Source organism: Lactuca sativa, chromosome 4 (genome assembly GCF_002870075.4).
Source record: "Lactuca sativa cultivar Salinas chromosome 4, Lsat_Salinas_v11, whole genome shotgun sequence".
In the NCBI taxonomy this organism is placed as follows: domain Eukaryota; kingdom Viridiplantae; phylum Streptophyta; class Magnoliopsida; order Asterales; family Asteraceae; genus Lactuca; species Lactuca sativa.
Genome location: NC_056626.2, coordinates 44,564,540 through 44,636,628, shown reverse-complemented (window position 1 = coordinate 44,636,628; position 72,089 = coordinate 44,564,540). Strand labels below are relative to the sequence as shown.

Below are 72,089 nucleotides of genomic sequence, written 5' to 3'. Positions count from 1 at the left end.
AAACCAAAAAATTGTAGTGAAATAAACTAAATGAAATCAGTAATAAAAACGAATTCAGATCTGCTGCGACTTTCCTGATCATGCAATCATCCCAAATCTGGTTATTCAAAATGTATTCTATCTAAGTTGGTACTGAGAAAAACTAACAAGCTCTAGTATAATCTATTTTACCTAGTTAAATTAACCAAAACAAGCTCTTCTGTTAACCCTAATTTTTCTACTGTCTAATTAAACAAGCTCTTAATTAAGATCAGAAAAGTTGCATTAAGATCCATGTAAAATTCCCAACAATACCCAATATTTCTCATAAGTTTGGAAGTGTAAAGTTATGAAATTTCAGTTTATATCAGAGTTAAATCCCAACAAAGAACCAATCTGCTACTTGTTACTTATTACTAGTTGATAAGAACAATTACGGATTCTATTAAGTGATTAACCATAATGATTAAACCCTAATTAGATTAGGCTAATAAGAATTCAAAATCAAACATTCATTAAGCTCAAAACTGAAACAACTAGATGGAATCACATAATGAAAACCAAATCTGATAAATTATCACATGAAAGTACTAATATATTGTAGAACTAAACACTAGGGTTTAGAAAGACATGGCTAAAATTAGTCTAGAATAGTAAAAAGAGAAATCAAACTACTAATTCTTACTAACCTAACTGAGAGACACGATGCGCGGTCTTTAAATCTTAAAAAATCACTGAAATTGGAGAGAAATTGCCTCAAAAATCTTCTTTTTCATCGTATAGAGCTTCAGGAATTGGTTTGTTTTCAAACTGATCAGAGGGGTTGTATTTATATGCAAGCAGGTAACTTCCAGAGCAAGAATACGAAAAATGTGATCGCATATATGCAAAAATGTGATCGCCTTTTGCCCAAATTTTCCTGATTCGCCATTTAATGAAGTACGATGCTGTTTTTGACCATTTAGAGACTTCGACATGAAAATGTGATACCATATATAGGGAAATGAGATCATAGTTTTTCCCTTTTTCTTCATATTGGTATTTTTGACCTTACAAATCCTCGACCATCAAATGTGATCACAGTTGTACAAAAATGTGATCGCATTTTCGTGTAACGACCCAATTTTCGCATCCAAAAATTTCGTTTTTAAAACATTACTTTAGAAAACATTAATAAATAAAACAATGCTTAATTAAACCATTTCACATCGAAAACCGAATTTGAAATCCATAACAATTAAACAACCAAAATATCAGAGTATCAATCCCAGGGTAAACTCATAAATGCGGAATCAAGAAGTGTGTGTGATGAGCCGCTACCGCGCCTGCTCCTTCCCCTTGGCTGAAGAGGTACCTGAAACAACAATTGAAAAACGTAAGCACAAAGCTTAGTGAGTTCCCCCATCGTACCACATACCAAGCAAACACATAACGCACATACTGCCAGGCTATTCTGGGTGCCTGACTACCCGGTACGGCCATTCTGGGGCGCCGACTACCCGTGCGGCCATTCTAGGGTGCCGTCCTACCCATGTCAAGCCATTTTGGGGTGCTGACTACCCGTCGGTCCTAACAACCGATCCTCGGGGACTAGTCCCCTCCTACTACCTCTATCGCATATAACATACAAGCCAACATGCAAACATATCATCACATACTGTCAGACATTTCTGGGGTGTCTGTACTACCCTTCAGTCCTAACAACCGATCTCTACTTTTATCACATAAAACATGTCATGCTAGCATATAACATATCAGGTAGTAGCAAACCTAGATGACATCACAAAGACAATCATCTAACATACGACTCCAACTGGTGGGCCGGCATTGTGGCCGTAGACCCACCGCTACTGGAAAGTAACTCACCTCAAAGTAGTTGTTGATCTGATCGGGAACTGACTGTCTACTGTTGCTGCTGCTGCTCCAGAAATCCTCCGGCTGTAATTCCCACAACATACTCAATCAATCACTGCTAACTGTCCTTTGGGTAAAATGACCATTTTACCCCTGATCATGTCATAAGTCAAAGTCAGAGTCAACTTTCAGTGACCCGACTCGCCGAGTTGGCTCTCCAACTCGCCGAGTCCCTATCCACTCGATTGTCTTGAATCCCGTCCCTACTCGTCGAGTTAGGCGTTGACTCGACGAGTTCTTCTTCTAAACTGAGGTTCAAGTCCTTCATCCTACTCGCCGAGTTGTATGAACAACTCATCGAGTTCGTCTTCATCCGAAGAACACTTATGCTGCGACTCGCCTAGTTGTATGAACAACTCGCCGAGTCTGTTCTTGATCTAAGAAGATTGCCTTGAACTCGCCGAGTCAGGGCATTGACTCGCCAAGTTCCTCCATGGATGAGTTTGGCTTTCAACTCACTGAGTCACACCCCGTGACTCACTACTCCCACTCAAACAACGAAAAGGGGACAAACTCGGAGACTCGCGAGCAGACTCGCCGAGTCAGATGAACGACTCGTCGAGTCGTTACCATGCAATCACTATATGCTGGATTCTGCTTGAATCTAGCTTATGCTATCCACAGATTTGGGTTCCTAGAGCATGAGTAACACATAAAGTTTCCAACTTTACGTGTAGATATTCACCAATGAGAGTTTTAGGGTTCAAAATGCACCAAAAGAGTAGATCTAGGGTCTTCATGCAATATGGGTCCATAAAGGCAGTAGATCTGAGCTCCTGGAGCTCAACCATGCCTAGATCTAGAGGCCAATCAGCTTATTACGAATTATATTGCACATGCAAGCTTGGGGAAGGGCTCAAGAAGGACTTTAATGGAGTGACAAGCATAGAAACAGAGGGGAAACGAGTTATACCTCAAAGAAATCACTGAGAGAACACGAAGATGCTTGGCTTCCTTCCCTTCCTCTTGATCTACTCCTCTTCCTTCTCAAAATCTTCAAGAAAACACCCAAAAGGTCTCAAACTCACAAGAACAAGGGGTTAGAACGTATGGAGAGCTCCTGAGGGTGAAGGGGGCTGGCTTGGGGCGGAAATGAGGGCTTAAATAGGGTGCAAACCCCTGAAACTTAGGGTTTCATCAAACAGCGGTGACTCGCCGAGTCCAGAATATGGACTCGCCGAGTCGCCAACTTAAACATGTCCCGGGTCCCGTCTCTACTCGGCGAGTTGGACCTATGACTTGCCGAGTCCAAGGCTAAAAATGGAAAATACTCAAATAATCTTACGTACCAGGAACCAGGTGCTACATTTCGGCTTTTCGACGTGATTCAGTTGTAATTCTTCAATTTAAGCATTCCAAATCATTCCTCAGCATCCTTCTTGGTTCCAACTCCATTTAAGCTCCAAATATGCATCCAAGCTGCTCCCAAAGTACTGCTCCACTCGAATTATCTAAAAACGACAAAAAAACACTAGCAGTACGGGTATTCTGATGAAAGACACGAGTTGAACATTATTTAAACTAATAACATGCAAATATGCAAATTCTGATGCTAAATGCTAATAAGAACTTTTCTAAAAGATGCATAAAATGACATCTATCAAATCTCTCCATGCTTGAACATTACTTTCCCTCAGGTAATAAAAAGATTGAACATTGTAAGTGAAATGGAAAGACGTAGATGACCTAAAAAGAACATAGAATAAAATAAAGAAAACTAAAAAAAAAAAACTTGAGCTAAAAATACTTAAATCTTTTTTCACATGATTAGACTTAACACCGAGGGAAGCTCCATTGGAATCACTACCTAGACGATCATCACAGTACCTTACATCCTTCACAAATTCCCAAAGTCAGGATGAAGTTTGACGGTGTGAACCAATAAACCAATTGTAACTTTTATTTAAAATTTATACCGTAATTAACCTTGCAAGCAGAAATAACATATTTTAGAATTTCACGTCGTCAAGACTAGATAATTAAGAACCAGGCTCGACACATCCTTAAGAACTCATCACGTCGAATCAGTTTTCGTTGAAGTAGTGAGCCCACCCATAGGGGCCCAACTTATATGCTTTCACTTTTTTTAGAACGACAAATATCATATCACACAGTTCTTCATTCGCGCCAGATTTGACTTTCAGATGACTTCTGAATTGATTGAACTTGATTCTTTATATTTTTTTAGCTTTGAGTTCTTCAATTGTCTTTTTGAATTTCTTGAGATTTCATAGTTTAAGTGCTTAAAGTTTAGCTTGGGTATCAGATATGACAGTTCATACCCTTCTTTTCTTTTTTTAATGTGTGGATCTGATATAATGTTCTCTATTACCACGAAGGTAACGTGTGTCAACAAACAGGTCCATGTTTTGTGGGTCCAGACTTGTCAATCAAGGTTCTTTTTAAACATTCCAAAGCAAATAATTATGAAACTATTATTTTCGTCCACACAATATTTCGATGCGAAATTCTTTTTATTTTTTACAGTAGGCGTCTCAGATCATGGTATTTTGCGACCCCTGATTATGAGAACTATTACTGAACTTAGCAATATCGATCTGATCACTTCGCACTTTCATTTTCCATTTATACAGAGCTATCAAATGCAAGAATGTCATCATATCATGTAACTTTTTCTGATTTATTATTATTTTTTTCTTTTTCAGTATTTTATTTATATGTATGTAGAAAATAAAATCTTTTTGAGTTTTTTTTTAATGGAATGCAAAGAAAAATAAAAATAGAAAAACTAACATAAAATATTTTTGAATTTTTTTTCAATGCAAATGCAAAAAGGAAAATTGATAATTTTAACTGAAAAACTGAAAAAACTGAAATTTTTAAACAAAAAAATGCAAATTTTGACACTAATCCCCTCCCCAAGCTAATATGATGCATTGTCCTCAAATACTAAAAGAGGAATGAACAGCTCAATAAAACATGTAAAATCAAAAGTTGTAGCTAAGAAAGAATGTACCTAATAAGTTTGCAGAAATTTTTGATTTTGACAAAGATGTTGGCGAAAAATCTAAATTTCAGCAACTTTGAAGATCCTTTGATTTCCCTAAGCTTGTTTGGAACTGTGACCATCTCTTTATTAAAAGCGGGAAAATAAACTAAAACTATGTGCGTTGCCTCCCGGAAAGCCGCCAATTTTTAAAGTCGGTGGCACGACTTTGCCCAACCAGATTTGTTAACTGGTGTTGTTGGGAATCCTCGGAAGCACAATTTTTTTTCACTCCAGACCCCTTCAGATATGGTAGAATTGGTGGATCTGGTGGTTGTACAGCAAACTGGAAAGACTTAAAATTTTTATCAGTTGACTCCTTCTTCAGATTTTTAAATCTCTTTCTTTTTCTGATCCTTCTCTTTAAAGCAATCTCCTCCTTCTCTTTAGGTTTTTTTTCTTTTCAGATTCTTTTCAGTATTCACCTCCTCCTTTTCTTTTTCCAAAAAAAATATTTTCAGTTTTTTCTCTGATTTTTTCTTAGCAGAAATCATCTTCTCTTCTTCCCCAAGCTTAGCTTTTGTCAACATCGTATCAGCACCTTCAGTATAAATCATATCTACTTCCATCTCCCCAAGCTTGCCCTTTTCCATTTCTTTTGATGTGTCAGATAATATTATTTCTACAAATATTTCTTGCATAGAAGCATTAGAAAACTCACATCAATCCTCAGATAAAGGATTGTTGGTACCCAGATAATTAATAGAAAATTTCTCGGTTGGAATTTCTTCTTCATTTACTTTGAAATTAACCACATCCCCATCAAACTCCATTGAAAGTGTGCCATCAAAAACATCAATTTTAGTTTTTTCAGTTTTCATGAATAGCCTCTAAAAATAATTGAGTTTTTATTAAAAACATCCACATCGTCTATGTCCAGAATATAAAAATCAGCAGGAAAAATGAGTTTGTTTACTTGGACAAAAACATCCTCCAATACACATTTTGTGTGTGTTGTCGAGTGATAAGCCAACTGAAAGATTGTCCCGGTCTTTTGTAAAGATCTCAATTTTAATTTTTCAAAAACTGATAGTGGGAGGACGCTGACTGAAGCACCTAATTCTAGCATGGCTTTTAGAAAAGTAAGGTTTCCCAACTTTCTAGGAATCGAGAAAATTCTCGAAGCCTTATACTTTAGGCACATACCTTTTTGCAAAATAGCAAAAATATTATCTCCATCTTTTATGTTTTCGTTAATTTTCAGTTTTTTCTTAGAAACATATAAATCTTTTAAAAACTTGGCATAACAAGTTAATTATATCTAAAAAATGAATATTAACCTCCAACTTACGAAAGGTGTCCAATATTTCCATGCCTTCTCACTTGCACTTTGTGCTTCTCATTCGTGATGGTAATGTGGGAAACGGCTTGTACTCCTCCAGAATTGGCATGGGTTGCTTAGGAGCTTATTTTTCTTCCACCTTTTTAGCTTCTTTTCCATATTCAAATCTGCTTGAGTCTTCATAACTCTTCCCACTTCTCAAGGATATCATGCTCACATTGTGCTTCAGATTGTGTTCAGTCTGTGCAGGTACTTTCCCTTGAGACTCTAGTCGACCCATAGAAGTTGCAAGCTAAGACATTTGTTGTTCTATATTCTTGATACTAGCTTTAGTTTCGTTCTGGAACGCATGGGTGCTGGTGGCTAAGTTGTTTAAAGTAGTTTCTAAGGCCGCACTGGAACTAATAGCTTGTTGATTTAAAGGTTGGTTCGGAAAATATTGTTACTGATAATTTTGCTGGTTCATATTCTGATAAGTCGGCTGCTAAAATCCCGGAGACTGAAAATTTCGTTGCTACTGAAATCCAGATGGATTCTGATATTGTTGTCGTTGCTAAAAATTATTCTGATAATTTTGTTGATAGCCTCTGATAGCTTTTACTACAATTGAATCCTCTTGCAATAATGGACATATGTTAGTGGGATGGTCAGTCTTCAAGGAAATCTCGCATTGTATCTTAGCAACTACTTTTTCTTTTGTCAGCAGCATAACTACTTGTTTTAATTCTGAAATTTAGGCCTCCAGATGATGTGAGCTAAGTTCTTTGACTCCTCTTGGCTGATCAGTGTACCACTCGTCTTCGTTTCCGGAGTGTTTTGAGTCAATACCCACCTTTTCTATCAGCTCCCGGATTTTAGTTGGTGTCATGTCACCTAAGGATCTGCCACTTGAAGTATTTATCATCCTTCTGTCCATTGGTGTCAGGCTTTCACAGAAGAACTAATAGAGCTCATAATCACTGATCCCATGTTGCGGACATCGGACTAACAATTTATGATATTTTAGCAAAATATAATGATATTTCAACAAAAAGAAATAAAGATATTTTAGCAAAAAATAATGATATTTCATCAATAAATTATCATTATTCAATATAAAAAATCGGAAAAAAAAGAATTCAACAAGAATAAACAAAAAGGTAAAATAAGATTTCAGCAACATATAATAAAGATTTCAGCAAGAAAAAAGAAGAAAAAGAGGTTGGAAGAGGCAATACAAGTGATGCGCCAAACAGAACACGCGCAAAGGTTTTTTAGTCTGAAGACTTCTGAAAAACAAACAGCTGTGAGATTAAAAGTGATGCACGTGTGCTGCGCCGCGCAACAATAAGAGGTCCGAAGAGACTTTTTACAAAAAAAAAAAAAAAACAAACAGCATCTAAGCGTCTGAATGTAGGAAGAAGATATATCAGCCAAGATTTGAGTTCAAAGTTTTGGTCTTCATGGAAAGTGATTAAAGAGCTTGCCGATTGACCTGCTGGGTGGCCCATTCTCTAAGAGTTTTCTCTTCTTCATCCCCACTCAAGGCTAATTCTTAAGATTCAGTTTGAGACGAGTCTGTGGTTTTAGATTTTTCGGATTTCGATGGGGAGTATGTTTTAACTGGGCTTTGAGAAGATGAAGATGGAGGTACTCTAAGGAAGAATGGAAAATTCAGGTCTAGTTCGTTCAACAAGGGACTACCTTATGGTGTGTTGATCACTAGAGGTAAGGAAGATGATGAAAGAAAGAAACCAACTGATTGTTTCAATTTTGATGTTTCTTTCTTCAGTACAAAAAAGTTCTTGGCATACAAACTATTAGAAGCATTGTGTCCCCGTCAATGGCGTTTATATTTGCATAATTAGTTATATGTTAGCATACATTTTTATTCATTTTTAGCTAATTAATTGCATATCATGGACAAAAGATACTTAAAAGTGTTTGAATTGTGTTTTCAGTTCCAAAAGTGAAGCTCGGAAGCAAAAGGAAGCAGGAGAAGCGGTTAGGAGCTCGGGAATTGAACAAAGAAGAAAACCACCAAAAACAACACCTACTCGGAGAGTAGGATCGACTACTCGGCGAGTCCGATCGAAGAAGAGAAGATAAAGACTTCGTGACTTATCATGTACGGGAATCAAGGGATGGACTCGGCGAGTCGGCAATGGACTCGACGAGTCGTTTCGCATCTATAAAGATAACATCACAGATCGACATTAGATATTCTAAAACCTTTCTGGAGAAAACGGCTGTGATTGGAGAGTCAGAAGAACCCTAGAGAACGAAGATACAACCTAGAATTCAATTTCGAAGGAGATTTGAAGCAAATTCTCATCATTCTACTAAATCTTTTGTTTTCCATTACGGCTAGACAATTAGAATTCGTTTTATTGTTGTTAATTACCTCAATCATGAGCTAAAACTCTTAAACTTCTGTTTGGGGATACAATATTGATAATATGGTTTGATTTATGGTAGGATTAATTCGATGTTTGTGATTTTGTTGATTTTAGCTTGTTAAAGAACCTTGTGTGTGAATGATAACTATTTTTCTGTTAATAGGAAGATAATTAATTAGTATGAACATCTTTTAATTGTCAACCTCATATGCTTATGTGACCACTTCATCATATGACTAGGATTAACGAGCATGAAACTAGAATTAATAAGAAAAATAGGTAAATTCATGTATGAGCTTGTGTGATGACCATCAACAAGAGGTTAACTAAAGGACCAAATTAGTTATCTATTACAAGTCTAAATTAACCCGAATAAATAATCTAGTGAATCAAATTAAATTAGACAATTGATAACTATTTGAGTTAGTTTGTTCTCTAAGGATTAGTGCAGCGAACGTGAATCTAATCACTTGAATCGGTAACCAATAGAAGAATTAATCCATTGCACTATTACCATAATATCAACCATAGGATCAATTGAGTTGAACTAAACAGAAGTCCTTCCCATTATTGAATTTAGTTAAATCTTTGCTTTTCTAGTTTTTAGTCTAAGTGATAGTAAGTTTCTAGTCTTGTAAAACTAGAGAAACCCCTACTTATTAATTAATTTAGATAAAATTAGTCTTTAGTTTTAATTTACCGTTCCCTGTGTTTGATACCCTACTTGTTTAACTGTACCACAATTGATAGGTCCACTGCCTTTGTGTGTTCATTTTATAATTAAAAGTAGGTTTAAAACGAAGTGAGTTTACACACATCAAGTTTTTGGCGCCGTTGTCGGGGAACGTTTCTAAATTAGCATTAATTTCTATTTTTATCGATCCTTTGTGTAAGATTTCTCTTACACAAAGTTAATTCTTAGGTAATTTAGTAATTAGTATAAGTTTTAATAAAAATCCGTTTTAATAAGTAACTAGAAAGTTTTTCTTTTTTTTCCTTGAACTCGACGAGTCCATCGTTGTTCACAGTTTTAATTTTATTTTATTTTTCTTCTTTTTACGCGTTTTTCTTGTTTTGTTTACAGTTGTTTCATGACCCAAGGATCTGATACACCTCTGGTCCCTCCTCTCGAAGACCCGGAATCCGCACTAAGGAGGAACAAAGGAAAAGCCGTTGGAGAATCCGTTTCTTCAAAGAATTCACCACTAAAGAACCTCAAGTTCGTTTTCAGCAAGAAGAGGAGCAGCAAATCAGGAGCATCCAGCGCCTCTTTGACAATCGAAGACCCGATTAAAGAAGACACTGAGTACGAGACCGAGGAAGGAGAAGAACCTACATACGAGCACGAATCCAATTTTGAGGACGATTTAGCTATCACTATGGCTAATATCGATGAAGTCCCCACGGGGGAATGGAAGAAAAGGATGTGCAATGACACTGGCCCGGGACTTGTGCAGCCCGCAATTCCTGCAACTGCTACTTTTGAGCTTAAGGGTCATATCCTCGCTCAACTCAAGGAGATTCCTTTCTATGGAAAAGACCACGAAGATGCCTACAAACACTTGGATGAAGTAAATGATGTGGTTGACTACTTCAATGTACCAAATGTGCCACGCGAGACCCAGCTACTTCGTATGCTTCCAGTCACATTCAAGGGTGCTGCAAAGGATTGGCTCAAGTCACTTCCTCCCGGGTCGGTCACCACATGGACTAAAATGAAAGAAGATTTCATAGACCACTTTTGCCCGCCTTCCAAAATAGCCAAGTTGAAGAAAGCCATTGCCAACTTCGAGAAACAACCCGGAGAGTCTCTTTATGAGGCGTGGGAAAGGTACAAAGGTCTTCTCAGAAATTGCCCACACCATGACGTTAATAGCCAACAAAAGGTCTCCATCATCTATGATGGAGTCAACGTCACCACAAGGCAATTGCTCGACTCGTAAGGCCCACTCACAAAGAAGGCACCCCCAGTAATCAAGGAATTAATTGAAGAATTCTCTAAGCATTCTAGAGAATACCACAACCCAAGAAATGAAGTAAGTCGGGGGGTAGTGAACTTGGCCAATGATGGCATGGCGGCGATGATGGCTAAGCTCGATAGTTTAGATAGAAGGATGACAAAAATGGATCAAACAATCCATGCTATTCAAGTTGGATGCGAGAACTGTAGAGGGCCTCATCTCACGAAGGATTGTGACTTGGATGAAAATGGAAAAAAGAAGGCGCAAGTGTTCTACTCAAGCGGGGACAAATACGACGAGAATTAGCGGAAACCCAAGAAGGAATGGCTCCCGTACAAAGAATATAAAAGGGCAAAGGAAGAGAAATACAAGCAGAAGGAGAGGGGTTTCTATCAAAAGGAAGAACTGGTTATAGAAAAGAGAGCCGATTTAGAAGAAATGTTCACTAGATTTATAGCCACGTCCGAGAAAAGACACAATGATCATGATGTTGCAATACAAGAGACTAGAACTATACTTAGGAATCAGCAAGCATCTATTCTCAACATAGAGAAACGGCTAGGACAACTTGCACATCAAGTGAACGAGAGGAGGCCGGGAGAACTTCCGAGTAAAACCAAGAATAATCCAAGAATGGAGAATGTGAATGCTATAACCTCCAGCTATGGAAAAAATTTTACTCCTATGACCCCTGCACAGAAGGTTTCAACAAAGGTGCAAGCAGAAACAATAGAAGAGTCGAGTTCAGCTAAACCCGAACAGACTCGTCGAGTCCCTCTAATGGACTCAACGAGTCCATGCCCTGATGACAAATCTGTTGTTTCATCAAAGCCCTATAATCCTCCTTTGTCATTCCCAATCAGAGCCATACCTGATGAAAAGGTTAGAGCATATAGAGCTTTCATGGAACATGTCAAGACCCTTCAAGTCAACATTCCATTTGTGGAAATGATGCTTCAAACACCCAAGTATTTTAACTTGCTAAAGCGTCTCTTTGCTGCTAGAAAAGATTTAGCTGAAGTCGCGGAGGTAGTATTGAGTGAGCTACCAGAAAAGAAGGGCGATCTAGGAAGCATCACAATTCCTTGTCAATTTGGAAATATACTTGCTACTAAAGCGTTGACCGATTTGGGTGCAAGTATTAACTTAATGCCTTTTTCTTTCTTCAAGAAGTTGAATTTACCGGAGCCAAGGCCTGTGAATATGAAGATCCATTTAGCGAATAAGACGATTATTCATCCAAGAGGTGTTTGTGAAGATCTCCTCAATAAGGTCGATAAATTTATATTCCCCGTGGACTTTGTGGTACTTGATATGGAAGAAGACCCTGAAATTCCAATTATTTTAGGGAGATCATTTTTGAATACCGCATGCGCATTGATAGATGTATGCGAGTCCACACTAACATTGAGGGTAGCAGATGAGTCAGCAGTGTTTAAAGCTCTACCAGAGATTAAGCAAGAAGAAGGAAGAAAAGAAGAAGTCTCATTCATTAATTTGGATGATGAAATACTACAAAAAGAACTTGCACTCTTGCAAGAAGAAGATCCAAGTAAGTTTTTGCTATCTTCTGGAGGAATTGATGACGTTGACAAAGACTTGGAGAAGATAGAGAAGCTACTGAAAGGGACCGATTCAAAAAACACAGTGGGATGTGAGGAATACGCTCCGACTAGCCGAGTCGCTTTCATGGACTCGACAAGTCCATTCGAAAATCTCAACAACTTGGACGATTTTGATCTGCTTGTTACCAGCTCCCTGCATGTTTTGGACATGAAGATTTTCCCTAATTCTTTAGAAGATCAAGTAGCAGAAGGAGGAATGGATGGTGATTTTCAAAACGTTCAAGCAGCATGCCTCGATACAATAATACAAGAAGATGAAGATATTCCACTTGAAGATGAGGGGAATGCAGCAGTTAGGAAAGATGATGTTGATAACCCATTCATTGAGTCACGTAATACCAAACCTCGAGCCCGAGTTTTCACCAACTATTAAGTAATGAAGTTTAAAGTAGGAGGAGTGCAAATAGAGGGTGCAGGAGAATAGGGTAAAGAAAAAGAAGATGAGAAAAAGGGAAATTCATGCAGCTAAAGATGATGCTACAAGAAAAAAGAGAGAAGAATTGAGACGGGCCTACAAGAAGAAGATACACTCTTACAAGACAAAGTATAAACCGCAAAAGATTAGGCGTGCATTCCCGATGCAGGAAAATGAAGAAACATAGATGGGAAGGAGTCCAGCTAACGACTCCTTAAAAAGAAGCGCTTGGCGGGAGGCAACCCGTTATTAGAGTTTGCTTTCTTTTATCTTTCTTGTTTTAGTTTTGTTTGATTTTCGTTTTTAGGATTTTATTCTCATCTTCTAAATCATCAGACATGATTGCTTGAGAGTGCGTATGGACTAAGTGTGGGGTGGAATGAATTTTTTATATGACAAAATGATATAATTTTTTGAATTGTTTGCAATTGACTCGCCGAGTCTATCCCTGACTCGACGAGTCTCTTCAGATCCCATATGAGTTAAAATTCGTGACCAGACTCGCCGAGTCTGACCCAGACTCGCCGAGTTTGACCCTGACTCGACGAGTCGATTTTATTTACAGAAAAAAAAATTAATTAAAAATAATTTTTACATCTTGTAAAATTAGGGTTTTTAACCCTAATGAGATCATATTTCCCCCTTACTCGACGTGCGCCTCTCTTGTTTTCTCTCTCAATCATTCATCAAGTTCTTTACTTTTTCTTCAAAATTCTCGAATTCTATCAACAAAGGTACTTAATTTCTTCCATAATTCTGTTAAAGTCATGATTTTTAGATGTTCTAAGGTGTCAATTTCATAGAATACCCGATTTTGAAGTTTAGTGAATTTTTAGGGTTTTGAGCTAGTATTAATTGTGTTGTTTTGGATTATTATTCTTGCTCTAATACGTTTTAGGAACATCCATGGACAAAACCCTTGAAAAAAAATTCAAGTTTTATGGTCGAATTTCGATCGACCCGTCAACTGACTCGCGCAGTTCATACAACTCGTCGAGTCGTTCATGGACTTGACGAGTCCAGTCGAGGACCCAAATGGAATCTGTTTTGATGATTTTTTGTATTTTCTGGGTTGTGTGTTCTTTGTTTTGCAGGGACAAAGGTTTCAAGAGGGCAGAGCTCAAGTGGACACCAAGGAGATTTTCCTTGGTTGAATTTCCCTCCGATTGAATCCGCTTCAACAATGACAATATCGAAGAAGAAGCTGGCTGAGGTCAGGAAGAAGGAGGTTTATGTACCTAATAGGGTTGACTGGGATTGGTTAAAGAATGTCCGATATGAGGAAGAGTTGGCGCCTTACCTTTTGAAGGAATTTACGTACAATGTGGAGACAATTATTTGTGATGGATGGAGCCGGGTTTTCACAATTCAAGTATCGGTGTATCGAGAACTTTGCTGGGAATTTTTCTCCACGGTGTCTTTCCGAGGAGGAGATGATTGCTACCACCCCACGAGTTTTAGTTTTTGTCTTCGGGGCAAATTCCATCAATGTTCTGTCATTGATCTTGCATGCTGATTGGGGATTTACGACCGACCATTGGTCACTACTGCTATCTTTCGCGCCTTCTTGGAACAGTCTCATAAGGTGTTCCCCGACGGTGTTACAAGTATTGGTTGGTGGAAAACAATCGCCAACAAATTATATATTCCGAAGTCGGCTCAAGAAGGGAGCATTAGGTCACCCACACACAGTATCATACACCGCCTTATCTCCACTACAATCAATCAAAGGAAGGACGACGACAAGGTGTCCAACCTTGACGTATTTTATCTTTGGAGTATCATCACGCCCGATACCTTCTGCAACATTCCATGGTGTTTGGCCTCTTATTTTTCGGAGGGCGCGGTCAAGGATCGCAAAACCTCCAAAATTAATGGTGGCATGTTTGTGACCCGGCTAGCCAACTCATATGGGTTGATGACCCGCGGTGCATGGAACTTGATGACAATGATTCCTGCCCCTCCCTTTAATCCCATTCTTTTTCGGAGGGCAACAATTATTGAAGATTATGGCGGTGGTCATTATGCTATCCCGCATGACGATCCGGTGGTCGATCCCGAGGCACCAGGAAGGAGGGTTAGATCGAGACATGAGCGGGAAGTGGAGGAGGAACCGCCGGTGATTCCGGTGGACAATGATGAAGTACCAATGGATTGGTACAATGTCGAGATGAGGCGGTTACAAGACCAAATGGCGAGGGGTATTAATTTTAGCAATGAATCCCATGTGCGGCTTTTTGACCATTTCCATATTCCACACATTGATGGGGGTAACTTCCCCTACATACCATCTTGGGATGAGATCATTAATGCAAGGCGGAGTGGAGCTGGTGGAAGCGAGGCTGCGCATGGCCATGATGAGGAAGACGATGATTAGTTTTTTTGTTTAATGGAACAATTTTCAATTTATTTTTTGTTTTGTTTGGTGTGTTTGAATTTTTAGTTAAGACTTTTATTTTTATGCTTGATGTTTTATTTGCCTTGATGACTCTCAGATTTTGGATTAGGAATGCTTGCATAAAGGGTTTAGAGTTTGAGAGAGAAAGAAAAAAAGAGTGGAAAAGAATCAAGAAAGGGTGGAGTTTAGAGTTAAGGTGTCGAGTCCGGTCCTAAGGGAAATGAGTGAATAATTCTAGAGGTTAAGGGAAGTTCTTGAGATTTATCAAAGAGTTGGAACAAGTGCAAAACGTGAATTTTTCCACCCAGCGATGACTCTCCGAGTGCAATTAACGGACTCGACGAGTCGCTTTATATTTTCACACTTTCGAAGCTTTCCGCGACTATACTCGACGAGTCGTTTATATGACTCGACGAGTCACTCATTTTTATACAAAGAAGACTGCTGATTCGATGTTGTTGAACATACCGCTTGACCACTTATTCTTCCCGATCAATTCCTGAAGATTTTACACTACTTTTCCTGCATATTTGTAGCTGCCCACATGTGATTTGATGTCCAAGACGTGGATGAGCTGTTTCCATGTCTAAAGCAAATTGAAGTTGGAGTTGAAGAAAAGAGATATCGACCTAACGACTGCTACCCCAGGGGAGTTTGTTCTAATTCTCTCTACATTTCATGTTTGTTATTTTTCATGCATAACATGCAATGAGGACATTGCATAAATTAAGTGTGGGGTAGGGGGTTGATGTCGTCTTATTAAATGTAGAATCCTAATGTCCTAATTTAGGTTAATTTTTAAAATTGCTGCATACCAAAAATGTGACTTAGGAATTAATTTAGAAAATTTTGGTAAAAAGTAATTAGAATTCCATGTTAGAGTTGTGTGGATGATTGCATGAAAACTCAAATGTTTAGTTAAGCCTATATACGTTCTAGTGCATTTGTGGCTTCCTTATTCAAGTGAAATCATGGGACAAAAACACGACCTTGCTTAGCCCGAAGGATGCAATATGTTTAGCATCGTGTACCAGAAAAGTATCCAGGAAAATTATTATCGTTAGCCAATAAAGGTTGAAGTTGAGCTCCCCTGCTTAAGCATGTAGGATTTTGAGTGAAAAAAGTGAGGTACATGTAAAAAAAGATAGAGAAAATAGAGAATTACAAGAAAAGTTTGAAGAATTTTGGAGCAACTAAAGTGAAGATCAAAAGATCAAAATTCCAAGAGTTCAAAAATGGAAGATACCAAAAAATCAAACAACAAGGTAGTGAATTCACAGAAATCAAAGATCAAATTATCAAGGAAGTGAAGAATTCAAAAGAGCTCCATAGTGGTATCATAAATTGTAATTCTAGATTATGTATGCTTGGGTTGCTCAACTAAAAATACCTTGAGGATAGGAGGTTCTCTGCGGATGGATTCGGAGGGATGCATAAAATGAGCATTGTTCGGGATAAGTGGGCGAATGTTTATGAGGATTGTGAGTATTTGGAGTATGGGGGTTATTAGGAAAATTTTTAGACACAAATGCATGCGTTGCGGTCTTGGCATAATGGCTGGGTTAGATTGGAGTTGTCTTATGTGATTCTAATGTGTTAAAATTCAGTTTTGCTTGGGGGCAAGCAAAAGTCAAGTGTGGGGTATTTTGATATTTGCATAATTAGTTATATGTTAGCATACAATTTTATTCATTTTTAGCTAATTAATTGCATATCATGGACAAAAGATACTTAAAAGTGTTTGAATTGTGTTTTCAGTTCCAAAAGTGAAGCTCGGAAGCAAAAGGAAGCAGGAGAAGCGGTTGGGAGCTCGGGAATTGAACAAAGAAGAAAACCACCAAAAACAACACCTACTCGGCAAGTAGGGTTGACTACTTGGCGAGTCCGATCGAAGAATCGAGAAGATAAAGACTCCGTGACTTATCATGTACGGGAATCAAGGGATGGACTCGGCGAGTCGGCAATGGACTCAACGAGTCGTTTCGCATCTATAAAGATAACTTCTCAGATCGACATTAGATATTCTAAAACCTTTTTAGAGAAAATAGTTGCGATTGGAGAGTCATAAGAACCCTAGAGAACGAAGATACAACCTAGAATTCAATTCCGAATGAGATTTGAGGCAAATTCTCATCATTCTACTTAATCTTTTGTTTTCCATTATGGCTAGACAATTAGAATTCGTTTTATTGCTGTTAATTACCTCAATCATGAGCTAAAACTCTTAAACTTCTGTTTGGGGATACAATATTGATATTATGGTTTGATTTATGGTAGGATTAATTCGATGTTGGTGATTTTGTTGATTTTAGCTTGTTAAAGAACCTTGTGTGTGAATGATAACTATTTTTCTGTTAATAGGAAGATAATTAATTAGTATGAACATCTTTTAATTGTCAACCTCATATGCTTATGTGACCACTTCATCATATGACTAGGATTAATGAACATGAAACTAGAATTAATAAGAAAAATAGGTAAATTCATGTATGAGCTTGTGTGATGATCATCAACAAGAGGTTAACTAAAGGACCAAATTAGTTATCTATTACAAGTCTAAATTAACCTGAATAAATAATCTAGTGAATCAAATTAAATTAGACAACTGATCACTGTTTGAGTTAGTTTGTTCTCTAATGATTAGTGCAGCGAACGTGAATCTAATCACTTGAATCGGTAACCAATAGAAGAATTAATCCATTGCACTATTACCATAATATCAACCATAGGATCAATTGAGTTGAACTAAACAGGAGTCCTTCCCATTATTGAATTTAGTTAAATCTTTGTTTTTCTAGTTTTTAGTCTAAGTGATAGTTAGTAAGTTTCTAGTCTATTAAAACTAGAGAAAACCCTTACTTATTAATTAATTTAGATAAAATTAGTCTTTAGTTTTAATTTACCGTTCCCTGTGTTCGATACCCTACTTGTTTAACTGTACCACAATTGATAGGTCCACTGCCTTTGTGTGTTCATTTTATAATTAAAAGTAGGTTTAAAACGAAGTGAGTTTACACACATCAAGCGTCAATTTCTTAAATCATTGTCACACACGATTTAAGAAAATAATATTTTCACTACGTAGTTGCACTAAACGATAGCACTTGGAAGCAGGGTCGAATCCTCAGTGACACAACTTAATGGTTAATGCCTCTTCGCGTAAGGCACATACTAGTTATTTAACAAAAAAAATATTAAAAGGGGTTTTTTTAATTTATAACTAAAACTATAAAATGTAGTGAAATAAACTAAATGAAACCAGTAATAAAAACGAATTCAGCTCCGCTGCGACTTTCCTGATCATGCAATCATCCAAGATCTGGTTATTCAAAATGCGTTCTATATCTAAACTGCTACTGAGAAAAACTGGCAAGCTCTAGCAAAATATCTTTTACCTAGTTAAATTAAACAAATCAAGTTCTTTAGTTAACCCTAACTTTTTACTGTCTACTTAAACAAGCTCTTAATTAAGATCAGAAAAGTTGCATTAAGATCTATGTCAAAATTCTCAGCAATACCAAATACTTCTCAGAAGCTCGAATTCGTAAAGGTATCAAATTTCGGTTTATATCAAAGTTAAATCCTAACACGGAACCAATTTGATACTTGTTACTTATTACAAATTGATAAGAACAATTATGAATTCTATTAACTGACTAAGTGAAATCATTGAACCCTAATTAGGTGGTTAGGCTAACAAGATTTAAAAATAAACCAATTCATTAATCTCAAAACTGAAACAACTAGATAGAAGCACACAATGAAAACCAAATCTAATAACTGATCACATGAAAAGTACTAGTCTATTGCAGAACTAAAAACTAGTGTTTGTCTATACATGGATAAAAACATGTCTAGGACAGTAAAAGAAGAAATCAAAATATTAACTCTTACTAAACTAACTGAGAGACACGATTAAAAGTCTTTAGATCTTCAAAAATCATAGAAATCGGAGAGGAATTTCTTCAGAAATCGTCTTTTTCGTCGTCTAGAGCTTCAGGAATCGGCTTTGGCGTCAAACTGATCATAGGGTTGTATTTATATTAATGCGGGTAACTTCCGGAGCAAGAATACAAAAAATGTGATCAATATATGAAAATGCGATCGCATTTTTTCCTAAATTTTCCCGATTCGTAGTTTAATGAAGTACGGTGCTTTTTTTGAGCATTTGGAGACTTCGACATGAAAATGTGCAAATTATGATGCTAAATTATGGAGCTTCAGGAATCGGCTTTGGCGTCAAACTTATCTTAGGGGTTGTATTTATATGAATGCGGGTAACTTCCAGAGCAATAATACAAAAAAATGCGATCAATATATGAAAATGCGGTCGCATTTTTTCCCAAATGTTCCCGATTCGTCGTTTAATGAAGTACGGTGGTTTTTTTGAGCATTTGGAGACTTCGACATGAAAATGCGGTCGCATATATAAGGAAATGAGATCACATTTTTACCCTTTTTTCTTCAGACTCGTATTTTTGACCCTACCAAACCTCCACTATCAAAACAATCGCAGATGTACAAAAATGGGATCGCATTTTTGGATTTTCGGCGCGATTCGGTTGTAATTATTCCATTTAAGCATTCCAAGTTATTCGTCAGCATCATTCTTCAATTCCAACTCCATGTAAGCTCCAAATATGCATTCAAGCTGCTCCCAAAGTACTACTCCACTCGAATTATCTGAAAACGACACAAAAACACTAGCAGTACGAGAATTATGACAAAAGACATCAGTTGAACATTATTTAAACTAATGACATGCAAATGTGCAAATTATGATGCTAAATGCTAATAAGAACTACCCTAAAAGATGTATAAAATAGTATGTATCACCTAGGCCCTAAACTATGATACACTCAATTAGTCATGTCAACCTTCTTTGGATTCTTGATTTTGGATATTCGAATGCGATTAATTTTTATAATTTGAAGAAAACGCAATGTCTAGATTTTCAAATTTTATGATATATGATTTATTGTGCTTCTCTATCTTTAGGTTATTATTCATTGAGGAGGTGGCAGCTTCACATGATATTGTTGATCCCAAACTCAAGAAAGCATGTCCAAGAACCAAGGGTATTTAAAGTGCAATGTTGTAATAAATAAATAAAATGTTGTAAGGGTATTTATACAATGTTGTAAAAGTATTTAAAGCATTATTCATACAACGTTGTAAACAACATTGTATGAAATGTTGTAATGGTATTTAAAGCATTATTCATACAATGTTATGTACGTTTTACTCTAGTACCACCTCCAAAGTGCAATGTTGTAGTAAATAAATAAATGAATATAGGTTGTTTACTTTGTGTTTCTAAATGGGAATATTTTTTTTATTCGTTGTTTCTAACAAACTTCAACCATTTTGGACATACTACAATGTAGCAGGCATTGCATTTTCCATTGAGTTCATTAGACATGGTTTCATAACTACAATTTTATGTGAGTGTGTTTCTAAATGTAACTCAATTTATCAAAATTATTAACAAAAACCTAAAAAAACAGATCATATGACAGAATACAATACAAAAAAAAAAAAAAAAAAAAAAAACAAACAAACAAACCATCCCATGGTTAAGCACAAGCATACCTCCTAGTTATCAAGATAAATCATGTTTACTAGGTTGATTACATTAATAGCAAGTTAAAACTAATATAAATTTTGTATTAATTATAGAATTTATAGATTATAAAGAAAAGAAATAAAAATGCATTTATTTAATTATACATATTATTTTATAAAAAAATATATGAGATATAATTGACATAAACGTGACAAATGAGTACAATTGTTTATATTTGAAGCAAATTTTAGAATTAAAAAAATGTGAGCAAAATATATTCTTATTTCTAGTAGGAGATTTTTAATATGAGTATTTTTTATAGATAATTACTATTTTTTATTAACTTTTTAATTGCATTACAATATAATTTTTACTAGGGCTAATGTCATAAAAACCCTCAAGTTTTCAGGGTTTTGTCGGTTTTGTCCAAAATTGAATTTTATGTCCGTTTTTACCCTAACATTTTCCAAAAAATGTTCGGTTTTACCCTTTTACCGGTGATAACAGGTTACCATTATATTAACTTCGCAAAAAAACCCTTAAGTTTATAGTTTTTTTTACGTTTTTACCCTTAAGTTTATAATTTTTTTTACACTTTTACCCTATGTATTTTTTTTTCATATTATACGTATTCAAGCAGAAAAATCATATGAATATGTATATTATGAAAAAATATATATACTTGGGGTAAAAGTGTAAAAAAATTATAAACTTAAGGGTAAAAACGCAAAAAAAATGGTAACTTAAGGGTTTTTTTTGCGAATTTAAAATAATGGTAACTTGGAAAACCTGTTATCACCGGTAAAAGGGTAAAACCGAACATTTTTTCGAAAATGTTTGGGTAAAAACGGACATAAATTTCAACTTTGGGCAAAACTAACAAAACCCTGAAAACTTGATGGTTTTTATGACATTAACCTTTTTTCTATTTTTTTTATTGTCCATTATATATATATATATATATATACACACACACACACACACTAGTCGTTACCCGCACAAAGCAGCGGACGGCAAATAGTTTGTTTCAGCATATAATTTAATGTGGCGATTAGTTTCCTTTATGCACGAGCTAGTTTATTACGGCCTTTTTGCAGTCTGTTTTGTGTTGGATAGTTTATTTCAATAGATAGTTTCTACCTAGATGGATAGTTGGACAATACAGCGGAATTGTGGTAGGAATGTAAGATAATGAAAAGCGTTATGTGTCCCTCTTTTCTTTTCTTCCTTCCTTCCAAGTGAAACCCTAAAATCAAACACTTCAAAACAAGTTGTTAAAAATTAAACATAAACTTCACCCACACAAAATTTAAAATGAATGATGAACTATAAATCAATATAAATCAAAAGTTAACATAATTTTCATTATTGCAAAATTTTAAAGTTTTATTCGTTTGCAGGTTGTACATTGAAATCCAAGCATTCATTAATATTTGTTCTTAATAGTAGAGTATAGGTGATGTATATTTTTGGATTTGTTTGAGCCGTTTGTTTTAATTTCATTTACTTGTATACAACATATTATACGTTTGAATGACAATTCAATTTTTCAAATCAAACAAAAACATGACAATTTCATTATTCAAATCAATCGAAGACAATTTCATTATTCAAATCAATCGAAGACATGATAATAAAAGGGTTAATGACTTTAAAAAGGTAATTAAGTTTCAATATTATGCAAAATATACCATGTTTAAAAGTGACCAACCAACTTAAAAAATCGTTCACATAATACCATCTGAATTGACTTTTCTTTCTTATATTGCATTGTGTAGCCGGTTCTACAGATTATGAGGTAAAGATGACTGGAAAAAAATCAACGATTACTGTTCATCGTCCTCTTCATATCTTCCTTGCTTCCGTTCCAGCTCTAACCGGAGACCTTTGTCAGACCGGAGACCTGTTGTACCTCTCCCTTGCGTACTTCCTTTTTCGATCCAACAACCAAGCAACCCCTTGCATGCTACTGTTCATCGTCTTCTCCATCTAAAAACCTGCAACAAAAATCATAAAAGGAACCAACAAAAAAAAATGTTGCTGCTAACTGAGAAGTCGGAACCACCTCTTGCTGCTTTGCTTTGCTCCAAGAAACATCACCAAACGAACCGATTTTCCAGCCCCTGTTGGGATGGCTTTTTCAAGCCATATTCAAACCTCAGTAACCCATAGCCGAGAACCACCAAAACCCATAACCACCTCGTTGGTTCCAGCTGAGACCTGAGAGTCACCCTCGCAACCTCCTCATTCTCGCACCACCTCTAAACAAACTCACATGCTGCCTTTTTCGATTCAGTCCAACCGGAGACCTTGAAATCTACGGGATACTACCTTCGAAAAATCGAACACCATCACCACCTCTTACCTGTTTTAGCGGGAATCATCAAGAACTGAAGCTACTGTTCATCTTTTCCAATCGAAACCTTGAACAAAAAGAAAAATACAAGAGAATCCAAATATCAACTGTTCATTCATCTTTAATCTTTCTCTACTGCTTCTTTCTTCGTTTTTACCGAGAACCTAGCACCCGAAACCACCATCGAAAACCACCTCACCACCATCGAACCTACCTACTGTCACCACTCTTTTCCGTCGCCACCACTTCGCCGGTTCCAGCCGAGACCCGAGACTTCCTTAGCAGATCCTTCCCTTCGATTCCAAACTAACCCATCTTGAAAAAAATGGTCTGTGGGGATGGCTTTTTCCAACCATATTCAAACCACCCAAGCTACATTAATTCCATGTAGTAGACTAAAAAGCCACAGTAAGTGTTATTTTTTTTCTAGTAAACTGTACCTCAAAACCAGCTGAACCAGTTAGACAAGGGAACAGAAGAACAAAAGATCAATTTAGATGGTATTGTGTGAACGAAAACTTAAGTTCAATGGTATTTTGTGAATAGGATATACTTAAATGGTGTTTTTTTTAACAAAACTAAAACTTAGTTACATTTTTAATTCATTAACCCATAATAGAATGTCATGAGCTATTCCATTATCTTCTTCATTCCATTCGTTTGTGAATCCATTCAATCACACCAAACAGACTCCCAAGTTTAAAGTCCATGATTTAAAAGATTCAACTTTAGAATACAATTAACATTACCCAAAATACTCAGTTTGATTATGAGACCATGATCAAAAGAAACCAACTAACCTACAGAATCTGAATACAAAAACTACAGGTAATTCGAAGAGAAAAACAAAAGACGACAATCAATTTTGAACTCATATAGAAACCATGAAATTACTTACTGTTTTATTGAATTATTGTTTCAATTGCATCTGTTTGATCATCTATTTTGTTGACCTCCTAAATCCAAATCTTCACGGTTTTATCATTTTCCAGAGCACCTGAAGCAATCATATTCTCAATTAGGTGATAAGCAACTATTATTACCGCATCTGTGTGACCTTCAAGTTTTTGGACTATTTTTCTTGTTTGAAGTTCCCATAAGTATACACAATTGTCCTCTGAGACACTCACGATGTATTTGCCATTTGTGATTGAAAATGCTGATGACATGGAGTATTTTGAGTTTGTGTGGATATTGTTAGTCTTTAAGAACTTGCCAGTTGATAGATTCCATAACCTCTGCATCAAAACAAAATGACATTTATTAGGGAAATTGGTGGGATTCAATGTGAATATAAGGCCAATCAGATTCAAGGAAAAAGATTATCATTGTGAATACTATGAACAAGATATGTGTGACATCCCCATTTTCACGGCCAGAAAAGACCGATTTTGTTTATGTTTTATAAAAATCAGAGTACTTCTTTTCATAAAAATGTTGCGGAATTTGTTCCCAGAAAACATGATAAATACGTTATCAAAACATTTTCGAAGAAACGTATTTTATTTATTTTAAAACGTTTGGGATGTCATCGTCAATACAGAAACATAAGCATAAACAGAACTTACTAGTGATCTACATCTCTTTAATCTCTCAATGTAATGTGACTTCATGACAGCATCTGTGACATAAATAAACTGAGTGGGTTAGGTTGGAAAACCTGGTGAGTACATAGGGTTTTCAACCCACAATAATGTATTTATTATGTTTAAACAATCAAACAATCAATCCAATTACCCATCCCCATTATCTTCTTTAGTCTTAAGGATCTACCCTAAGAATCAGCTATTCCTCGTTCATTCATTCCTAAGTATCATCCTAAGGAATCGGCACGAAGTCCATCGTTGCCACGGTTTACACAACAGGCACTAAGTCTGCATAATCGTCAGGGCTTAGACACTAAGTCTGCATAGTCGCCAGGGTTTAGGCACTAAGTCTGCATAGTCGCTAGGGTTTAGGCATCAAGTCTGCATGATCACCAAGGTTTAGGTATCAAGTCTGCATGATCACCATGGTTTAGGCATCAATTCTGCATGATCACCAAGGTTTAGGCACCAAGTCTGCATGGACGCCATGGTTTAGAGTACACCGGGTGAACACATCGTTCACAACACGTACAGGTTGCGAGCCTGCTAGTGTTCCACTGGACTGTCTAGAATAGTCCGTGGTTGTCATCCATACTCTGCTGAATGACGGGACCATCATTTGGGAAAGACTTCTCACATCGTCCACCTCTCACCCTCACCTCGTGGTCTATAACACCTATCAACTCATCATCCACCTCATATTCCATCTATTACATCTACCCATGTTTTACCCCAACATTATCGTAGATATAAAATACATATACAGTTTAAATCATTTAAAACATGTATAAAATCGTTCATCTAGCATAGACATCAAGTACTCAGATAATATGCACACATAGCACGTAATTTATATAAAATACTTCATATCTATGTGTAAGATGAAAGTAACTATGCACTCACCTGGTAAGGTGGTGACTCGGCACTCGGACAGCACTTCGTTACTTCTTAAAACAATTTTTCCTTGACCAAAACCTAGTATTAATACCACTATAGTTTAGTTTTAACATTAATCGTGACTAATTAATAGTCTAGCTATTATTACTATTATATAAGCGTTAAATAACACTAAATATAACTCATAATAATAGCTCAAATAATTATTTTAAGGTCCTAATAATGTTACTATAATTAAATAAAAGCTATATTAAATATAGTATAGGCGTAACTCACTTACAGCGGGTTTTTATTAAAAACTGGGCTTCGCTGGAGCAGCGTTTCCGAGCCGAAAGCTTTTCTTCTCGGAGCTGTCGAGCGCTACGGGGCTTTCTTCTCGTGATAGGGAGGTTCCCTAGACTTGGGAGGGGTTTAGGGAGGTTAGAGAGAAGTTAGAGAGAGAAAAAAAAAAGGTTTGAAGGTGTGAGGAAATAATGAAGAGTCCATCTCTTATTTATAGGAAGTGTATAGTAAAGTAGTCTCCAAGCTTCGTCCGTAACTTTTGCATACGAGCTCCGTTTTTGTCTGTCTTTTTACCGTTGAGTTCCTATTAATGAGATCTTCAACTTTCATTTAGACCTCGTTAGCTAATTCTCATTCTATCTTGGATTTACAAAACTGTATCGAATTCGCCGCGCTCGAAAAGTAGGGACTAAGCTTCTTCCATATCTTTCGCATACGAGCTCTATTATCGACGTTCTTTATATCCACGCGTTGGTATTTACGAGTACTACAACTTTCATTTAGATCCCGTTGGCTAAAAATCGACCGATCTAAAATTCAGATTTCGGGCTGTGCACTGTTATGCTAAATCTTAGAAAAATCATAACTTCCTCATACGAAGTCAGATTTGGGCGTTCTTTTTATCGATGTTCTTAGTTTAACATATTCTACGAATTTCATTTAGAGCGCTAAGGCTAAATCTCGCTCTATCGTAAATTCACTATTTACGCTTCCCGACGTCGTGTTGGTTCCGTCGCGAAACTTCGACGGGCCATAACTTCTTCGTTATAACTTGGATTTCGGCGCTCTTTATATGTACGGAAACCTTGTAACATATAATACAACTTGTCTAAGATTATTTATTCTAAATAATCTTTTGCCGAAAAGTCGTTTTCGACCCCCTATTATCCCTAAATTGACTAGCCCGGATCTACGGGCGTTACAATATGAATTACTGATGTCAAGGAAAAGAAATAAGAATTCACTCACCAGTGTACTATCCAGGGTACCTACAAGAAAAAAGTTTCCATTTGGGGAAAATTTGACAAAGCTAACAGGGGGGTTTTCATCATTGATCAGAGTCTTCATACAATACCCTGTGGATGCATCCCAAATCCTGCACAATCCATCTTAACTACTGGACACAATTAATGTCCAGTCTCGATTAAAGTTCACAGCAGTTACGGGATCAGAATGCGCAGGAAGTACCTTCAAGCATTTGTCAGATTTCACGTCCCAAACCCTACCTATCTCATCGAAAGAACCGGAGACAATCATGTTCGATTGAGGGTTGTAATTCACGCAGAAGACGTAGTTTGTGTGTCCAGTTAGCGTTTTGACGAGTGAGCTAGTGGATACATCCTAAAAGCGTACGGTTATGTCATCGAAAGTGGTGGCGAGGTGCTGAGCGCCGAATGAGAATGCGACGTCTAAGATTCCTTGTTCGTGCCTGATGAATTCTTGGATAGGAGATCCATCAAAGGTGGAACATGTGCGGGCGGTGTTGTCGGTGGAAGAGGTAGCGATTAGCTTGCCATCACCATTGGAGACTCAACATGATCAAATATGGCGTAATCATTCCTTGTTTTGATGTTGGTGTCAAGGGAATTAAATTTCAAGTGAATTTGCCATTAAATAAAAGAATTTTGTAACAAAAAATCGAAGAACAAATAGGGTTCCTATGGGTTTTATGGTTTGGTGAGGGAGAGAGAGAAGTTGAAGACCGGTGAACAAAATCTTGTGATGGTGTAATTGTGAGCATTGGGTTTTTGTAGGTGGTAGAGCCATTAAATTTGTTGAAGGCGTAAGGATATCTCGGCAACCAGGGATCTTTTTAATAACAATTTTAAAAATTATGTTGACTCTTTCTCGTTAAAAGGTTTATTTTTTAAAAATTTAAATCCAGAACTATGTTAGGAAAGATAAGGACGATAGGTTTGAATGTTTGAGTATCTATTAAACATTGTACTTAATGCATTATATTTTGTAATTTAATGATGGTTAGTTGTACTAATAGATTAAGCACTTGGACCTCTTGATTCTATTTTTAGAAATAGTAAGGTTTGTATAATAATATAGTAATATATATATATATATATATATATATATATATAGAGAGAGAGAGAGAGAGGGGAGGGTTCAATTGAGAAAAAAAAGGTTGAGAATGGGTGAATCATTCTCAGTCATTCATTTATTTTTGCCGCAAAAGTCTCCGTCGTACCAGCGGAAATGAGAAATGAATAGACATGTGTTTTCCAACAAAACATATTTCCTTAAACTATGTTAATTATTACCTTAATATATACAAAAACATAGTTTTTTCGTTTTTTTATTTTTAAGAAGCTATTTTTATTGAAAAATAATTTTAAATATACCAAATTCATGATTTTTTTTATTCTCTACAAATAGAAATCCATATTGATATAGTTTTAAGATAAAATAAATTTTTTTTTATATATTTTTAGCTATCTTTATTCATAATTGAATAAAAATGTATCAGGTTTTATTACAGTACATTCGTTATTCACTTATGAATAAAAAGTATAATTATTTTTTTGGCAATTTAAGTATCATTCATCTATGAATATATAATTTAATAAACATAGTATATTCATATTTAAATATTGGACGATGCATTCACTTGTGAATATTAACATAATATATTCACTTGTGAATATTAGATGGTATATTCACTTATGAATATTAAATGATATTTTCATATGTGAATATTACATAGTATATCACATGTGAATATTACATAGTATATTCACTTGTGAATATTACACAGTATATTCATATATGAATATTACAAGGTATATTCACTTACCCCGTCTCTTTTTATCATCTTTGTCTCCTAAACACTGGAAGTTTTAACTCAATACGTGAGTGTTTGTTCATAGATCCTAGATTTTTTTTCATGTTTTTTACTTTGCTTTCATATAGATGACCATGAAAAAGAATACAAATCTTGGAAAACATGAAACACCTTCATCTCCACATGAGTTTTTCCCATCTGGAATCGAATATGCTAGAAAATACTATCGGGTAATGAAGTCACTTATACAATCATGTTTTTTGTTAAATATATGTTATTTTATGCCTTATTATTTTGGGAAAACCTTAGAAAAACCCAACATATTTTCATCAAATCCTTAAAAAAAACCACTATATTGTTTTTTTTACGCTAAAACTCTTATATTTTTTAAAATGTCTAATCTAAGGCTTTGAGTTCGGTAAACCCTAGATAACAAAAAAATGTTAGGTAATCGCTTCTCAACTATTTGATGGTTACAATCCATTAAATTAAAATTTTCAAAAACATATAATGGTTTTGATGTACTAAAAAATAAAATAGTGGGTTTTTTTAATTTTTTGATGAAAATGGATTGGTTTTTCTTAGGTCAAAAAGACTTAAATAAGACTTTCACAAAATATAAGGGTTTTAATGCACTAAGAAATAATATAGTGGCTTTCTTAAGTAATAGATGAAAACATGGTGGGTTTTTATGAGGTTTTCCCTATTATTTTTAATTTAGTTCGCTATTTTTCTCTATGGTTTTTCTGATTTTCTTGAGTTTTGTTGTTGTAGAAGATGCAAAGAATCAAACTGATCAAATTAAAAAAATTCATCAGCATCTTTACTTTTCTCTCTCTCTCTCTCTCTCTCTCTCTCTATATATATATATATATATATATATATATATATATATATATATATATATACTAGGTTAAAACCCGTGGAACCCACGGGTGCTATTTCTAAATTGAATTTAAAAATTAATTATTTAATAAAATAATATTTCAATAATTCTTATAACTTATAAATTGTAATATTGAATATTTCAATAAATTTTTTAATTTGTAAGTATTTAATTACAAAGTAAATGAGAAGTATTTAATTTGGAATGAAGATTTTTGAAAACTCTTTTTTTGATGCATGATTCTTGTTGGACATATGCAGATGATGCATTACCAATGTGTGTAATGAAATTAACATAAAATACAACAATATGTAATTATAAAAAAAAATACAATAATATGATGGATTAAGTGTGATTTGCTAAAATTGAATAAAACGACGTTACAAAAAAGTTGGCTACAAATTTCGAAAAACTTCCTTATAAACAACATTGGAAGTTTTATTTGTGAGTTTGCCATCTTTATCTAAAATTAATAATTTTAATCCCTCTCTGCTCTGAACTCTAGATAAGGCAACATACAATTGTCCATGTGAAAAAACTGGATCTTTCAGAAACAAACCAACATTTGATAACGATTGTCCTTGACTTTTATTAATAGTCATTGCAAAACATATGGCCAAAGGAAACTGTCTTCTTGTGAATTTGAAGGGAATCTTTTTTTCTGATGGGGTTAAAGATGTTCTTGGAATAAAAGTCTGATTTCCAATATTAGTTCCAGTTATTATACGTGCCTCAATAACACGTTTGCCCAATGATAACACCTGTAGTCTTGTGCCATTACATAAGCCGTTTTTCTGATCAATATTTCTCAGTAACATTACTGGAACACCAATTTTTAAAACTAACTTATGATTTGGTAAACCGGATACTTTGAGACCATTTAATACATCAGGAGAGTATAGATTTGCATCAAATTGATCATGGAGAAATTCGGATTCACATATGCTGTCTGAACTTAAATATTCAACTTCATCTCCTAGAAACTTCTTAAGCAAACGGTCGTTTATTTCCTGGACAACTTCATTTTTCGGAGCAAGTATCGCTCTTTCTTGGAAATAATTTATATCGCTATAGTTCTCTAAAATTGAAGGATATACAAACTCAATTAAGGAACCTATAGGATCATGTGAATCGTTAATGAGAATATCATCCGGAATATCGATAATCGTTTCACCGTCGTTCGGACCACCAAGTTTTCCTTCTCCTATATCCAACAACCAATTTGCAAAATCTCTTATTTTTCCTATATCTGATTGATCCCTTCCAACAGTTAGCCTCATGTTTTTTGTTAATCTATGGACTTTGCAATGTTCCCATAAATATGAAGAACTCAAAGAAGCATTTACAATGTTCTGTCTACTGCCACCCGGAACAACAGGTAGAATCTGTCTAAAATCTCCTCCAAAGACAATAACTTTCCCTCCAAATGGAATATTTGAGATTGTTGAATTTACGCACCTTAGTAAATCCTTAAAAGTTCGATCTAAAGCTTCAAATGCATGCTTATGGACCATAGGTGCTTCATCCCAAATTATTAAAGAGGTTTTTCTTATTAAGCTTGCCAACTCACCGTCTAGATTCACTACTAGAAAAAAGGCATTTTACGACGCTCATTGCGCGTCGTAAAACGCTCAGACGACGCGCAAATGCGTGTCAAGGAAGGCTCTGTCATAAAGAGAGACGACGCGCTTTTGCGCGTCGTCTATAGACGACGCGCATTTACGACGCGCATTTATGACGCGCATTTACGACGCGCGGTTACGACACGCAATGCGTATCAAGGAAGGCCCTGTCATAAAGGAAGACGATACGCATTCGCGTGTCGTAACCATACAACGCGCGTGTTAATGACACGCAATGCGTATCAAGAAAGCCTCTGTCAAGAAAGGTCATGTCATAAATGAAGATGACACGCATGTTTGCATATCATAATTTTAAATGTTAAAAAAAAATTATTTTTTATAGATTTACTAATTTTCAAATTAAATTTTCATTTAATGCCTCACAATATAAAATAAAATATCATATACAAAAAATATAATCCATTTCATAAAATTTAATGTCTTACAATTCTATTTCTTACAATATATAAATTTACATGTAAAAACATCTCTACAGTCTACATGTTTCATGCTTGATTTCCATCTTTTATCGTTTTTAAAAACAAAAGTTCTAACAAGAAACCTTCTTTTAGTAATGCAAGTGATGCTCTTGATAAGCTGATATTCTTAAGTGTAACGGATCCCTCATTACTTGGAGATGCTGGTGAGCTTGAAATCCAAATTAAACCTGATCCAGAAAAAGGGACAATCACAATATCATAAGATTACTTACTTTTCTTCATTCTTGAATCTTTCCTCATAAAATACAACTCTACAAGAGATTTATAAACCTTTTTTTACCCTTATATTAAAAGTGCAGTAGTAGGCATCAAATGAAATGTACGGTAAATGAGGGAGAGAAGCCACCTCTCAAAAGTAGTCAATTATTGAAATGTACTATTTCCTTTAAGGTTTTCAAGGATAAAATTGACATTTCTCAAGGTTTAGGTATCACTTACCAAATAAAAGCATTTCCGCAGACTAGAGCAATGCATGCATTCCATCGTACACAACAACATTTAACAGTTTATAAGATAGAAGGTAACCAATTAAGGTTGTAATGTTATTTTTCTTTATTTTTGAAATATGAAAGGAAATGGGAATAGATCTTACGTTCAGAAGGTATGACCGATCTGTTAAATTGTCGGCTTAAGCCCACAGCAAATTTGCATATAACAATGAATTCCTGCCATGAAAAAACTTTATTTAATAAGATATGATGTCTACCCCATGAAATGGTCCCTGAATCTCCCCTTGAGGATCACAATAGTAAAGACTTAACTGTTCAGGCATGATGCCACTTGTTAACTGTTCACTTGTATTATCCTGCATATTTCTTGTCCAATATTGCTCAGAAGCTGGATTAACAAATACAGAGTTCGATTCATCAACAAGATTTGAATTGATATCAAATGAAGATGGCTGGACCATTCTAATATTAATGCTTTCATATACATGTTCCCATTGCTGCCAATTGATTGGCATTTGTCGTTACAAGGAGTAGCACGAGAAGTGATAAAACTATGAAAACACAAGGATGCAAATCTTGGTGATTTTTGGATTGTATTGATGCTTTAATTATAACAATCATCCAAACAGCTCCTTAATACTTTAATTATAACACAAAAGTCGTAAAACGCTCATCCAAACACCACCTTATACTACTCGACTTCCTCTTTAATACTTTAATTATAACAATCAAAATAAAGTAGTCACCACAAGTATAAATTCCCTATTCTCATCAAAGTTTGAAATTCAAAGACAATCAAGATAAATGGCAACTTCTCTAAATATTTTCACCATACCTTAAAGTACAGATGATGCATTCTCTTTTTCTCAATTTGCCAACTTCCTGAAAAAAGTTTTATGATTACAACATAAACAAATAGATTCAGATGGTGATTTTCTTATTCTACTTCAGATTCAAAACCTATATGACATCCCATCTAAGATTAGTTATTATTTGCAGTTTTTACATCAATCATTATTCCCATTTCCCAACAACTAGAAAACATACAATAAGTTCACATTAAACTGACCTCTTATGTTCCATCAGGCTTGGGTTCATGCTTGCATATCTAGCTGTCCCTGTCAAATTCTTGTTCTCTCTGCAATTTATAAGATATAAAATTTAGATTGATTAGGGTTCACTTTTTTATGAATAAAAGATTGCTGATGAAAGTTTAAAAAAAAAATTCACTCACCTATATGGAATGTGCCGATGAGTTGAAGAGTCTCTATATTTCTTGGCTAGCCCGAAATCAATAGCATAGACCTGTAACATGTAGGTTTATATATGTTTTATGTATAAAACTATAAAAAAAAACAAAATGTACAATGAAATATGGAACAAATTATGGAATGAAACCTGATTAGCACGCCTCCCTAAACTCATAAGGAAGTTGTCTGGCTTTATATCCCTATGTAGAAATGATTTACAGTGAATAAATTCAACTCGGTTGATCTGCAACATATATAATCACATAAAAAACTTTTCCACTTACCAAGAGAAGGTGGCTTCAGTTCCCCTGCAACGTATTTTCCAATAACACCCCCACACCTACATATGTTAATTAAGTAAGAAAAGGTAATAGTCATGAAAACACACAAAAAGAACTTTCCTTTCATGGTGTCTAGATGGTGAAAAAGAAGAAGAAGAAGATTGAACATCTGTAGGGATCTTTTCATTTCCCTCCCCCTGTTTCAAAAATAAATAAATAAAATGTACCAGGACCTTCTATTTTCTTTATGGCTCATAATTATGTGAAATTATAAAGTGTAAAATTTCACTATATTGACACACCTGCAATAGAGGCTTGAGGACTTCATAAACATTTTTAACATTATATTTTGTAAGATTTTGAACAAAAATCAATAACTTAATAGTTTCAATCCATACTGCAATGTTTACTTTAACACTTTTTTTGCTAATTTCTTCATGGCTTTATATAAATTTACTTATTATTAAATTCCATAAGAATTATTTATGAATGTTGTTCAAAATAACCCCTTGTAGAAGAACCCACTTCAGATTGCATCCTCAACTTGATATCCCAATTCCTTATTAAACTATTAAGATTCATATCTGTAACATTTTTTATATAAAGATTTAACAGTTTAAAGTTCAAAAAAATGTGATTAGCTTAAATAATTAGCAACTCTACAGTAACAGATCACAGATGTGACCGTATTGCTGGAATAGTTAGCAACTCTGTGGGGATGTCATTTCTTTACTAAGTTGAGTGAGAAGAACAAAATCAGAGATATCCAAGAATTTAAGATCAGACATGTTGTCTATGTCGCTCTTTAGTAACAAAATGTCAAGTAATGTGCTTAAAAATGTGAGCTTGCTGCATCAGGTATGGCCGGCGTCATCAGGTTTCAAATGGGTTTTTACTTTCTTTTTCTTTTTTTCCATGTGGGGTACCAGTTAATGGACTTGAATTTTCCAAAACGTAATCAAGCATGTGTTGTACCATTGATGTGGAAACCTGTTTATAGCTTAGTAATTCAGATTTGACCCAAGATGGATGTACATGATTCCTGAAATAAAGTTAAGCTCCATGATTCCTGAGATGAAACCTAATCATTTTTAAATTCCAAACCAACTGTAGACTTTGTTGTAGCTATAATACTAATGTTACCTTATTACATCATTATAAAGTTTTATTACAACTTTCAAATTTTTCTACATTAAATGAAGAATTCAATCTGTTGTTTTAATGTTGACACTTGAGAGTATGTCTAAGCTCCCTACTTTGAGGACATCAATACAGAGAGTCTAATGGAATAATTAATGCAAAGATGTATTGCAACAACCTTTATACTCTCAGAGTTGTACTCCATCTCTAACATCATACTCTCATTATTGCCCTAATTAGAACAAGAGAAGGGGCAAAATTATCCCATGGAGAATCAGAGCAACCCATAGGAGTATTGCCACCATAACAAGGAGAAGGTAATCGTACATCAGATGAAGCACAAAGTAACATTGGTGATGGTGAAGGAATGGAAATAAAACAGAAAAAAAAAAACAGAAACCCTAACCAACCTTGGTCGTTGAGATGATGGTGGAGCTTTTCCCTTGACGCAAAACCCTCCATGGTATCAAGCTCAATCTCTGTAGCCCTACGATCTGCCATGTCCAAATCTCTCTCGTCCTCTAGAGAATCGTCCAACCCAACCGACCTTCATAGCCATTTCTACTGATTTCCAACTCGATATCATAAATTATGTTTCGACATGAGAGTGTGGGGAGGTTTCAAGAAGAACAGAGCAGAAGCAACAACGCAAAAGATAACATTAGGTATCGAGGGCTAATCGAGTTTGATTAAAAAGGTTATAAAACTCGTAATAAAGGAAGACAAACCTCTGGAACAAATAAAGAAGTAGAATGTTGATGGTGATTGACCATGGAGTTTCGAGACCTTGACTTTAATGGAGCTATTGTTCTACTTGATATGGAAATCACTCTAAATTTGTAGTTGTGATACAGCTCTTCTATTGATTGAGAGGCTGAGAAAGTACTTGAGGAACTGAAGATCGAGGGAAGTAGATGAAGGGTTTTTGAACTGAAACCCTAGTTCCAACAATAGTCATGGTTCCAAAAACTGTACCCCTTTGATCAATTTCATGGCCTAGTGACCAAAAAACCTTCGATTTCACTAAGAACCGGAACCCTAGTTCCAACAATAGTCGATTTTTGGTATTTGATTGAGAGAGAGAGAGAGAGAGAGAAGAACGATTGAAAGAAGGTAGAGGAGAGCATGGCGGGGTTTTTAATTTTTTCAGAATTTCATTTCCCCCTTTCCCCCACTATTAAAGGATGGAACGCGCGTTCCATAAAAAAATATAAAGCGACATCCTTAGACGACGCGCATTTTATTATAGGTGCCCTCCGTGTTTTTTTTTTGACACTAATTTAAGGGCGCGCAATAATGCGTGTCTTCTATCCTTAAATTTTTTGAAGAGATGACATTTTTCTAATGTCACTCTCCTTTGCGTAACATAGATCAATGAGCGTCGTATTTTGCGCGTCGTAAAAGGCCTTTTTTCTAGTAGTGATTTATGTTACAAAAAGAATCCTCTGTAAGCTCAAATGGAATTATAAATCAAGAGTGTGTTGTTCTACCACCAGGCAATAATAAGGAAGCAATACTGCTTGAAGCAACATTTAATACAATATTTCCTTCAGATCTAATTGTTGCAGATATTGTTTTCCATAAAAAAGTTTTACCCGTTCCACCATAACCGTAAACAAAGAAGACACCTCCTTTATTTTCTTGAATAGCACTCATGATGTTTAGGAAAATATTACGTTGCTCATTTGTTAATGCAAGAAACATACGATCATATTCATTCTTTATCACGGGAACATCGTAATCTAGCTCCTCGGTGATAAGCTGATTGTTTGAAGAAGAAACGGATTCAACATCTGGGTATGGCATGTTTTTGAAGTTTTTGAGTGTAGAGTTGTTTCGAAGTAAAATTTGTTGTATTTCGAACAAAGTTAAGTTCTTAAGTTCATCTACTCCGAGTGACAATTCTGCACGAAAATATTAAATAATTAATAAAATTTGTCGTCGATATTTAATAATTTTATTAATAATGATTTAATGGTTGTTGAATAATAAAAATAAATTAATTTAAAAAAAATAAGAAAAAATGTTATACCTGCAGACTTAAATCTTTGTCGTTGTCTATATAGAATTCCATCTGCCAAATATTCTCATGTATTTTCCCAAACGACCTTTGGTTTTGACATACTATTACACATCAACAATGTAGCAAATAAAAAGCGTAGATAAAAACCAGATCCAGAATGACTTGCTTCTTTAATTGCATCAATGTATTCCTTGTCATCATCTAATAGCCCGAGTGCATAACAAGCATCTCTAAAAGAAGAATGTGTTTGACCATTTACCGTGCGAATATCATCAAATGATGTTGGTCCTTTTGCTTTATTTAAAAGAATCCTTAAGAAATATGCCTCACCTAGTTTAGGTGAAACAGAATGAATTCTACCGATGGCTTTTCCTACTTTCCTTCGCTTCCAAAACCGACCATTTAATATCCAAACAAACTTTGTAGGGAATTCAACATATGTGAGTTTTCGTGCTTCACTGTCGATTGCATTACATTTCATCCAAGTTGTGAACTTTGAAGCCGCAACAGAAGGTTTGTCAAGAACATCATCAATATCATCGTCTTCACCATATACAATCTGTTGTTGATTAGGAAGATGAAAAGGCAGTCTGACAACAGAAGGATATCTGCAATGAACATCATATGTAAAAATTCGCCATGATGCTTCACATGCTGATAAATATCTACAATCGTAATATTCAGCTATTTCATCGACCACATCATTATTTTCACATTCATTGTTGGTTGGTACAACAGCAACTGTAGCTCTATCAGGACCCTTATTTATGTATTTAAACAAATACTTTATAGAAGATCCCTGATTGCACCATTCAATATTAATATGTGTCTGATATCTTTTCAATAGATATTTGTTGTATGGAACAACATTTCTATTATCCAACCTTACACCTGATTTTTCTACAAAATGACCATCGTTTCTTTGCCTATATAACGGAAAACCATTCTGATCTACAGACGAATGATTACTGAATTTTTTTGGAAAGTTTTTAGAGCACTTTTTATCCACCATGCATGAACAATTCATATTTTCAGCTCCACATGGACCATGAACCATAAACTCATTTACAAGTGAATACAATTCAGGATCTTCGATTCTGTCTGGTATCTCTGCTGAAATTATCGGATCGATAAGTTCAACAGTTGGTAGCTTGTTGTCAGAATGCATGAATAGACATATATGACTATGCGGCAAACCTCTTTTTTGGAATTCAATTGTATAAACATCTGTAAAAGAATTTGCCAAAAAAAAGTAAAATGTGATTAGATATTAAAACATATTTAAAATATAATAATAAGATCAATGTTTTATAAAAAATTTAAAAATATTGTTTTAATTACATGCTTGAACTTTGCTGAAAATTTGATTATCCCTTAAGTCTTTAATGAATGCATCAAGCTTGATCTTGAACAACCTACATAGTATATCAGGCATGTCTTCTGGTTGAAGTGAAGTATCCTTAAGAAACCTTTTAATCTCAGGCCATTTGGGATTACACGTAAAGGTTATGAAGAAATCAGGATATCCAAACCATTTGCATAGTGACATGGCATCCAAATAGTTTTGCAGCATATAACGTGCACCTCCGGTAAAGGATGAAGGTAATATGACACGTTGGCCAACATTCGAGATATCAGTCGTTCCTTGAGCTTTTTGGTTACGTAAATTTTCATAAGAATCACATCTAAGAACATGTTGTTGCCTATGTATGTAGTACATTCTCTCCGTTTCCATCATAGTGTAGGCATCTACCAGAAATTGTTGAAACAACCTTCTTGAATTAAGTATGAGAGAAAACGAATGATCTCTGTCTTGAATCCTATAAGCGAAATATTCTCTCATTGTACATTTTGCACGCTTGCTGTTGTTCGTAAATGACACACCTCTATGAAGAATGTCAACACTATAACCATCATCCCCATATGGAAATAGCAATGGATATTGGAGAGGAAGATACGAAGGATGCAATTCACTGATACGTTGTAGACAACCATTTTTTGTTTGAACGACGATATCCCTCTTCTCGATTGAATCCGAAATGTCACCAATTATTAAAGCAGCAACCTCAGAAGCAGTCGGTAGGTTATATGTTCTTCCATCTTGCTCCCTTCTCCCGATAAGTCGTAATTTCATATCAACTTCTGGATTTTTCTGAAAAGTATCTTTTACCATCCTATAAGATCTAACCAACACATTATTTGAATCCAACATCACCTTAATATCTTCAATAATATCACTATCAGTTGATGTTGATTGATCCTTTTGACCACTAAAACAAATATATTTATAAATAATATTAGTAATATATATATATATATATATATATATATATATATTAATAATAATACTAAATTATGAATAAGAAGTTTGAGAAAATACCGAAAACATCTTTGTCTATTTGTAATTTCGTTGTCAGTGTCATAAATGTATAACTAAGAGAATTTTGGTTCCGATCCTTTTGCTGGCAAAAGACTTCCAATACTATGATAATTTTGACCACCCAATCTGAAAATGTATGGAGCGTTTCCTCTATTGATTCTCTATTGATTGAAGAATCAATTTTACCACCCATCGACGTGAAAGAAAACATTGAATTGTAACGTCGAATGTTTTTCATGAAATGTTTGCTTTTTGAGTCCATATTTCGGAACCTTCTTTCATAAGTCGGGGGTGCATTCTTTAAATCTGGAAGTTGAACTTTGTCGTAACCACAACATAATGAATAATCCGTGTTTCCCTTTTCTTTACCTCTAATGGATTCATTTCTCCATAATTTTGCACGACATGTTTGACATACAACAACTTGATCACCATGATCCAAATATTCTGTAAAATAAAAGCATTGAATAAAATATCAATGAATTTTATAATTATATACAACATAGTATTTGAAATGTAAAATGGATATTATTTTTTGATTACCATTTGAGATACCAACTATAAGATTTTCATTGTTCACTTGATGTATATTTTCTACATCTTCTGTCAGATCAATCAATGGGATAGGGGATAAATGTCTTGTCTTCGTTTTTAATTTATGACATCCTGGATTTAACTTGATTGATGATGAAGAAGTTGTTACTGTGGATGCATTTTTTGATGTCATTTCATTTGAAAGTACATGGTACTGTCTTTTGTTTGCTAACTTGGAAGTGGTATATTTATCGAAACTAATGATATCTGACCAAAAAAAAATTTATATATTAAATAAATAAATAATTAAATATATATATATATATATATATATATATATATACATCCCGATTATATACATAATGGATAATAGTATATTTTAAAAACCATAAATAATTACCATTTCTATTGTTAGATAACGGATTTATAACATTTGTAATGTTAGAAAATGGAGTTCTAACATCTGTAAAGGAATGGCAGTATTGTATGGTTGTGTTATGCTTTGGAGGTGTTGTAAATGTATTAACATTTTGAGTTTGACGAACAATATTGATTGATTGATCTGCAAATAGAAATAAATTATAAAACTTGTAAATATATGTATAGAACAATATAACAGTATTTTTGAACAAATACTGTAATGATGTACTTGGAACGTTCGATGTTGTTTTTATTTTCTTCGATCTTTTATTTTCCAAATATATTTTTCTTTGTCTTCTTTTCTCTCTGGCCTGCATGTGGTACATCTTACTGTTGTTTTCTGCATAAGAAGACATAGGTTAGGATATGAAATGTGAAATTATGTACATAATATGTTTATATAATACAATTGAAGTTAGTTAGAATTAAATAAATAATGATAATAAAGTAAATGTATTTAAAAAGTTACCTTTATTAATTTGTTTATTAAAATGTGTAACAAAATTTGCAAATATTAATTTACTCTTTTATAATATATTTTAAACAAATTAGTCAATTGAAGATTTTTAAAATATTAAATAGTATAAAATAGAAATTATATATTTGTTTATATTGTGTAAAAGAGACTTTAAATAAAAATATTAAAGTTAACATGAGTCGGATTGTAGATATGGGTCCGAAAATAAGATTTGAAGCGGAAGCTTGTGTTGTAGTTGCAGAAATAACTCCATCAAAAGAAGTCTAGATGTTTGTTTACAACGACTCCAATCTTCCATAGACGGTCGTCGAAGATTAGCAGTCAATGACTGTCCTCGATTCCCCCTAAATCGATCGCAATCAACAACGCATGAAAGGGAACCTAGAAAATCATGGAGATCTACGATACCGTGTAATCGTCCGATTTGGTCTCCGTCAGGATTGAAAAATACGATCTGAAGGTAGACTCTCCTTCTTGCTGTGCCACAATCAATTATTTCCCTGATGACCATCATGACTCATCATCCTCATTTCCAACCTAGGGTTTATTCGATTTACATCTGCTGTTTCCCCAATTTCAACCAATCGTGGGTTCGGATGATATCAGGGGTTAAAACCCTAGATCTCCATGGAATCAATGAAGGTAAAATTGTGTGATACACGAAAATCGTGATGATTATAAATTGCTTATTGATCTTAAACATCTATTCCCGCTTATTTTTTTACAATTAGAAAAACATCTATTCCAGCATATTGATTATTGTTGTAAATTTCAACCATAAATTCATAGAGAAAACAAAGTGATCTAAACTCATAATACTAACCTGACATATGGATATGGAAATCTTGCAGGTAGAACTGGAATGAGGATTAGAACTTTAATGAAGCAGTTTGATGTAAGCTTAATGAAAAAAAATCGCAGAAGCAATTGAACATTAAGAAGACGAATGAGGAGTTTCAAAATTTTGGATTTCACGTTTTGAGGTAAAGTTATATATATATTGGAAAAAGATTACGATTTTATGATTTTATTGTTGTTGGATCTTTGTTAGATAAAATTTTGTTCTTGATTTTTTGGAATTTAAAAGATTACAACTAAAAATTAGTTTAATATTCGAATTTCATCTAAAAATGGAGTATAGAATATTAGGAAATAGTAAATTGAATATAGGTTATTTATAGAAGATAAGTAAATATGCTGCAACCATTACAAAAATGTATGAATTAATTGAAGAGAATCAAAGATATAAATTTTGTTTACAATTGGTTATTGATTATTTATTAAAAATAACATATTTATCGTGAGAAAAATAATAGTTATTCTAAATAATAGACATAAATGTTCCATGTTTAAAATAATCAACATAAATATTATAAATAATAGACAATAAGAACACAACACATAGAAGTTGGTTTCTATTAAATGTAATTATTCAAATCTTGTATCTAGATTACATAAATGGTCACTACATTTTAAAACTTAACTTACATCTTCCACTTTTAAACATAGCAAAACATGAAGAGGTTACAAAGTTCCAAATTTTAAGCACCCGAACCTTGATATGCGATTTTTCATCTATCTGGTCAATGTTATTTAGGTAAACCTTATTTCCTATTTCCATTTTCTGCAAGAAATTTAATCATTATAGAATTGTAAGGAAAATTAGCAACCTTTTAGAATGTACAGAACATCCTAACCAATAAGTAAAACAGAAAAATTAAAAATCAACACATGACAATAACAACTGACTTAATATACTCATAAATTTTTAGATTCAATAATTCATTTTATAATAAAATGGAATACAAACAAAACCAAATAATTCATATGAAATAATGTTTTAGATTGAATAAAAGTTTATATAATAAGATGGAACACAAATATAAAATAAACATGAAAACGACAATTATACCGAAAATGCCCCTGCAACATACTAACACTAACAGATAACATAACAATGAGTAAAACAGAAAAATTAAAAATCAACACATGACAATAACGACTGACTTAATATACTCATAAATTTTTAAATTCAATATTTTTTTGAGATTGTATTTAGATAAATACAAACAAATTTTAAAATTTCATACCATCAAAACAAAAGTTACTGTGTACATCTGAAAAAGACTATTTTTAATTTTTTTTAAAGAAAATGAACTTGTAATGTTCATTAGTTTTTCGTCTTTTAAACTGAAAAGGTAGAAGAAGTAGACGATTAAGAAGAATTACAAAAAAGAAGAAGAATAATAGAAATCATACAATGAGAACGTGATAGATACCGATAAATAAGAACATGAAGGGAATAGAAATATTTGTAATTCTGATTTTTGAATACACTAACCTGATATTTAATTCTTGAAGCGTTGCAGAATCACAAAGAATGAAGAAGAATACGTTTGTTGTGGTTTCTATGGAGCAGAATTGTTATGGAGCAGAATGGTATATACAAAATAACCGTATAAATGATATTTACGTTTGCTGAAAAAAATACTGCAGATTTTTAGGGATTTAATGATTGCAATATATTTAATTTGCAATCAATATAAACAAACTTTCAAATTTAATCATGAATTTCGAATCTGATTATTGATTAACATATTTTTTCAAATTATTTCCATAATCTTTATTCATTTAAAATTAATGCTTGAATATTTTGAATGCAGTTGACAGCTAAAATTTCCGGATTTATTGCATCAGTTTGAACTTTGATTCAATTTGGATTCAATGGTATTTATGTAAATATAGATGAATAAATGAGCGGGAAAACTCGATTTTGGGGGTTCTTAGAGAGTGACACGTGACAGAGTTCTACTTATTTATTAGAATTATGATATATATATATATATATATATATATATATATATATATATATATATATATATATCATAAAAACCCTCAAATTTTCAAAAAATGTTCGGTTATGTCCTAATGTCCTAAGTTCATTTTTGTGTCTACAAAAACCGCACATTTACATAAAAATTGTCATGATTGCTCTCTTTTTCGATTTTACCCTTCTATGACATCAGGGGGATGTTTGGTTCTAGGATTAGGGTCTTGTGTTTGGTTTTCTCAGCCCACTGCACCCTCACCGTTTTCTTCTCTGGTAAATTACACATGAGAAATGCATCCTTTTCCCCCTTTTCTTCATCGTTGATATCTCTTCTCTCTCCTATTCCGGCAGCCGGCCACCAGCGGCCACCGTTACTGTCAAACCCCCCGTGCTACCGCCAATATCTGTTCAACCTCTAGAAACGTGATCGGGTCATTCAATAACCACCAGAGACGTCGCCGCCATTGTCGTCCACTTCAACCCCAGATCCATGGTCCGCATTAGAATTTACAGGTTTTCAAAACAATTTCGTTTTCATCTTGGTTTATATGAAGGATCGCTTTGATTTTGCTGATCTATAGTCTTGAATATCCTGAATATCTGATACGACCAGAGGTGGTGGTGAGACTTGGTGAGAATGAGAAGGATACGAGCATACAATAAGGGGGAAGAAACGATAACAGAAATGAGTTCTGTCCCACACCTACAAAGCCATCAATGAATCTGGTTTTGAGTTTCAATGGTGCATTTTGATTTCACAACACTGACCGACGATTCTCGTGTTCTTACTCAAATTGATTTCAGATTATGGCATAAATTCTATTTCAGATGATCACCTCAAGTCGATTTCAGATGCAGATTATCTTTGTGGGGTTTTACATCTTTTTTTGTCAGATTTGTTGTTTTTTTACATTACAAAATTGCTTCATAGAAATCATCTATCTATCTTTGTTATTTGTTTTTAGTAACCCAAAGAAAACTTTGCTTCACCACAACTGGAAGAAAAATAACAACAGATGTTAAATTGTGAGTTTTATGTGATTAAATCTATTTATTTGTTTGGTTTTCCTGTTGCCTCATCAATGATTATAAGAAAGGAAAGAACTAATCTTTGGATGAAAAGCGGTCATCATAGTAACACCAGAAGTGGTGGTCATTTTTCCGGGAAGAACCAAACATCCCTAATGCCATAAAAGGGCAAAATTGGAAAAGAGGGCAATTATGATAATTTTTGCCCAAATGTGTGGTTTTTGTGGACACAAAAATGGAGTTAGGACATAACCAAACATTTCTTGAAAATTTGGGGGCTTTTATGACATTAGCCCTATATATATATATATATATATATATATATATATATATATATATATATATATATATATATATATATATATATATATATATATATATATATATATATATATATATATATCTTTCTGTGAGTATTTGTATGGATATATTTTTTTAGGTATAGACATTCTAATTTAGTTGTTGTTCCGATTGATGGTAATATGTTTTTGGAACATATCAGCTTTTGAACTAGAGGAAGTCGAATAAATGGGTGATGCAATGCTCAATATAATTGGGGTTGTAATTTAAGAATAAATGTTAGCATTTTTACATAATTATCTTCCTTTTTCTCTCTATTTTAATGATTATGTGATACTTCAAGTTTCCATAAACTAATTTATACACATAATGAGCATGTTGACACATATAAAGAAGCTTTTTATTATTCAGAGAAGGCATGCAATAGACCATGTATGTCACTAAATCCACAATCACCGATAATGCTTTTTCTTAATTTCTTTTGCTCAACTTATTTATTTGGGCCTGATGTGTGTATCCACAATCACCGATAATGCTTTTTCTTAATTTCTTTTGCTCAACTTATTTATTTGGGCCTGATGTGTGTATCTTTTTGTTGCAAGTGGATGCTTTCACTTTCTGTTTATTCTTTATTTGACAGGGGACTACAAAAAAATTAATGTATTGCATCAACATATGGTATTTTCATTAAACTTCATAGAAGGAATAAAAGAGTCCATAGTTTTTCTCCCGAAGAACGAAGAATGCGAGGTATCTAGGCTCTATAAATTTGATAATGTTACTTGGTCAATGTTACTTCTTGATTAGATCGATTTCAAGTTGTTTTCTAGTTGTTCGGTATAGGTTCGATTTTGAAGAATGTAATTTATATTTTTAGGCTTAAAAAATGTACGCTTTGTAGATTTAGGTTGTTGAGTTCAAGTTTTAAGGATATGCCTAGGACAGAACTAACAAAACATACATGATTCTATCAAACTCATCAAATCAGGTCCTGTTTTTATGATCAAGATTTGCAAAATGATGAATTTAACAAATAGGATGTCTCAAACTTGCAGGAATCAAAGTCATTTCAAAGTAGGGGTGTCGAACGGGTAAAATTTTCAGGTTTCGGGTAGAACGGGTATTCCCTTAAGAAAATAATACCCGATACCCGACCTATATTGTAATTCGGGTTTTCGGGTTTCGGGTATTCGGGTTTGAGGTTGGGTCGGGTAATTATCGGGTATACCCAAAACTTTCTTAAATGACACTTATTGATAATTTTTTTTTATTTTTACATGTTGGTTTGTTTAATAATGAATCGGGTAGGAAAATGCTCCATACAATTAACAAGTACATATATAATAATAATACAAATCATTATAATATGTTATGTACTTTTTTAATTTCATTCCGTGCGATAGTGAGAAACTGAGAATTGTGATGACGGTTCAGGACTTCAGCTTTAGCGTCGTATTCCCTTTGCAAGTTTGCATCGACTGTCGAGCCGTCGTTAATAACTTGGAAACAAATGGTTTTGTTTTATTTGAAGTGTGCGTACATGACTGCATTGTATATTTGATATTATTTAAAAAACAAATTCGGGTATTCGGGTATACCCGAAAATAAATATTCATACCTAAAACCCGACCTATATTATTATCGGGTTAACCTACTACCCGAATGTTCATACCCGTTACCCGTTCTACCCGACCCATTCTATCCGAATTCGGAACGGATCGGGTGGGTAGAACGGGTTTCAGGTTTTTTTGACAGGCCTATCTCAAAGGACAATCACAACCTTTAAAGATCTGATTCTTTAGCTAGACATGGAAAGTGGTTTTTTAAATGTTTTTTTATTTACTAAAACAACCTTCAGCGACAATTTTTGTGGGTTATAATCGTTTGTGTTTGTTGGAAATTAATAGTTTCAATTATGCGTTGTGCGGATATATGGCTACCGATGTATATGTTGGAATGATATACTATAGTTGTATTTGTAAAAATTTTGTTTGAATACAATGTTAAAGATGTGCTTTTTTCAAATTATAATATATTTAGATAGTTGGGTTGGTGGATCACCTTTTTTCTTTTATGGACTGTGGACGGTTAACTCAAGTGAAATAGAGGATTTTTATGTTTTTCTAACTTTGCATGATTCTTAGGTTTGGACTTTAAATTTTATACTATTAGATTAGTATTTATAAGTTCTAATTTCAATTAATAACAAACTTTTATAATTAACAATTATTGTCCTCAAATTATAATATATTATTATTATATATCTTTTAAACTATAAATAATATTAGGTTACATCTTAGTTTTTCTAAGGGATTTAAAAACTATATTCTTAAATTTGCTACTATATATTATTGTCTGTCATAAATTTAAAATTAAAAGCTTAACCTAAAAACATTGACTCTTAAGTATATAAATACAAAACTATAGAACCTTTATTTATTAATTATATATGATAAATTGGTAAGTATTTGATATTTAGTTAAAACCTTTTGGCCATTCAAATACCATTTTCACACATGGTAAAACGATGTATCTATTTATCAACTTCCAAATGAATATCATAATGCTTCTAAAGCAAGGTTTGGTCCGTCCAACATTCATTTAGATCTCGTTGATCTATCTATTTACGACCTCGCCGATATGGTTATCATATAAGTTAAAATGTTAAGATACCCTTGACAAATCAATGAAATCACAACACAACGAGAAGACTCATTTCCTTTGTACCGGATGAGAAATAACTATTCATTTTAGCAAAACCGACTCATAGTAATATGCAACTATCATGTGTTCCTTGAAATATGACATGTTTTTGAATTGAACTAATTATGAAATGAAACTATTTGTTGTCGTTGCTTTGCGCAAAACAACGACAGGCTTTTATTTTTAACCAAAACCAATATTTTACTTTTATTTTACTCAGATACATCAACGTACTTATATTTTGAAGCCAAATTTATTCAACCCAAAACAACTATGTATTTATATTTTTAATCAAATATATCATCGAGATGAAACAAACCCCCACTCACCGTATACAATGCATAAGCTATTTGTTATCCATAAAAAAGGAAACAACTCACAAAATCAAACTATGCAGCCCTTTAAATAGAATGTTCTGAAACCATTCAGGGAAATGAAATTATTCGCCGCCACTGCTTTATGTGGGTAAATGACTAATGTTTGTGTGTGTGTATATATACCAGTGGCGAGTCTAGAACGTAAAATTATGTGGTTCACTATTTAAGTGAAACCGAAAAAATGGTAAAAAAAATACTAGTTACAAGTTCGGGTCGGGTTGTATAACCAAAAAAGAAATTTCAAGTATTTATAATTGTATTCATTGAGGTCTTGTATCTTGATATTAGTTGTGGGGTCAGGGCCGACGTACGGCGAGTAATTTCCGATTTGTGTAATTGTGTATCACGGTATCAACGTATACCTTGAAGCAGGAGAAGAACGACGTGTTGAGAACAAATTTTTTTTATTGTTTGTTTTTTTCTTTTTTCTTGTATTTATCTTATTATCTTTAACTTGTATTGGAATATTTTTTTTATTGGATTATACCTTAAATGACTTCGGTGCCTATTAAAACATAAAATGTGAGCTTTTGAAATTTTAATTTATATATATTTTGTTGTCAAAAACATTAAGGTGGTTCACTCCAAGTTTTTAAGATGAGTTACAATTTATAATTATTTATAATCTCTTATAAAAGATGGGAAAAACAGTGAGTCAAGTGACCCACCTTCTATACACATAGACTCGCCAATGGTGTATATGTAGGTTCCATTGAGATTCTGAAAAAATAAAAATAAAGATCTTGTGATTCAATCTCAACCACATATTTCTCATCTAAAGTTCATGGTGTGACTTAGCTAATGAGTGAAACTCTAATTCTCGGCCTTGGGACCCTATTTAAAGGCACTAACCCCTACGTTTTTCCTCATTCATCATCATCCACTCATTGAAAAATGTGCATTGTCGTTAACCAACCCCTTTTGGTGTCTTTGGTGCATGAAGAAGGAGTTTCCCAACCAAGTTTCTCCATTCAATTCATCTTTTGGACCTTAGAGAGGTATAAAGTCTCTACCTTTATGCTTGTACTCTTTAGATCAAAGTTTTTATGGTCATTTTGGTCCCAAAACCCTTGTGCTCTTGATGTTTGATGAACTTCAAAGCCTCTTGGGGCATTATTTAGCTTTTGGACCTATGATGATGAAGAAAAAGGGCTTTCATGGGCATGCGTTGAGCCTATGCACTAGAGATGACCTTTTGAGTGGATTTTAGACTTAGGGTTGTAAATCTTGGTTTATTAAGTTGTCTAAATGGATAAACTTGGAAAATTTAATCATTAAGTCCCCTGATAGATTCATATATGAAGTTTGGGACTTCTTTCTTAAATGATAAAAGACTAAATGAGTAAGGCTGTTAAGTCAGGTTTCACGGCATGAAGACCAGGGTGTCATAGCGTGATTTTGGGTATGTCTTGACTAATTCGTTGCCAAGTGAATAATAATGTAATTTTGTGGACTGTTGACTTTTGTTGACCATTGACTTTTTGACCAATTTGACCTTTACTTAAACTGAAAGTTGAGTACAAGACTGAGGTTTGACCACTGTCGAGTTAGTATGATCGTGTAGCTGTCTTGGCGAGATGTTGAGTGTTGATCTTTCACCTTGTTGATTCAAGTGAGTTTTCTCACTATAATCATAGATTGTGGTTATGTTGTGGTATGTTGTTAAGCTAGTAGACCAGTTAGTCAGATGCATGTGGTGCTGAGTAGTTTGTTTATCTATAGTATATATGCCGACATATCTTGTAGTGAGCTGAGGCGGTCCAACTTTGTGCTGAAGGCCAAGATACTTAGGTGGACTAACTTAATGTTGAAGGCCAGGATAAGAATAACTTTATGGTGAAGGTAGTTAAGGCGAACCAACTTTATGCTAAAGGCCAACTTTTGTATACTTGCATGTACTGTAATGTTTATGGTATTTTGGGGAAATCAGTAAGCTTTAAATTACAATTATGGATTAAATGTTTCAGGTACTTTAGATTATCAAGGGAAGGAGAAGACGTGATGGTACATACTCATCAACAACTTTTTTTACTTTGTGATTCTATGTTCATTTATCAAACTCTGATTTTAGGATTTTGTCTTTTGGAACAAATGATTTAATGTTTTGGCGTATGAAAATGGAATTTTATCTTAATTAAAAGTTAAACAAAATATATTGTAAAAATCAGGGCATTACAAGTTAGTATCAGAGCCCTAGTTTTAGGGATTTGGTTAAACATGTGTGCGATTCCAAACTCAAACTAAGGATTTGAAAATTTTTACAAACTTATTGAAAAGAATGAAATGAAATAAGAAAAGAAAATGTGATGTGTACATTCAGTCGAAGCTCAAAGGAAAGTGATCTCCCAAAATATAAGGGGTGTGTGTGTGTGTGTGTGTATATATATATATATACACACACACACACCCCTTATAAAACATATTTGGTTAAACGCTGAAAATTAAGTCATACAAGACCATAATGCGATTTATACAATGAATTTATGCATTGAAATCTTATATGGTCAACACAAATAGATAAGAACAACATTCAACATGAAGACTAATTCAAATGGCCATCTCCTTAATTTTTCACTTAAAATATGAAAGAATCATGGATATTCCTTAAAGGTTGGCGCCAATTGAATCCGTCAAGAGGAGGGAATACAGGTTATATAGCATTAGCACAGACAGATCTTCATTTTCATATTAATGGAGATAAGATTGATATGTAGGAAACATACGTCGACCACCGTTTCCCCTGGTGTGCCTTTTCCACTAGTAAATTTTGATACATCGCAACCGTCCTAGACTCATCTTCTCTATCTTCCACGACCACTAAAGTATTCCAACTATTAGTTCTAGGTAATACTACTCCAGAAAGAAATTACGGTGGTGCTTTGAATGGCAGGAATATCATCAATCACTCTTTGGTACCGTATAATCCACTTCCACCATCATAAACTCAACCATCGCAAAAGCCCTTTTGAGCCTCCAAAACACATCTAGAACAATCCTCTTGGTGATGTTCTTCAATCGACAATAAGATTTTTTATGAACCTTAGATCTTGATCCATTAATATATGAATCTTAGATCATCTCCAACCTTTAACAATATTTTTTTACACTATACCTATAATTATAATGTAAAAGATAATGTAAACACTAAATTCCTCCAACCGTTACACTATATCTAACACTAAAAAATATTTTAAGTATCTTGTTCTTTATTCAATACTATATTTAGTATTACCCTAAAATCTAATCGTATATGTAATGTTTGGTATAATGTAGGTTGGAACATTATAATGTAATATATAATATAAAAGAGAATTTTTAGTATAGGGATTGAGATTTTAGCCCCCGAAACACTATCCCAATTTATCAAGTTACTCTTTTATTAGGTCTGACAATCGTGTCGTGTTCGGGTTGACGTGTCGCGGGTTGGCGGGTCAAAATATGTCAACCCAAACACAACCCATTTAAATATACAGGTCATGGGTTGACGGGTTTGGAACATAAACTCATATATGACCCGCCAACCCATTTATTTATACGGGTTCACAGGTTGGCAGGTTCGTGGATCTGATTTGGGTTCGTGGGTCAGATTCTATAAATAAATTGACAATTAAACATGAATAAATTCTTGATAGTTGATGCAAACATATCCGAATTTTAGACACTTAAGTCTTAAACATACAAATGAAAGTTCAAAACATTTATAGAAACATATTTAAACTAAACATTAATATAAATATAGATAATTCAAGTGCTAAAGTAATAACCACAATTCCCATTTTTTCTCCCAAAAAAGAAAGTCAATTCTCCAACACCATTTCGATACCTGATTTCGATCACAGAGTAACAGAGGGGAGAGTGGGACTGTGGGAGACCGAAAGACTGGAAGTTTGGAAGAGGGAGATATGCTCATACGCAATTTGATTTTGAGATTATTATTTAGGACAAATTGGCAAAATGGTTATAAACTTAGTCATACATGTTACGACTTACGATCTTAGGTCATTCACCACGAGTCAAAATGTCAAAACAGTCAAATGGACTATAAATCAATGGTATTATTATATAATATTTATTAAATATTAATACTTAATGCATAAATACATTTAAAAATAAAATAATTTCTTTTATTAAAACTATAAACGGATTCACAAGTCAACCTTTATTTTTGAAAAACTATTATACGACCTGTTTGGGATGACGGTTTAAAAAACTCAACCCAACTAATTTATTTGGCATGGTCTTGCCACCCTACTTTTTATCATCTTCATCCTTCTCCAAATGATTTTCAACAGCAACGATGTCGGACCACAACGACCAGTCGTCGTCTATCTCTTCCCCTTATATCGGCCATTTGCTTTCTACGTTCAATTTTGAATTCTAGCTTCCCCAATTTCAACACCTATATCTCGAATTTCACCTCCTTCTCTCACCACCCTTACGCTCCCCCGTTCTCCACAAAGTAGTTTAGGTTGTTGGTGCTTGGTTATTTCAGAAGATGATTCACTGTAAAACTACAACTAATTAAAGATTCATCAAAAAGAAAAGGAAAAGAGAACGAAATTATGTATCAGGAACGTGAAAAAAGTCAATCAATACTCGTTTTCATCTTCCGTCTCAGGCTAACGGGCTAATGGAAGCTTTATACAACGATGTTTTCATCAAATGCGTTCTTGAAAGCTTTCGTCATCCTCTGCCATCATCTGTTAGAGAAACCAAGTCCCATCCCAGTTTCAGTTAGATGAAAGCACACGTAAACTTTGAAAAGTTAAATAAGGACTTTTAACAAACACCTGGTGGGAAAACTTTGCAACATTTAATAAAACGTACCATCTGATTTTGAACACCTTAAGCCCAGAAATTCAACAAAAAAGTTCAGCTCAGTAGTCTCTAGTTGATTCTTAGCATCCAAATCAAATTAGCAATAAACTATGTGGTTAGCCTTGTAATTTGTTAAGCCCCAATTTCAGAAAAAAAAAAGATGAAGAAAAAAATCAACACATGGCTTCAGCATATATGCAAATGAAGTGATGAACAGATCGCTTGAAGATGGATTAAAGTGAAAAGGGGTGAGAAATTGAGGCAATGAAAGTTACGAAGGGTTGACATCCGTAATGATGGAAGGATTGAGTGCTGGTGGTGGTGGAGTGGACGGTTTGTGCAAACCATGGTGCCATGATAAGGACTCAAAGGTCACCCTTGATGTGAGTTTGATATGTTATCAACCAGAAAGACATGCATCTTTTATATGTTGAAATCCATGGGTAGTTTGAGCTTAATACAAGGGAATCATAGATAGGGTATGCTAGAAAAATAGAATATCATTGACCGTTCAGGAAGGGCAAATTGGTAATTAACTTCAATGTGGCTAAGATTTTAATAACAAAATAACTAAAAGTAGAAAGACAAAAAGTATGATGTTATAATGGATAGATTTTTATTTGACTCTACATTTTGTTTCTCACGCATGGAGATTGGAGCAGCTTGTAGATGAAGTGCATACATTGTTAGTGATATTTTATTCTATATTTATGATAAGCTAGATTATAAAGAATATGTTAATTACCTAATACAAGGGAATCATATTTTACTTCAATTTTTATTTTTGTTATAATTTCTTGAAGCTTATTTACAGTGCATATAAGGTGTTTGGTGAAATGCTTTTTTTTTTTTTGGTGATGATGGAGCTCTTACTGGATTCATGTAACTTGGGCGATTAAAATTGGGTTTTGGATTTGAAGATGTTTGACCGAAGTCAAAAGGAAATCAAGATCAAGTTGCTTCTAATCATTTTTTTCATCTACATCGATCCAAATAAGAAGTGGTAACAATCTCATTATCAATTACAATATTTGTAAACTTTCTACTTTTTCATATAAAGGACAAAGATGGTTGGGTGAAATCTTGGAATCTTGGTTCTAAAGTAGAGTTCATTTTATTTATGAAAATTGAATATCGGGATTACGATTTCAACAATACTCGATGCAGATTTTTTAGCATTATTTTTGGAACTTTTTAAGGTTTAAAATTGTTGTTTTTGGGTGATATAGCAATGTACATTTAACCAAATTTTAATGGATATTTTTTACTGTTAAAATGATAACTCATAAGCCTTAAAATGGTTGCTTTTAAGGCAGCACGGAGTCATATGCGGTTTCGTCAATGGGATGGGGCAGTACCGGAGGTACCGTCGGGAAACGAAATCGAGCACCATGGGTTTAGCGGTTTCATGTCTTTTTTGGTTTGATTCGGGTTGATGAACCCACTGACAATGCATGCATATGAAAATTACAACGCAATAACATTTATGCAAAACGCAATAGAGACAAGAGACATGGATAATTAATTCATTTATTTAATGAACCACAATCAACTTATTTTATTTGTTTGAATTCAACTTTTCACCTTGACCACATTAATTCATGTTTACTGCCTTTTTTTGTACCTTTTTGTATTTTTTTTTGTTTTAACTTTATAAAACAAAGATATAGTGTCTTTATAAAAATAGAATAGACAATTTATTTATTTGTAGTGTTTTTACTCTCAAATTTTTTACATATCATTCAATTCCTTGAGTGGGTTGTGAAAGATAGGGTTTCATGTGTTGTGAGTTGGAAAAGATAGAAGAAAGAGAAAATAAAAAATCTGATGTGACAGTGGGTTGAATGGGTTGGGAGGGAATGACTCCCTCCTCCCTAATGGAGGTACTTCTATGCTCATGAATAAACATATTCATATTTTTTTACATGGTTTTGTCAGTAAGAAGAGTGTAATTGCACTCCATTATAACATTCCTCCTTCACATCCTTGTCAAATCTATCAACTCCTATGGTCATTGTTTGCTAAGGAATTAGAAATACTCCTAGGATCATAGTTACTCTTGAGCTTTGGTATTATGGCAAGGGTGTTTAGTGTTGTGTTTGTGGACAATTTTATTTTTGGTGGTTTGGCTTAATAAGCGTTATTTATTCTCCATTAAACCAATATGGATATTGAGGACCGTGATGTACTGATGTTAATACTTGAGCGTTTAAATTAATAAGTCTGAAAAGTTTGAAAAGTTATTTCATTATAAGTTGTTTAAAGAAAATACAAAACATTACTATTGCTCAAAAATATCGGATAATTCAAATACCCAAAACAAAATCAAAACTATTGACCGAATTGAGATCCACAAATTCAAAATTTATAACTATAACATGCTGTTAAAAATAAATAAATAATAATAATAATAATAATAATAATAATAATAATAATAATAATAATAACAACTAGTGTAGGTGCCCATGCTTTGCATGGGTTGGATGTGACGTACATAGCAAATGCATACAATGCAATTTTAATACAAAAAAATGAAAGACTCAAAGAAAGTAAAATGTCTTTTAAGTATCTCAATAACATCTGAATTCCTTTGAAGGTTGTCTCATTCTTTCTCTCCTAATACCAAGTGACTGCATACAAAGCAAAAGCTCGTTTGCTTGAAGGTCATGCTCACTGAAATACTATATTCAGCTCCGCTTTCAAGCTACTAGAATTTTAAATTCGTATATAACATACAAAAAACATATTAACTTAAAGATAAAGATATATTATATTTAGGTTAAAGTTGGCCATGTTACACTGGCGTAACTTGCTGAAGAATGGATCCAATGGAATGAACCATTCCATTTCTTCCTTGATTCCAATATACCAAACACTACCATATTACCCGCTTTAGCTATGCATAATGTAACTCCAAATTCTTCAATTTTCTGTCCTAACCAATGCACAAATCAGCTTACACTAAAAAAAAAAGTTCATCAGTTTAGTAAAATCCATATGCACTGCATCCACTCGAAATACTACATCATAACTTTTGCAAGATATAAGCAACATTAAAATGGTAATTAATGAAAAAAAGTAATTAATTACCTTATAACATAGTTTCGTTTATTGCTGAAAGGATTTGGCAAATGGGATTGCATACTTTCTGCAAATAGAGTGAACTTATCAAAAGGAACCGGCAACTCGAGTTCTATTTAGCCTAAATAAATTCTATTGATGTAAGTCATAGCTTTTTACAAATTTACCCTCGTTTAATTTTTTCCTACTAATTCCCAAATATGCCATCATTCTCTCAGTTATTTTTTTAAACATCATATGTCCATAAAACAATCATTGGGGAAAAAAAACCTTTACCAATAAATGAAGATAACTTCACCAAAAACATATTCTTGAGACACATAAGATACATAGCAAGAACTACTGTAAGTGATGGCTTTAAAGATTTGATTATATCATGAACCAAAATGCAATCTCATTAAAACCAAAATAAGATTATAATAAAAAAATATAAATTCTAGTTTTCCCGAACTATGCCATCATTTTCTCATATACTCTCCATACATCATTTATCTAAACAGGAATCAACTGGAAAAAAGGAAACAGGGCTGAAAATCGATTTGCAATTTCAATGTAAACAATATCCAACAACTACAAGCCTATAAAGAACTTTTAGTAAAATCTACCAAAAGAATGAACAAATGGAAAATTAGCCGCAAAAAATCTAAAACCATGGTGAAACTTACAATCCAGAAGGGTGGTTATCATAGGATCCCAACTTTTAAAATTGCCTACACAATACTGTTGGCATTGAGGAACACGAAAAATTTCATCCTACATCAATATTCCAGACATTTCAACCATAAATGAAGAAAAATTTACCTTTTTAAGAAGCCAGGTTTGTTCTCTGAGAGGTCTAAATCCACCACGAACAGAAAGGATGTAAATCTCATTAGGTTGAGGATGAATTCATAGGCGATAAGTGGGCAGTTGAGGCGCAATTCAAGACCTAATATTAATCAAACATCAAAAGGAATTTTAACTAATAACTAATACTCAGATTAGGAAATCTTAAAATTACACAATAAAATATAACAAAATCCATTACATAAGCAATTTCCTTATATTATACATATGCAACAGTAAAATATGAGCATAAGAACTTTGTTATGTAAAAAAAAAAATCAAATAATTAGTCATGAATTATAAAAGAATTTGTGGATTCCTCATAGTAATAAGGAATTCCTTGAATTCAAGGTTTAGAGACAAAGCTGATGCGTTTTGTCCCAAAAATAGCTACAATACATCTGCATTAAGACATGTCCTTGTAAACTTATATAGAGGTAGAGAGAAGACAGATAATTGTCAGCAAACCAAATAGACTAACCTAAATCAAAAAGCATAGACAGTGAGAAGGAAGCCGGTAAAGACCACTCTGTGCAGGTCTGATGTTGAAGAAGCAACCCATTGTGTTTGGACGCAACAAAAATTTAAGGTTTGATTTGCCCTAAAATCATCTCAATCACATATATGTAGTTATGGTTCGACTACAGGAGAGAAAAATGATGTTATCGGAGCATAAGGGGGAGCGAAAATTAGTTAAAGTTTTCTTCCCTCTTACAATGTATTTGACAACAATTAAGCCTTCCATCTTCATTAGTTTTTTGTCATCAACCTAAACAAACACAGCCACATGAGAAAGAGATGTATCAATAACAAAATACTGATATTGGCATTTTCACAAACACTTGGAGTGCATCGTTTGAATAGATTATGATGATTACTAACCTTCTCTAATAAATCGAATTTATGACTGTATTGGGCACCACTGGTAGTATCCTCCAATGGTTTTCAACCAGGTATGTAACATTTCAATAGGTTTGCTTCATGTTGAAGAGTCACCAAAAATTGTTTCTCTAATAAATCGAATTTAGAAATGAAAACACATATAAAATCTGGAAATGAATGCGATTTCGTTTCCAGATCCAGAAGCTGAAAAAAAAAAAAGAACCAAGCCAATGAACCTATGATTTTGGATCAACTCCGAAAACGAAAAAATAGGGCTTACCTGTATACCGGAGGCGCATCAACAACTCCCAGGGAATCGATTTTCGCCCTGTGTGTCTTCATAAATAATCTACAATCGAAAGCCATGTGAGGCGGTGGAGGTAAAGAGATGGTGTCGTCTGCATCGATGGGTACCAGAGATTGTGCACACGCGGTGGAGCAGGTGCTGATTAACAATGAGAAAAGCTTGATTTGCGAGATTGACTTCATCGACGATGGGATCGTCGGTTCTAACATTACACAGGTAGAGGAGGCAGTCAAGAAAGCATCGTCTGTTTCTTTAAAAAGGAACAACGATAGATGTGGAAGGCGTGAACCGGAAGCTTTGGCGGTGACAACCCCGAATCTATAAAGCCGGAGATGAAGAAGAAAAGTAGAGAAGAAGCGTCGTGTATTAAGCGGTGGAGGGATCTGTCTAGGCGGTGGGTTGACGTTGACTATTTTGATAAAACCGAATTGGAAAATTGGAAAATTCGGATTGGACTATTTGGTTCGGATATTCGGATTTTTGGATTGGTTTATAACAAAACCGAATTATTATTTTGGATTTCGGATTGGTTTTGGTTTATAAAATAAAAACTGAATAGTCCAAAAAAACCGAATTTCAATTTATTATTTTGTTCTTTTTAATATATATCTTTAATAATTTATAAATTTACTAAATTATTCTTTTAGTATATTAAATTTTTTCATCTATTATAATAACTTTAATATGTACTTCTTATAAAAAAAAAATTTCTATAAAGTAGTAAACTATAATATATTTTTCTTGATAGTTACTTATAAGTTTTAATTCACAACTAATTATACAATATTTTTTAGTTTATATTATAGAGTAAGTTAATACTAAAGTTGTATATCTATTCAAATGTCTTGATTCTTGAAAACCGAATTGTAAAAAACCGATCCAACCGAATTATAATTTGGTTGGATTAGATCGGATTTGAATTTAGTTTGGACTATTTGGATCTACGTTTTGAAAACCGTAATTAATTTGGATTCACTTGATCGGATCGGATTAAACCGATCCATCCAAACGAACACCCTTAGGTTCACTGAGGAAATTGTAATATTAATAAAGAGCTGGACCAATTGTGAAATAGAGGAAATAAATGGACCAAATATGTCAAAAAAACAACAGGTTTACTGTTGCTAAGAATCATATCTTTAATATATATATATATATATATATATATATATATATATATATATATATATATAAATAATAAGCCCCAAAATCCGAAAATGTATTTTATATTTTATTTTATTTTAGCCCTAAATTTGTGATAATTTATCAATGTTAGCCATAAGGAGTTAAATATTGTAATTTATGGAAATGGAGATTTCTTTGTAACATCTGGACTTGTAATGAAAAGATTTTTGGAGAGCAGGGGGTTGTTTTATAACTTTGAACCTAAGTTGAAATAAATCTAGCAGGGAGGGACTAGAAGTGTAAATATGATATTTTGTTTGAATGAGACACGGGACTTGAACCCGGTCCCCTTCCCTTCCCGTTTTAATGGAACATCACCAATGGAAACCCTAACCCTAAACTTATACTATAGCAGCCACCTTACTTCCGAGTAGTCCGGTCGTCGCCACCATCCAATCCCTGCTGCGCCGAACCGCCACCACCGCTGCTCCTGTTGTCGGCGACGAGAGCTATCGGGAGAAGTCGTCTAGTTCGAAGAAAGAAGTTGTGAACGATCGGAAGTTGTTGGTTGTTGCATCCGTTTTTGGTAAGACGAAACCGCGACTCACCCTCATCCGCTTCTTTTCTATTAAGCCTCAGCCTTCCCAAACAATTACTGTCGCTGCGGCCGTTCGTACAACTCTTTCTCCCATTGCTCCGGTCGATGTCCACCACTCTGTGGAAGGCTGTTGGGTGCTTCTGGTGTGTGTGTGTGTGTGTGTCACGTGTATGTGTGTGTTGTGTCATTGTTCATGTGTTGGTGTATGTTTTCTTGACCGGGAACCAAAAGAGAACCCACCACCACCACCGTGAGGTGGTGGCTGCCATCTCCAACCACCGCCTGCCACCATGTGGTGGCTGTGTGTGTATTTAATGGCGTGTGTGTATGTTTTCCTTTTGTTGATGAGATGTTGTATGGGTTAGTAATACAAGTTTGTTTCATAAATGCCCAAGAAATGGCACCTCCTCCAAGAAGAAACACCTAACCACTTGTAGAGGAGTGATCCTCTAAGTTGTTAATCTAGCTGGCATCTGAATAACCTTCCAAAACAGAAGGTTATTCATGGTCCCTTTCAAGTACTTGAATACTCTGCTCACAGCTTGCCAATGATGTGAACTAGGATAACTAGTATATCTACTAAGCCTTCCCACAACATATGCTATATCAGGCTTAGTATTAATCATGGCATACATTAGACAACCAATAGCCCTTGAGTATTCAAGTTGAGACACTGGAGATCCTTTATTAGGTAGAATTTTAAGAGTAGGATCTATAGGAGTGCTAACAGGAGAACAATTCTCAAAGTTAAACTTCTTTAATATCTTCTCAATGTAATGAAATTGGAAAATTGAAATCCCATTGTTTCCTTTTCTAATTCTTATACCAAGAATTACCTCAGCCCCCCATGTCTTTCATGTCAAAACTAGATAATAAGAATTTCTTGGTTTTATCAACTTCATCTTGATCAGTACCAAAGATTAACATATCATCAACATATAGACAAATTATAACTCCTTTACCAGAAGAATCAAATTTGCTATATACACATTTGTCAACCTGGTTTAATGCAAAACCATTAGACAATATCACATCATCAAACTTTTAATGCCATTGTTTTGGTGCTTGTTCCAAACCATATAATGATTTCTTCAACTTACACACCTTATGTTCATTACCATGCATCACAAACCCTTCAGGTTGCTTCATATAAATTTCCTCATCTAAGTCACCATTCAAGAATGCAGTTTTCACATCCATTTGGTGAATCACAAAATTATGTATAGTTGCGAGAGCTAACAATAATCTAATTGTGGAAATTCTAGCAACAGGAGCATAAGTATCAAAGAAGTCAATGCCTTCCTTTTGCCTAAAGCCTTGGATAACCAATCTGGCATTATACTTATCAATTGTGCCATCCACCTTCATTTTCCTTTTGAGGATCCACTTATTTCCCAATACCTTGCAACCAGGAGGTAAATTAGACAATGCCCAGATATTATTATGCATGATAGAATCAATTTCATCCTGAATTGCTTCTTTTTAGAAATGAACATCCCTAGAATCCATAGTCTCACTAAAAGTCTTTGGATCCTCCTCAATATTAAAACAATATTGATGTTGACATATAGTCTCATTCCTTGTTCCTTCAACCAGATAAAGTTGAAAATCATATCCAAAAGACTTAGCTTTTCTAACTCTTGTGCTTTTCCTAGGTTCAGGTACAGAACTTGCACCACCAGAAACATCTTCAGCTTGAGTAATACTCTTGCTGGAAGATTGATGAATCATGTCCCTTGGTCTAGGTATAGATGTGAATCTTTCTTCATCAAAGATAGCATCTCTTGACTCTATCATTTTCCTTTTGTATGTTCTCGGTTTAACGTATACTACAACTTTTGTTTAGATCACCAAGGCTAAAAAGTCCTCTATCGTAAATTCACTATTTACGTCTCCCAGTGTTGTGCTGGTTTTGCTGTAAAACTTCGATGGGCCATAACTTCTTCGTTATAACTCGGATTTCGGCGTTCTTTATATGTATGGAACCATCATTGAGACATATTCTACAACTTAGTTAAGATTATTTATTCTAAATAATCTTTTATCGAAAAGTCGTTTTCGAACCCTATTATCTCTAAATTGACTAGCCCGGATCTACGGGCGTTACAATTATCTCCCCCTTAGGATGATTACGTCCCAGAACCATCAACGAAACAGGACAGTATAATGACTCCATACGTTATCTCTTCATCCTAGGTAATAATCATAACTTCCTCGTTTCTTCGAATGAGTATCTAACTCTTGGACTCCTTGACTGTAGGCGGTGCTCGATCTTGCACTTACTCCCTATCTCACGTTAGACTCCAAATTATGACATTCAAGTCACAATCTCAATCCTCACTGGATTCGAACATAAGATAAGTTCTTTTATTACTACAATGGAATGACTTGTCATATTCTAATGACCTATCATCGTATGTTGCAATGCTTAGACTCAGGTCTCTTAGAGTCTTCCAGAACAGACTATACTTTCCTTCATGTTCTAATCTCATCTTAAAAGGTAGCATTTCTAGCTACATGCAACCGTCGCGATACCTCTACCGATCACTTCGATTATCTTTTACTTCAATCCTATGGTTTAAGTCAGATGCTACATTGAACTTGGTTCTCTGAACCACGTAACATACTCATCGTAGTAGGAGTCAATTCGATATGACCACTAGGGTCGGAATAACAATCATCTTCTTAGTCATTACCGAAACAATGGTAACGACATATTTGAATAAAACGATATCAATTACTAGCTTCTTGGTAACCTTGTGACTTTTCCTGATCCAAGCGTGAGTCCTGTCCTTCCGGTAGTATATGCATCTACGACCTTTCACACCTACTCATACTCATCCCAAGTATTGTCTCGCAGTTTTCCAAGTCACCATACAAGAAAATCACATAACAGTTTAACACATCAGATAACAAAACGAAGGTTTTATATTATTCCTTGAAGCGATTACATAGGTGTTCAAGTTCAACCTATACTATGCCTCTAATAGGCTACACCACATGGTACTATCTACACGACTACTTCATAACTCGATCATTGGATGTCAAGCCAAGGATCATTAGAAATGCTCCCGCCTTTGGCTTTGGCAGCACATTTGGCTTTATAGCCCCCTCTTTCTTTGGGCAGTCATGCTTGAAGTGCCCTTCCTCGTTACATCCGTAACACTCCCTTTTGTTTAATGTACACTCGTTGTCATAATTCCCATGCTTCCCACACTTGAAACAAGTCACCTCCTCACTACATTTTCCAGTGTGTTTCTTTTTGCACTTTTCGCACCATCTTTCTTCGCTTCCTCCTCCTCTAAACTTTCTTGTATTAGAATTTCTCTTCTCATCGGGCCTTGCCGATCCTTCGAATTTCCTCTTTTCTCCAACCTCAACCTTGCTATAATCTCTTCCCTTAATCATATCCTCCACAGATTTGGCAGCCCAGATAGTTGCTTCCAGAGTAGGCACGTGCCTGACGCACTGGCACCGCGTACTCCCATGGAAGTCCTTTTGCGTACTTGTCAATTTTCATCAGCTCATCTGGAACAAGATGCAAGGTGAACTCCATCTTCTCTGTGAAGTTGTTGGTGTATTCATCAATACACATGCTTCCTTTCTTCAAGGTAAGGAATTGGTTTTCTAGCTCGAGCATATTTTAGGGTGAGCAGTACTTACATTTGAACTGCACCAAAAACTCTGCCCATGTCAGTTGCAGGGGCTCATTTGAGCTCAAAGTCTTCCCCAAGGTATTCCACCAACGTACAACACCTCCTCGGAACTGACGCACCGCAAAGGTGGTTTGCAGCTTGCCTCTGCAACTGCAAGTCATAAAGGCTAACTCCATTTCTGAGATCCAATCCATGACTCCGATTGGATCTTCCTTTACAGTGAAATTCGATGGCTTGCAAGTCATAAAATCCTTGTACTTGCATCCGTTTCTCTTGACTACATCATCTTGGTCGTTTCTCCTATTAACTGGCGAATCAGCTTGGCGCACTGACCTACTGTAGTTTCCTTCCTCCGATTGTTCGGGAATCGACTCTTGTTGCACAACGGGCACGGTGGCTTCATCCCTATTCTCTTGAATCATCCGCCTCATTTCTTCCCTTTGTTCAGCTAACATAGCCCGCATGATGGATTGTACTCCAGCCATGGTGATTGGCTCAGGTGCAACTTCTACTACGACTGGTATTTGCTGTATCACTGGGGGTTGATCTCGGTTCCCATTTGCATTCATGTTTCCGCTACGGGTCCTTGCTATCTTGATTTATACACCGAATAAGGTGAATCTAGATCTTTATTTAGGATTGATGTTTAAATCATCCTTATCACTCTGAAACGTTTATATGCTAGTTCTAATATCATAGTTAAACGCTTAGAATCCTAAACACATAAGGTTTCCAGATCCGGTCGGCAATAGACCATAGATCCAAACAAATAACAACATATCAGGCACAAGCATTTAACACATAGGCACAATTCCTAAAATAAGTTAGTGCTCACACCTCACCATCATTGATTAGCATTCTAAGTTTAAGTCTATAAATTTCCTACAAATTCCTAGTTCGCTTAAACTAATGCTCTGATACCAACTGTGACATCCCCATTTTCACAGCCAGAAAAGAACGATTTTGTTTATGCTTTATAAAACTCAGAGTACCTCTTTTAATAAAAGTGTTGCGGAATTTGTCCCCAGAAAAACATGATAATTACGTTATCAAAGCATTTCAGAAGAAATGTATTTTTTTTATTCATTTTAAAACATTAGGATGTCATCGTTAATACGGGAACATAAGCATAAACAGAACTTACATTTATTTACACTAGTGATCTACATCTCTTTTAAATCTCTCAGTGTAAAGTAGCTTCGTATCGACACCTGTGATACAAATAAGCTGGATTGGGTCAGGTTGGGAAACCCGGTGAGTACATAGGGTTTTCAACCCACAATAATATAATTATTATATTTAGACATCAAATAATCAACCCAATTACCCATTCCCATTATCTTCTTAAGGATTTACCCTAAGGATCAGCTCATCCTTGTTCATTCATTCCTAAGGATCATCCTAAGGAAACAACATGAAGTCCATTGTTGCCAATGACACAGTGGTCAAGCGCAACTGCTATTATTATCACTTAGGCGCAACTGCCAAAATTGGGACATTTTCTATGAGGCGCTTCTGCCGGTATTGACCTTTAAACGCTACTGTCATGGTCATAAGGCTCCCTATTAGGCGCAGCTGCCGATACTGTCTTTAGAGCGCAACTTCTAGGACGTTTACCGTAGATCTAAAACATCTACGGGTTGTGGCGCAGCTGCCAGTGCTCATCTATAGGGTACTAGGTCCATTGTTTCCAATGTTTACCTATAGGGCACTAGGTCCATACTACTAATGTTCCTCTATTTCAGCTTTTACCCCTCATCATTCATCTACCCATGTTTTACCCAACATATTTTGTAGATATAAAACACTTTATACAGTTTACATCATTTAAAACATGTATAAAAATCTTTCACCAGCATAGACAGCAAGTATTCAGACAATATGCACACATAACATGTAATTTATATTAAAATACTTCATATCTATGTGTAAGATGAAAGGGACTATGCACTCACCTGGGAAAGTGGTGACTCGGCACTTGAACAGCACTTCGTTACTCTCAACACAATTTTCCTCGGACAAAACGTAGTATCATTACCACTAGAGTTTAGTCTAATATTCGTCGAGACTAATTAATAGTCTGGATAATATTACTATTATATAAGCGTTAAAAAATACTTATATAACCCATAATAATAGCCCAAATACTCCTTATAAGGTCCTAATAACATTACTATATTGAAACATAAGCTATACTAAAGATAGGGTTGGCATAGCTCACTTACAACGTGTTTTTTCGAAAACCGGGCTTCGCTGGAGCAGTGTTTCCGAGCCGAAAGGCTCTTTTCTCAAGACTTTGGGAGCCTCGTGGCTTCCTTCGGGTGCTAGGGAGGTTCCCTAGGCTTTTTGGGGGGTTTGGCGGGTTAGAAAGAGAGTTTAGAGAGAGAAAGTGAAGTTAGGAAGGTGTGAAGAATGAGGGAGCCCGACGCCTCTATTTATAGGCTGGAAAACAGCTCTACTCGTCGAGTAGGTCCTCCTACTCGTCGATTCCATGCCAGGTGTCACCCTCTGGTGGCTTGCCTTGGGGAGAAAGCCTTGGCCCTTATTCAGCCACGTCACCCGATTTTGCACAACACCCTTCCGACTTCTAAACCCCGTAACTTTCGCATACGAGCTCCGTTTTCGACGTTATTTATATCCACGTGTAGGTAAAAACAAGATCTACAACTTTCATTTAGACTTCATCAACTAATTCTCGATCGATCTTAAATTTAACAGTAGGAGGAGATTAGACTATTAAATAACCGCGAAGAATTCATAACTCCTTATTACGGACTCCGTTTTCGTCTGTATTTTTACCGTTGAGTTCCTATTAATGAGATCTTCAACTCTCATTTAGGTCGCGTAAGCCAAAAACCGCTCGAAATAAAATTCGAGTTTCGGGTCGTGCACTGTTATGCCAAATCTTAGAAAATTCATAACTTCCTCATACGAAGTCAGATTTGGGCGTTCTTTTTTTTTGTATGTTCTCAGTTTAAGTTATACTACAAATTTTTTTTAGACCACTAAGGCTAAAAAGTCCTCTATCGTAAATTCACTATTTACGTCTCCCGGTGTCGTGTCGGTTTTGCTGTAAAACTTCGACGGGCCATAACTGATGGGTTTTGGCCATAAGAACATCCTATGTGTTCATACAAACCCTAATGCTTGGATCTAGGTTTCTCTATTGTACATGCAAGTTATCCAAGACTATAAACCCTAATTCTAGCATACAAGTAATCATATTAACATGAGAATAGGTTTAAGATGTTACCTTGATTGTTATGTAGTAATAACAATCCCAAATCTCCTTGTATTGACTTTAGAAAGCCTAGAGTCACACATGTCACTCCTCTAATGGTTCACAAACACCATAAGCAAGAGGATGAAGAGGAGAGAGGATGGAGGCTGCCCAAAACGTGTTCTAACCCTAGAAGAAAGCTTCACCACGTTTTTGGGTCATAAGGGATGTATATATAGTTAGGATATTAGGGCTATCTAACAAGGAAACCCGAATTTAGATGCTTAAGCCCTAAGCAACCCATGGACTTCTTTAATTAAGGCCTTGGACGATTTCCTTATGGTCTTCCCCATAGAATTCGTCCACTCCTTAATACAAGGCAATCCATGGCCCAAATTGCAATTATCTTATAATTACAATTCCAGTCACTTAAGTTTAATTAATCTCTTTTAGTCACAAAACTAATTACCAATTAATTATTGACTAATATTAATTAAACAATATGATTTCTCCTTCAATATATTATTCTTATAATATATTAATAAATCATATTTAATCATTTCTCTCCATAATTCATCCTATCAAGTTGCTTTGGTGAAGGCAACCCAAAAGGACCATGCACCACCGGGTCAAGTACATACCAAAATAGTTATGGACTTGGACACTAATCCAACAGTCTCCCACTTGGATAAGTCTAACAACTATTATGCGTATGACTTCAGATCCTGATCTGCAGTCGTAGCTTTCCAAAGCCGTTGTCAACTCTGATCCTATCAGATATGTGTGTCCTTAGATAAGGGATCATATATTCCTCCATTCTAGATATCATATGAGATATGATTTCAAATCATTCTGTTTGTACTATATCTCGATTCCCGATTTATGACGACTGACTAATTGAACAAATCAAATTAGCCCTAGCCCGGCCGACCATTTACGTTTGTCATCACTAAATCATCGAGGGGCCCAAAGATATCGCTTTTATCCTACTTTGGATAAAAGGAACGGATAAACTTTGATACAATGCTTGCTTGCACTCACTCACCGAATTACACACAACAATATGTTTTATGACACTAAGTTACTGGTGCGTTTACATATTATCAATATGCAACCGACTCGCAAGATACAACTCACACATCTCGGTTTCAAGAATATAAGATGTTATCGTCTCACCAATCACTCGTGATACGATTCATGGAGTGATCCAAGTGAGCATGGGTATAATCCAAAGCTCAAATCATATTCATAATCACTCATGAACGTTGCAACAAACATTTGCTTATGTCTAATACTCTTTTAGACAATCCACACACCAATTCACGACAATCTTCATTCATACCTACTTCCAACATATGAACGACTGTGGCCCATTCGAATAATTTGACTGTTCTTAACCAATTAAATTATTCAGGAAGTCAAAGCATGCAAAGTGAAACACAAGAATAATACTAATCTCATATGGCCTCAAACCCTTGAGCATAAATAAAACACCTTTTATTTATCACCATATCAATTACTCATTATTTGTCGTTTCGGGTAATCAACTTCTTACTTGAATTATTACACTTGTCCCATGCTCCTAGCATGCACACATTGTTTACCTATGGTTCTTACTTTGTGAAATAGACCAAATTGAGCACATTCCCAATCATTCTCATTCCACAACTCCAAATCCTTTTTTTCATAAGTGAAAGAATATCAAATTCTTGCTACTTATAGAATATGCTAGATTCTAACATTTTATGCAATGATCCTTTCGTAATATCACTGCACCAAAGTCACAAAGACTATTGCCAATGAGATTACAAAGTCCTCTATCGGAGATTGTTACAATACAATTCCTTAGATATGATGTCTCTCACTCAAAGTATATTCCTTTGAACATCCTTTTGCATAAAAGTTTCTAATCTAGTCATAGTTTTTCAATATTCAATTCCCAATATGGACACATTTCCATATTTTCCATATGACAACTCATTCTTAATAGAATCTTATCTATTCATAATAATGTCGATATGGTCCATCCAATATGGAAACATTTCCATATTTTCCAATACTATACTTCTAACTACTCACAAGCGACCAATCCTCGGCGAACTTTGGATTGTCCTTTGATAGTGGTTTAATTATATTAGTCAAAACCGATTGTTGTCCTTTTTCCCTCTAAATGCGCTAGACATTTGGAAAATTTTAGAATGGTCAAACATTATAGCATTTGCAATCGATCCTATACTTTATCAATCTTCCGCCATAATATTTCATTTGCTATGTTCTCAAAATTCGAATTGTGAAGAGGAATGCCGTAATCATAATCGAAATTTAAGAACACACTATGTACCTTTGACTAAATTTATTAACATTCCACAACCTAAGCCTTTAGATTTGAAATGAAGCATAATATTCTCTCCCTTAATTATAGCAAAACAACTTCTCAACTATTGCGACTTTGCAAAGTATAACTCTTGTTTTCTATGATTAATATTGCTAACTTGCAATACTTTCCATAATAATCATACTATCATAACATTTATGCTCCCACTACCTTTGACATGTATTCAGAAACCAGCTTAACTTCCAGAAAAACAATACTTATTGAATTTCTTAAGTTCATGTTTCTAATACCTAATGCTTTGATAATCCTTTATCTAAGCTTATACACCTTTGCCTTAGATAGCTCATATGTGTGTCTAAACAATTTAGACTAATTGCCAAATCTCACAATTCAAATTATGGAAAGGGATACCGTAACCATAATCGAATTCAAGAATATAATTTTCACAATCACTATCTTTTAAAATCTTTCTTAGTGAAAGCATTTCCTTACAGTCATTTTCATGAAGGAGGGAATCTTATGACACTTAGATTTTAATGGTGTATGTGTTCCTATCCATGTGAATTTGTCAAAACCAAAGTTTACGACAAATTCAAACTCATATGGACCGAACTTTCTTAATCTTGACTTCTTGCCTTATGGTAACACAGCTGCCCACCATGTCTTCCAAGTAGTTAAGCAGCTCACCCTTTCCTATCAATGTACTTTCCATTGATCAAGGTGCTTGCCTTTTATGCGTTCAAATGAGAACTCATAGAACTCACATGCATAATTAACTCAATTGGAATGACAGAAACAAAATAGTGTCAACACGATAGGTTGTAAACCTCAACTCGTGTGCTAGTGATGATCGATAAGGTTTATTTTGATTTGTTCTTGAAACTTTTCAAGACCATTAAGACTCCCATTGACTCCTTGACATATAAGATTCTCTTGTCAATAAACATTCCTTGACAAAACAAACATTCAAGAGTTAGTGTAGCTTTTATCAAAATACTTCATAAAATGGTCCTAGTTGGTCTTTGTCTTATCCAAGACATCACAACTTTCCACATTTGATGAATGTTATAAACCTTCTTAATACTTTTTACTCATTGTCACAATCTTAACTTTAAGACTTGTTATTGGAACGAAGTATGATAGACCTTTTGATTTAACCATTTCTTCAATTCTTGATTCCTCTTCTTAGACATACAATTGCACTAAGACTCACTTAGAGGATCAATTGAGATATGGTTCTTAATCATTAAGACCTATCATAAAGCATAAAAGGTACTCTCCCTTCTTCTTAGAATAGAGAAACTTTTATCTTTCTGCCTACTTGATTCTTCTTATTCGTTCTGCTATTGATCTAAACCCTTTAATCAATTCAGAATTACACTTAATCTTGTAAGTATAATCACATTTACTAAACCTTTAGTAAATCATGACGAATATCTTTATTATTCTTGTGGTGGACTTGATCAGCACACAACTTTGTGTACTCGATCTCCTAGTCCTTCACTCGACACTTTGTCAATGAATTAGTCTAATTTCCAAATATGAAATTTCTCATTCATCGTGCAACCAAGTTGCATGATTCCAAGTTTATGTCCAATTGAAACTTGGGCGATGAGAAACTCTCCCTATTTGGTAAATTCTCGACTTTCCATAAATAACATAATAAGAACCAAATCCATTATTGCTAATAATTGAAACATTCAAACATCAATTTTTCATATACGCCATTGCAAGGATAAATAAATAATATAAAATCAAAATTTATTTTATTGCGGAAAAATTTGTCCTTACAATGCAATTCATTGAAAAACTATGCTAATACATCTTTCTTAACAATCTAATTCTAACTCTAAGTAGTAGCTCAAGAATCTAATCTTCGAGAAATGCGATTAAAATCCATTCCTTCACGGTTAGATTCTGCTCACTTCTTCCCTTAAGCTTCCTCTCTTTTCTTCGATCCTACAAAACATCAATTGTAATCTTATCACATTATGTATTAAGAATCTAGAATAGAAGCTTAAAAGAGTTAGTTAATGGATTTTACCTATATTAGAGCCATACGTTTCGACTCTCTCATCTCTTAGATCTCTTAGGTAAATGGGGCAGCTTCGTCTCCAATGCCCTTTTTCTTGGCAATAAAAGCAAATTGTCTCTTTTGGAACATGACATGGAACTACTTTAGACATTGCCTTTCTCTTATGATCAAACTTTTCGATCATAGCATGTCTTTCGTTGCCATTGTCTATATCCATAGAGGTCTTGAAAGCAAATTCACCAATCAACTTTGCTTTTCTATTGCGCCAAACCATTGCTGATTCAGCAGCAATAAGCATATAGGTGAGATCTATAAGGGTCACGTTGCGGTTCATCATATAGTACTCTCTTACGAACTCACTATATGAGTTAGGAAGTGACTGAAGAACCCAATCAACAGCCATTTCCTCACAGACAACTGATCCCAACATTCTTAACCTATCAATGTGTGACTTCATCCCTAGGACGTGTTCACACACCGACTTTCCTTCTTTATGTTTACTTGCGAAAAGGGCTTGAGTGATCTTGAACTTTTCAAGCCTTTGAGCTTGTGGGTTAGGGAGAATAATTGGAGGAGGTGGAGGAAGTGAAGCATGATTTCTTGTTCCTCGATCGAATCGTGGAATATTATCTTCATGTGGAAAGCTTGTTCCACGGGATTTGGGAAGACCATAGTTGTCGAACTTTGACATCTACAAAATGGGAGAAAACGAATTCAAGTTAGTTGATTGATTGAGTCCTTGGTAAATCACCCAAATGAGATACTAAGGCTAGGACCCAACACAATATTCTACAACTCGGGAGAGGGATGCCGTAACCCAAATTGTAGAACATTTGAAGGTAAGTGAATGACGATTCACTAATTTCCACCATGAAAAACGAAAAAGAAATTTAAGTTTTAAATCTATGAAAACTCCTAGATCCTTTGAGATTCATTGAACATTTCAATGGCATGTTTAAATCTCGATATGCCCCTCTTGTTTGTGACTGGGATGCCGAGGATCACAAAGCGGGTGTGAATAACCATGCAAACTACATGGTGCCCTCACATGTTACAGTCACATATTCGATGTGCCGGTAAACCACACACGCTCCACCGAACTATGACAAACATTGAGTCACCCTTTGCTACCTTTGCTTGGAACCATTAAGTGTGCCGGTAAACCACACACGCTCCACTAACGTCTTTGCAAGGGCACAAAGTGTAATTTCATGGAATTGAATCAATTCACTTTGCCTAAGTAACTAAGATTGGGAATTTGTAAAACATTTAGTTACTTTTGTAATTCATTATACTTATAATGGAAGGTTTCGTCCTATCCTACCCGTTCGGCTAACGACCCTCCATTAGTCAAGAGTGCGGTGGGTAAGAGTGGATACCCATTCAATTGTCATTTTATAGGCAATTTCCTTAAACACCCCTTATAGACCAGCTTCATGAATGAGGCCTACTAACGGTAAGACTGACTTTTACTCATACATATATATAATGTTAGACTTTTAATGTTATATATAGTATAGGGTGTATTTTATACTTTTAAAAACTTAGGTGGTCAAATTTAACAA

General features: G+C 34.6%; 1 protein-coding gene, 4 long non-coding RNA genes, 1 other non-coding gene and 1 pseudogene across 11 annotated transcripts; 1 reads left to right on the top strand and 6 right to left on the bottom strand.

Annotated features, from left to right (window-relative positions):
• Positions 1-10,323: 10,323 nt before the first annotated feature.
• LOC128134018 (small nucleolar RNA R71) lies at positions 10,324-10,430 on the bottom strand. Its single transcript, XR_008232352.1, has one exon. It is a non-coding gene; the product is annotated as a small nucleolar RNA R71 (small nucleolar RNA).
• Positions 10,431-23,837: 13,407 nt separating this feature from the next.
• On the bottom strand, positions 23,838-30,943 carry LOC111914581 (COMPASS-like H3K4 histone methylase component WDR5A; annotated as a pseudogene).
• A 2,022-nt stretch (positions 30,944-32,965) lies between these two features.
• LOC128133814 (uncharacterized) lies at positions 32,966-33,389 on the bottom strand. Its single transcript, XR_008232112.1, has 3 exons — positions 33,296-33,389; positions 33,132-33,202; positions 32,966-33,035 (listed from the first exon to the last, which is right to left on the bottom strand). It is a non-coding gene; the product is annotated as an uncharacterized LOC128133814 (long non-coding RNA).
• Positions 33,390-36,038: 2,649 nt separating this feature from the next.
• On the bottom strand, positions 36,039-40,281 carry LOC128133416 (uncharacterized). The gene is made up of 7 exons (XM_052770838.1): positions 40,257-40,281; positions 39,906-40,067; positions 39,515-39,772; positions 39,244-39,418; positions 37,933-38,861; positions 36,739-37,818; positions 36,039-36,472 (listed from the first exon to the last, which is right to left on the bottom strand). The coding sequence occupies exons 1-7, from the start codon at positions 40,279-40,281 to the stop codon at positions 36,039-36,041; spliced, it is 3,063 nt and encodes a 1,020-aa protein (XP_052626798.1).
• A 3,114-nt stretch (positions 40,282-43,395) lies between these two features.
• Positions 43,396-44,300, top strand: LOC122197624 (uncharacterized). Its single transcript, XR_006191229.1, has 2 exons — positions 43,396-43,746; positions 43,847-44,300. It is a non-coding gene; the product is annotated as an uncharacterized LOC122197624 (long non-coding RNA).
• Positions 44,301-51,709: 7,409 nt separating this feature from the next.
• Positions 51,710-52,894, bottom strand: LOC111914592 (uncharacterized). Its single transcript, XR_002857858.3, has 3 exons — positions 52,470-52,894; positions 52,239-52,342; positions 51,710-52,145 (listed from the first exon to the last, which is right to left on the bottom strand). It is a non-coding gene; the product is annotated as an uncharacterized LOC111914592 (long non-coding RNA).
• A 1,968-nt stretch (positions 52,895-54,862) lies between these two features.
• LOC111914682 (uncharacterized) lies at positions 54,863-57,935 on the bottom strand. 6 transcript variants are annotated; one of them, XR_002857889.2, is made up of 6 exons: positions 57,529-57,935; positions 57,249-57,452; positions 56,848-57,135; positions 56,207-56,469; positions 55,551-55,608; positions 54,863-55,421 (listed from the first exon to the last, which is right to left on the bottom strand). It is a non-coding gene; the product is annotated as an uncharacterized LOC111914682 (long non-coding RNA). The 6 variants fall into 6 exon arrangements; XR_002857891.2 differs by having other exon boundaries at positions 56,343-56,469; XR_002857888.2 differs by having other exon boundaries at positions 55,551-56,469.
• Positions 57,936-72,089: the final 14,154 nt, after the last annotated feature.

Coding starts and splice junctions, on each gene's coding strand:
- LOC128133416 (XM_052770838.1), bottom strand. CDS start 40,281: ATGTCTTCTTATGCAGAAAACAACA. Junction 38,862..39,243: donor CCCCCGACTTATGAAAGAAG/GTTCCGAAATAT, acceptor TATTTGTTTTAG/TGGTCAAAAGGATCAATCAA. Junction 36,473..36,738: donor AGCAAGTCATTCTGGATCTG/GTTTTTATCTAC, acceptor ATTTTCGTGCAG/AATTGTCACTCGGAGTAGAT.